This window comes from Hippopotamus amphibius, chromosome 2, assembly GCF_030028045.1.
Source record: "Hippopotamus amphibius kiboko isolate mHipAmp2 chromosome 2, mHipAmp2.hap2, whole genome shotgun sequence".
Taxonomy (NCBI): domain Eukaryota; kingdom Metazoa; phylum Chordata; class Mammalia; order Artiodactyla; family Hippopotamidae; genus Hippopotamus; species Hippopotamus amphibius.
In genome coordinates, this window is record NC_080187.1 from 214,904,828 (window position 1) to 214,956,561 (window position 51,734).

The following is a 51,734-nucleotide window of genomic DNA, read 5'->3' on the forward strand; positions in this document are numbered from 1 at the left end:
AAATATATACATAATATATACATAAAAATATATACATATATATTATATATGTTATAATAACATTTAATACATATTTTATATATATATATAATGTATTTTCTAACTTAACCTATTATATATTATATGTGTATCTTTTTTCCATGTCCAAAATCCTGGTTCTCAAGGATAGAGAGGATGGTGAATTAGAATATTCTCATTAGCTGCTCATTTGTTTTAACTCACATTACTCTATAGTCTCAAAATAAAAATACTAATACTACCACTACCAATATGATTAGTGAGAACAGTTCCATAAATTGTTTTACATATGCTGTCCCCATTCCTCCTTTTTTTTTCAGAGTAAAGATTGGCAAACTTTTTCTCTTTTTCACTGTTTTAACGATTTTAAACTGTATAATTCAGTGGTTTTTAGTATATTCACAAATTTATACTACCATCACCACTATCTAATTCCAGAATATTTCCACCACCCCTAAAAGAAGCCTGCATCTTCCATTCCCTCTACCCCTGCCCCATGTCAGTTACTAATCTACTTTCTGTCTCTCCAGATTTGCAAGTTCTAGACATTTCATATAAATGGAAGCATGCAATATGTAGCCTTTTGTGTCTGGCTTCTCTCACTTAGCATGATGTTTTCAAGGCTCATCTATGTTATAGCATTTAATACAAGTTATTTTTTAAGTGAAAAAATAAATCAATACAAGAATGATGGGATGCCAAGTTCCTCACCCTCCTCCTTCCTTGCAGTAGCCTGAAACCCTTCCTGAGTGGGAGCTCTCCACTCCTGCCAGAAAGCACAGTGCATGAATGGCAACTCCTGGCCACTGCACAATGCTTCAGGAAGAAAGCTGGGCTGGGGTCACAGCCCAAGATGCATCTCCCCTCAGTCCCTTAGCCAGAATAGCTCCCGCTATGTGGGTCCAGCCTCTGCCCCGACCTGGCACCACTACTCTGCCATCCCAGATGGAGAGGGAAGATTTCAGTGTTAAAATCTGAGCAACAGTCGGTTTATGCGGCCTGATGATCAAACACCTTGTTCTCCATCTGTGACCAGCTGTGGGTTCTAGTAGGGGCGCAAGACCTGAACCAGGCATGGGTAGTGAAGAGCAGACCATGACTTCTGAGCTGAGAACCTTTCCCCTCCCCCACACCATGACCAGAGGCTACCTGTTGGACTTGAGTATCTGATGCTGTGAGACCCAAGTGAGTCTGCCTCCCATCCTTCAAGGAGGGCACTGTGCAGATATCCCCAAGACCTGGGGACATTTCCCAGCACACACTCCCCCACCCACCCAGCCAGCTCTGGCTCTGGGCTTCACTCTCCTGTATGTATCTGTCTGGTAGAGACCTGATCACAATGAATCGGATGATGTGTTAGTGAGTTAGTTCCCCCAACCAGCTTGGGGGGCTCTTGAAGGAACTGTGCTTTGTTCACTCTATCTCCCCCAGTGCCTGGTCCAAAGAACGTTCTTCATCAATGTGTGATCAGTTGGAGAAGGAGGAAGCCAGTGAAGTGATAGAGTCTTGTGCTCCAGCCAGACTGTGAGCTGCCTGAAAGCAGTGGCTTCACCTCTTCACTGACTCCTCCACGCCTTTGTCCTCCCACAGGAAAACCCAATATGAGATTGAGCTCAGACTAGGCATGTAGATGAGTGGTGGCTTTACTCAAGATTTTAAAACTCTCCACCTATAGAACTTTTGAATAATATCTTTATTTAGCTCAGGTAGATGTTTCCTACACATTTCTGGATACTTGGGTTAGAATTTTCTCCATTGCACTCAATAAATTGTTCTTGAGCTCTCATATACGGTAAACGCAAACATGCAGGTACAATACAGGCTAAAATAAAAAGGTCCTTGCATACGAACATTTTTAAAAGACAACACAGGGCACAGAGAAAGGAGACCCAGTAAAAAGTGGCTGAATTACTACCCCCTCCCCCCTGACCTTGTCCTTGTGCCTGGATTTGGGCACCCCCTCCGCTTTCTGCTCCTCTTAGACACAAGTCCCCAGCCCATCCTGGACAGGAACGGGGGCCTTGCAAGGCCAGGAGGCAGACTTGTACCTGCCTGCAGAGAGGAAGGTGAGCTCCCAGACACAGTGTCCCAGACCCTAGTGGTGAGATTGCTCAGCCTTGTTTACGTGAGGAGACCACCCCTGTGTCATTAACCTGAGCTGCCTCTCCCCTTCCCTCTTGACGGCTCCCAACTGTCAAAGAGACTGGACAGCACCTGGTGTTGCCTGCTCTAAATGTTTCTCAAGCCAGTCGCTCTCCACGGAGGGCCAGCCACCTGGTGGGCCCAGGGCGCCCAGAGAGCTCTTTAGAGGTTTCCAGAGTCCCGAGGACCCCCTAACCCTTCCAGGCCTCGTAGCTTAAGCACAGCTTCAGAAGGGCTCCATCAGCTCCTGTGTGGTGTCTGTGGTCAGTGCACAGAAGGACAAGTCTGGGGGAGGAGGGACAGGTATGATCCCTCAGTTCATACAGCAAAAAAATCAGCCAGTCAATATCTGTGGGTTTTGGCCAAAGTTTAGGACCCCCTGGGTCAGCACCCTGGCCTGGCTGCCCAGACAGACCAGTAGAGGGTCTAGGCTTCAGGGCTCTCCGTCCCCTAAGAGCGCATGCGCACCTGGAAGTGCTCACAGCGGGCATGCTTCATGGTCAGCCCGTATATGGGGGTCATGTCCACTTTCACACCCGGCATCACGCGGAATTCCACCTGCTGCAGGAGGATGGCCAGGAAGAGAAAGACCTCCCAGCGGGCAATGGTCTCACCGATGCACCTCCGCTTGCCCAAGCCGAAAAGAGTCACCTTCTCACTCAGTACTTTGTCAATGGTGCCATTGCTGGTGAGAAACCGTTCTGGCCGGAACGCAGATGGATCATCCCAGAGCTTCCTGTAATGGGAGAGAGGCAGCTGAAGTAGCAGCTTGGGCGCTCAGAACCATCAAGTGGGTTGAGCCCCGGCTCAGAGGAATAGGGTCTAGGCAAATGCCCAGGGACAGCAGAGTCTGACGCTCAGGAGAGGGCGGAGCTTCCCCTGCCCCCTCTCAACTTACTGGTCATGGTTGATCTGCCACTGGTTCACAAAGACACAACGCCCCTTGGGGATGTAAAAGCCATTCAGAGTTGTGTCTCTTGTGGTACTGGGGAGGGAGGAAGCTCGGTTAGGCTCAAGATCACAAGGAGATCCCCCTGCCTCCCATACCACATCCCTCCCACTACTCCCTCCCACTACCCTGATCAGGTGCATGAACTGGAGTAAGGCCCAGCATCAGAGAGCAGCGGACCCATGCAGCCTCACCTGTGGGGGATGGTGAAAGGGAGGAAAGAGGAGTGTCGGAAGGTCTCCAGGATGAACGCCTCCAAATAGGGCAGCTGGGGTCTGTCAGAGAGCCGGGGCTGCCGCGCCCTGCCAATCACTGTGTCTGCAGAACACAAAGGACCAGACAGATGAAGGGACCACTCAAACCTTGGTTGGACTTCCTGCCTTGAGCATAGTGAAGGAAGCCACCACCTACCCAGCTCCTCCTGAATCTTTTTCTGCACGTTGGGGCTTGTCACCAGGTACATGAGGCTCCAGGAGATGGCAGTTGTGACTGTGTCAAACCCTGGCCAGGGGAGAACAGAGGGAGAAGTTAGGAGGTTGGTGGGACAGGACAACTGAGCACAGGAAGGACACAGTGGGGTAGCTCATACCAGCTCCAAAGAGGTCCATGACTACATTAACGATCTTCTCATCTGACAGCTGGATATTGGCATTCTCATCCAGCCTCTTGTCCTGACAGTGCTCAATCAGGCTGTCTGTGATGTCCCGGATGTGGTCCTGGGTAGGGAAGACTCACAGGTGAATAAGATTCCAAACCCAGACCTGCCTCTCCATCCAGGCCTGTTCCCTCACCATCCCTAGCATCTTCAATCAAGAGGTGACCACACCTACCCCTGAGGCTGCCATTCCAGCTTCTCTTGCCTCTCCAAGGCTCTCTCCTGACTCAGAATATGTGCAACCCCAACTCAAGGGACACCTGACACAGAGTCTAGTACCATTATCATCTGGACATGCTCTTTACCCTCTCCTCTCCCGTGAGGCCAGAAGATCAACTCTTTAACTCTTCCTGGTCCCCACAACAACTAGCCTAGGATCCTGCATGAACTGGCTATTCAGTAAATAATGCTGTCTGAAGGAAAAATAAAAGAGCTAGTCAAGAAAAAGTTTTATTTCCCTTCCAAGGAGGGAGTACCCTCCTCTACTGGCTTCAAAATCCCAGGGTGAAGGCCCATGAGAGCCTACCAAACCCTATGCTGCTCTAGTTATCTCTGACCTCCTGACCCCTGACCCTACCACCCATCTGCCCCTCTGTACCTTCTCAAACGTTTTATAGTGTTCCTTGAGAATGTTCTGCACGAAGATGTAGAACTTCCGATTCAGGTCCTTGAAGGCATCCAGGGCAGTGTTGGGCAGGTAACGGAGGATAGGGATGAAGTCGGCTGGGTTCCCGGAGGCAGCTATCTCCCCGAACTCATTATTCAGGTTGATTAGGCTAAGCAGCTCTTGGTTGTTGTGGTCATAGCGCCGGCCAAAGCACATGGCACAGATGACATTGGCCACTGACACCAGTACATACCTGTAGGGGTCAAAGCGCCCAGGCCCTGCCATCAGCTCCTGGAACTTGCCAAGGAGGGCCTCGGCCTCCTTGCTCACGTGCTCCTCCAGGTAGCAGGAGGACGAGGAAGCCGGGTCTGAGGCGATGGAGAAACTCTTCAGGGCATTCTGGGCCAGGCGTCGTCGAGCGGCCCACACGGGTCCAGAGTCTGGGCCGAAGCTCAGGCTCTGGCCATCAGCGATGAGGCTGAAGCTGTAGAGGTCGGGCCGGCCCTTGAAATCCTCGCCCTGCCGCACCAGGGCCTGCCGGATGGTGTCCAGGCCGCTGAGCACCAGCACGGGTGTGCAGCCAATGCGGACGTGCAGCACGTCTCCGTAGCGCTGGCTCAGCCGCGACAGGGCCAGGTGGGGGCTCTTCCCCAAGGTCAGCACATGCCCGAGCAGGGGCCAGCCCCAGGGCCCTGGTGGACTCTTCAGGCCTTTAGGGACTCGAGGCTGCCAGGCCCTGACCACCCAGAATACCAGGCAGAAGATGGCAGAGGCCAGGAGAAGCTCCGTGGCCGAGATGGGGATGGAGGGTCCAAACACAGAGAACATGACCAGTGTAGAGATTCCAAGGCGGCTGCTGAGAGGTGGGACAGGAGGAAAAGATCAAGACATCAGGTGGGGAGGTGGGAGAAGCCAGTGTCCTAAAGTGTCAGCACGTTGGTCAAGAAAAGGGAAAACCTTATCCAGAACTGTTCACTGGACATGAAGGGGAGGAAGAGGAAGGAGAAGCTGTTCATTGAGCTGCCACTCTGTGCCAAGAACGTCAGTCATTCTTCATTCAGGCCTGGCCACAGCCTATGTGGTAGGCTGCAATGAGGCTCAGAGAAGGTAAGTAACTTGCCCAAGGTCACACAGCCAGGAAGCACAGGATCCAAATCCCCATCCAAATTTGCCTAATTCCAGAACACCTTCCCTTAGCTGCTGCACCAAACGTCAGTCTGTGATTTCCATAGAGCACCTATACTATTATTTACTTCATAGTTTTCTAAAACCAACTTTAAATCCACCCACTTAGCATCATTCCAAACAATAATATCTGTGTGAAAGTACAGATTTCCCCCCCCCCGCCAACATATATTAAAATAATCACATAATCGATGTGTATCACTCAATTCCCCTTGAGTACTACCCATCCAAATTGGGAAAACACTATCCGAGAGCTACAGATCACCCATTCCTTCAGCCTCATTTCACATTTGGGGAAACTGACCTCCAGAGGAGGCAGTGGCTAAGGGCACCCAGCATTCAGACCGAGCCAGGACTCAGACCTCTTAGGGAAAGTTCCCTGGGAAGTTTCCATCCCTGTCAGAGGTACCTCCCTTTGAAGAGTGGTCAGATCGATTGATGAAAAGGAATTTCGCAGAACTTTCAGCTCTCTACCACTCAAACTCAGGATCTAGGGAACCCTGCCAGACTCTGGGACAGGGTGGGGAGGATACAGGGGACCACCCCCTTACTTACTGTCTAAGCCACACCGCCATCAGCCCCAGCTCTCTGAGTTCAACTGACTCACAGTTTAAAAGTAGCTGGAGGCCAGCTAGATTGAGATTCCCAGTCAGAATTCCAGGCCAGGGTTTTCATTGGGCTGAATTCTCAATGAATGAACAGTCTGGGCCACCCCTATCTGCCAGTCACTAGAGAGCTATGAATAAATGGCATGCGCCCACCAGGCAAAGGCTGCAAGAAAACTCCAGACTGGAATGTAGAAAATTAGGAATGGATCTGAGCTTAACAGAGGCTGAGACAATACTTTCTCTCTAGGTTGTCCAAAAAGGGCGTGCAAATTCATGGACTACTCTCTTCAAGGCATGGGGCTCTGACTGGGACATCTTCTTGGTGCCCTGGACTGGAGGTCAGGGCACCTAGTGTTCCAGACTCTATGGTGTGGCCTTGGACTGGTCATCGTTTTACCCTTCTGGGCTCCAGTCACATCACCTGAGAGAGGAGGTGGGATGTGATCTCTGATTCAGGGTGCCCAGCTGATCTCAAAAAGAGAAAACCCAGATCTGACCTGGGGAACCTCACAGTCTGACTAGTGAGGTTTCCCCATAGAAAAGCTATCCAAGCTGGGGAAGTTGTATGGTTCCTACTTCAGCGACGGTAGGTGTCTGTCTAGGAAGACTTCCTGGAGGAGTTGAATCCCAAAGCACACTTGAGTCCCAACTCCCTGAGTAAACTGAGGACACTGCTAGGCCTTGGTGTGCCACAGTGTTCCTTCCTGCACACGGGGTGCTCCCAAAGACCTCTAGTGTTAGTAAGATGGTAGGAGGCCAAGAAAGATGTGAGTGCTGAGTTTTCAGGGTCAAGCTTTCTGCAGCAAACAGTCTCTCACACTGACTGCCCCCCAACAGAGGACGGAGAAGACAGTCAATGGAACAGGGAAGGCCCCTGGGCAGTGCCCAGGACTCCCACTAAGATCAGCCTCCCTTGTCCAGCCAGCACATCTCAGCACTGACAAGCTCTGCCTTGGGAGGATGGCTCCAGCCAGGGGTGGCTTTTAGATAAGGCAGGGTACAGCTGGTAAGAACCCAACCTGCCCCTTTCCCCTGACCACCCAAGAGAAGCCCCTCTCCTCACACAGCCTGAAGTAGGACTGTACTGTTCCAGCTTCCCACACCTGTATCCTTATTCCAGCCTCCCAGGGGACCCTCCTGGGGCAGCCCCAAGGCATTCAGGGAGTCAGTGGGGGATGGAGTTAGAGCCTGGGTCCTGGAGTCCTGAGAGGGGAGCATCTACATCTAGAGTTCTGGTACTAGCTATGGGACCTTTGGCAAGTCCTGCCCTTCCCCTGGGTTCAGTTTCCCCACTTAGTGAGGGAGCTGGACTGCCTCCTAACCAAGGACACTCTTAACCTCCTTTTTTTGAGGTGCTAGATGAGGAAGACCTGGAGCATCAACATTTTCCTTTTAGGGGAGGGAAGGGACAACCCAGGAGCCCGCAGCACTCACCTGCGGCTGTGAGGGGGTGCCGAGCTGAGCTGGGAAGAGTGGTCTCTGGAGCCAGAGACCCCAGAGATGGTCAGGGAAGGCTCCAAGGAACTGTCACCTTCAGGATGAGGGTGAAGGCACTGCCACCTTTATAGGCGGCTTTTGCGTGTGGCCACGCCTCCTGGAGCGCCGGGATGGGGCAGAGGGAGGGGCAGGGTGGGGGTTGGGGGGGACGGGGAATGGTCGCTCTAGGACTTAGTGGGGAGGGGCGAGAGAGGACCCAGGGGGATAGGTAAGAGCCCACTATGGGGATGCTTCAAGCGAGTGCCGGCACTTGGGTGAGGGCTACTGACAGCTGGGACCCCTAGTTCCAAGGTAACCCCACGGAGAGCGCAGAGCCCAGCTGAGACGGGGTTTGGGGAAGAAGTCCCATGATAGCCCGAAAGAGGGTATGGGGGTGCTCCATTCCCGGGCACAGGAACACCTCATCCTCATTTTTGCACCCACTGAACATTGGGCGTGCAAGTGCTTCCTCCTCACTTCTAGCCGATGGGGGCCAGGCAGGCAGGGGCGGAGCTGCCGGGTGATGACCTCCAAACCCGGGTTATTGAGTCCAGGCTCGCGTGAGAAGCGCGGCGACCCCAGCCCCGAGGTCACCGGGGCCGGAAGGCCGGAGGCGCCGATGGGCTGGCCCCTTCCCCCCGGAGCCCCCCCCCAGAGCCCCCAGAGCCCGGACGACTAGCAGAAGTCGGCACTCCCAGACCGAGGGGCAGGAGTGTACGGAGAAAGTGCAGTCTCGCTGAGCGCGCACTCACGGGGACACGTGCAGCTGCCTCTAGGGCCACTTTGGAATGCTGCAAACCAAGGGTACTTCTAGCCAGGATCCAAGGGCCCTTGAGGTTTCCGGGGTCGCTAGGGCTTTGGCAGGGCAGAGAAATCGGGCGGCGAGTGGATCTCCCTGCGGCCGAGGAAAGGGTTAGAGAGAGGCCCTTAGGCGGGCAAGAGAAGGGGCCCAGGGACTAAAGAGGGGGCGCCCGGCGCAGATGCCTCCCCAGGCTAGCGTGCAAGTGTCTGGTACATCCCTCCAGGGGGCAGAGGTCACGCGGCCCATCCCGGCCCCACCTGGCCGGGGGCGCGGTGCCCAGGAGTTGCGTGAGAAGGACCCGGAGGCCCGCGCAGCCACCCAGCCGCCCAACTCCCTGGCCCGCTCGGGTCCCGGCACAGTCACGCGAGCGCGGGGGGGGGGGGGGGGGGAGGGGAGCGGGGGGGTCGGGGGCGGGGCTCTTAAAGGGCCAGTCTCCAGCGGAGTGTGGGGGTAGAGGTGGAGGCAGAGGAGCCGCCGAACCCTCGTGGGTGCGTGATTGGATGGGGGGGGGGGGGGCGGTGCAAAGGGCCTAGGTTTGCGTGCAGAGCTGGGCTTTTGCAAGCGAGCGGGCGCCTGAGTGTGTCCGTATTTTTGGTCCACGCCTGTGGCGGGGCACGCAGTCCCAGCACCGCCCGGGTCGCCTGGCCGGCTGCCTCCGACGCTGTCGCCGCCCCTGCCGAGCCTTCCCAATGTAGGATGTCCAGGAGGAAAAAGCCGTATTTGCGTGTTTAGCTCCACGTGTCCCCAAAAAACCACATCACCCACCCTCCCCGCCGCACTCCCCAACCTTACAAATGGCACTGCCATCCGCTGGCCCAGGCCAGAAAACGGAGCCTCATCCTGCCCCCCACCTCCCACTGCAGTCAGATGGCACCTATGTGCCAGACGCTGTTCTGGACGCTGGCGATTGATACAGAAGTGAACAAAACCGAAAACATCCTGCTTTCCTGTAGCTTACATTGTGGGGCAAACGGGGGTGGGAGGTGGGAATAGTAAATGCCTAGAGTCTCAGAGGGTGAAAAGTGTTAGAGAGAAAAATAAGGCAGAGGAGGGGTAGGAATCACGTGGGGGCAGATTGCAGTTCAAAATATTCTGGTGAGGGAAGGCCTCGTTGAGAAAAGGACACCTGGTGCAGGCAGGCGGGTGAAATCAAGAATCAAGGCACCCTTGGGTTTCCTAGGCTTCCTAGGTGGCGCAGTGGTTAAGAATCTGCCTGCCAATGCAGGGGGCCCGGGTTCGAGCCCTGCTCCAGGAAGAGTCCCGCATGCCGTGGAGCAACTAAGCCCGTGTGCCACAACTATTGAGCCTGTGCTTTAGAGCCCGTGAGCCACAACTATCGAGCCCATGTGCTGGAATTACTGAAGCCCTTGCGCCTAGAGCCCGTGCTCCGCAACAAGAGAAGCCATGGCAGTGAGGAGCCCGCGCATCACAATGAAGAGTAGCCCCCACGCACCGCAACTAAAGAAAGCCTGTACACAGCAAAAAAAGACCCAACACAGCCAATAAAATAAATAAATAAATAAAATTAAAAAAAAAAAAGGAATCAAGGCACCCAGATATCTGGAAGAAGAGTGTACCTGGCAAGTTCAAAGGTCCTGCACAGTGGTCCTGGAGAGACGAAGCAGTACCAGGGGAACTAGAAATGTGCAGTATCTTGTGACTGGGGAGTTCTCCTGCAATTTAGCGCCCCCAGCGGGTGGGGTGCTGGCGGTGGGGGACAGCCCTGCCCCAAGTTCAGGGAGCACCCTGCTGAGATAATGGGACTTCCTTTTGTGAGATAGAGACATTGTGGGGTTTGAGTCAAGGAAGATCTCTGGCTTCTGTACTGAGAACAGACTGAAGGGGTAAAGGACACAGTTCTCCACTTTGACATCTGTCCAGCCGCACTGACACATCCTCATCTAGGCCCCCATCTTTGCTCCCTAGAGTACTAACAGCCTCCAAGCCTGGGCACCATCTGCCTTTCACTCCCTCCAACTCCTTCTCCACCCTGTGACATCCAAAGTGGTCTGTTCGGAAATGCAAAATCTCATTCCATCACCACCTTGCCCCTTCAGTGCCTCCCATCTGAACAGAAACCAGAATCTTTAGCAGAACCTGTCTGGAATGCCCACCTCTACTTCTGATCTCCCTTACTTAAAGTCTCAGCTAAAACATCACTTCCTCTGAGAAGATTTCCTGGATCCTTTCCACAGCAAATTAGATTTCTCCTGGTCTGTTTCCAGCACTACTCCACAGTAATTCTCAGGACATTTGACTATCGCTAGGACCCCGACCCAACCTGTCACTCTGTCCTCCATGCTCCAACACAGAGAACCAACTGGGAAATTTATCTGATAAACCAAGTCCTTGCAAGATATTAATGACAGGTAAGGGAGTTAAATCCAGCTGTAACACGAAATGGGGCACATGACCAGGGTGTCGAGCACAAAGTGCTGATGATACAACGGTGGAATTTAGGTAACAGAACAGGCAGGAGGCAAGAGAGGTACTGCTGGGCTTCCATTCTGTCCAGCATCCTTCTATTCATTTCACCTTTGCATCTCTGGCTCAGCCTAAGAAGCTTCCTGCTACCCAAGAGAGGACTGTCCTTTAATCCCAGTTGAAGCTAGAGCCACAGAGTGGAAAGAACTTGTGTGGAAACTGTGGCAAGGAAATGGGAAGGAAGGCACACCCAAATCCGTCACCCTGCTCTGCAGCCTAATCTCTCCCTTGGCTCTCAGAGTCCCTACCAAGGCCCTAGCTCTAGAGAAATCATGGCAGCCTGCTCATCATGGCTGGAAGACCATCTGCTGGGGTTCCTGACCAGGACGCAGAAAACCCTTTCTCTCAGTAGAAGATGCACTGCTTTCCTCACATTCTTCAAGGGGCTCTTGAACCCAAAGAAATTCATTAGCTAATTAAGCCAATTCCTCTCCAATTTCTCAGCTGGAGAGACCAATGCCAGAAAGAAGATGACCCAAGGATAAAGGACAAATCAAAGCAAAGCCCAGAACTCTAGCCCCTTGCTTCCAGGCCAGGGCTTTTCCCATCATGATTTATTGTCCCAGACTAGCAGCAAAGCCCCAGGGGGCCAAAGGTAGACAGGCTCAGCCTCTCAGACAGGTCCCCCATCTCCCTATCTTCCTGGACAAGAGTCTGGTGCACTGGGGTTATAGGAGGCACTGCACTTCTCATCATCAAGTCCTGTCTTGAGAAACAGCTCACAGGACAGAAGGGGGCCCTCAGGAGCACCGCGCAGAGAAAGAGGGAGACAGGCAGGAGGTTAGAGGACCTTGACCTGGAGATGAACAGCCAGTCCTGGGTCAAAGTTTGTATGCCTTTGCGTGAGAAGCTCTTTGGCTAGGATTCCCTAGCGATCGATACCAGGAACACAGAGGAAGAGGTAGGCAGTGCAGAAAGGAGAGGGCTCTAGGCTGGAGGGAGACAGAGAGTTGAGGGTTTTGGCCCAGCAGAGTGACCCAGGCTAGCGTCTTCGGCCAGCACTGCTGAGGGCTTTGTGGCAAAGCGATGAGGAGACAGCAAGAGCCAGAACAAATCCCCTACCCCACAGTGGAAGCAAGAATCACGCTTCCATAGGAAACAGAGCCTATGCTAAATCTGGAAATGCTACAGGAGCTGTGAAAAGGCTGAGGCCCCTGGGGGAGAGCAGAGGACTAGAGAAGGGTCCTGGAGTATGAAGAGTGTAGGAAGGGCACCTCTGGCACGAGGAGGGTGCGTGGCTTGAACAAGCACGGGAGTGGGAGGTTGGGATGAGGCAGTTTGAGAAGAGTGGAGTTTGAGTGGATGTGGAGAACTGGGACTTGTCTTCTAATGTGTCCTCAGCCCACCAAGCCACCCTCCATCGCACCTGAGATCTGAGCTCTGAGAGCCTTCCCCTCTCCTACCGGTGTCCAGAGAGCCAGAGAGATTTGATTTGCAGGATCCAAGGCTCAGATGGGGCAGCCCCTGTCTCCCTGGCTCTGGGCTGCTGTAGTTAGGGTGACGATACTTTCCCAGGATAGTCTTGATCTAAGCTTGTTGTTTTGTCTATTAAAAGTGCCCTCTTTCACTCTCAGAAAAGTCCTGGCTTGGGGACTTCCCTGGTGGTCCAGTGGGTAAGACACCACGCTTCCAATGAAGGGGGCCGGGGTTTGATCCCTGGTCGGGGAACTAGGTCCTGCATGCCGCAACTAAGAGTCTGCATGGCACTACTAAGAAGTCCGCGTGCTGCAACTAAAAGATCCGCATGCTGCAATTAAGACCCAGCACAGGAACTTCCCTGGTGGCACAGTGGTTAAGAACCCACCTGCCAATGCAGGAGACATGAGTTCGATCCCTGTTCCAAAAAGATCCCACATGCCACAGAGCAACTAAGCCAGTGCACCATAACTACTGAGCCTGCGCTCTAGAGCCTACGAGTCACAACTACTGAAGCCCGTGCGCTAGAGCCTGTGCTCCGCAGCAAGAGAAGCCACTGCAATGAGAAGCCCTTGCACCACAACAAAGAGTAGCCCCCGCTAGCCACAACTAGAGAAAGCCTGTGTGCAGCAACGAAGACCCAACACAGCCAATAAATAAATAAATAAATAAATAACCTGGTGCAGCCTAATAAACAAATTTTTTTTTTTTAAAAAGAGAGAGTCCTGGCTTGGACAATAAATTATATGGTCACCACAATGATTGTAGACATCTGAGGAGTTTTGTGTGCCCAGCATCCATCCTCTCTTCTTCTGGAAATATCACTTCAATTATCCTTTGGGGACCACCACACCTCTACTCTTAACCAGAAGGCTTGAAGGAATTAACCCTACCCCAGTTTACCAGGCTGACACATGACTCAGGCCAAGCCAATGAGAGCCCTATGGGGGTTTTAATGAAATTGTTGGAAAAGAAAGGTTCTCTTTCTGCCAGCAGTGACTAAGCTGATTAGGAAATAATTCTGGACATAGCAGTGGCCATTTTTTAAAGAAGCCCATTAGAGGAAATCAGAACTGGGAGATGAGGGGAGGGAGGGAAAGGATTGATGACGTTGAACACCTAGATCCAGTTATTCCTGAAGCCAATGAAGTCACCATTCCTGCAGCCCGTGGAAGTCACTCCTCCAGGGCTGACAGTACAGAAAGTCTGGAGAGGCAGGTGGAAGACATCTGGCACTCGGTCTCAGGGCCTTTGCACTTGCTGTTTCTGCCACTTGGAAACACTTTCTCCCCAAATCCTCATATCTTACTTCCTTGAATATCATTCTCAATGTGCCTTCCTTGGCCATCCTATGTAGAACTATTACCCTGATTCATAGTCTCCATCCCTCTTCTTGACTTGATTTTTATTTGTAGAACTTACAAACTTCAAGCATACTATGTATTTTATTTATCTATGTTCTGTATGGTCTATATCCCTCAATCAGAATGTAAGCTCCAGCAGAGCAGGAACTTTTGTGTGTTGTGACCAATGCTTCATCCAGAGCAAACTGGCATATCATGGATGCTAAGTGAATATTTGTTAAATAAGTGAATGGAAACACGTCAAACGCCCAAACAGGAAAATATACCAGGTTTGAAATGGTAGAGGCCTGGTGAGATTCTGGGTCTTGGTAGGCAGGACACCAAGTTCAAGATGGCCTGCTGAGTGGATCCCCTCCCCAAGCCCAGATCCTTTCTTTAGCACCTGCCAGGTGAGTGTTAGTCATCCTGCTTCCAGGAGACAGGCGTTCAGGCACAGTCCTGCCTTAAGAAGCTCATCTCAGCCTGGCCCAGCTTAGGTACCCTACCTTATGCCACCTTTACTGTAGTCCAGGGCCAGCGTCTGGGCTAGGCCTCACTGTTGACCACACGACCATGATCACCAGAAGTCCCCAACCACTTTCAGTTTCAAAGCCTCCTTCAGTTTCCTCTCAACAGGTCTCATTTCCTCTCTCCACAATCTGGCTCCACCACAATAATCAGAGCAGGGCAGCTTCTGTAGCTGCCCTCAGCAGAGAGAGCTGGGCAGGGTTGGGACAAGAGAGCTGCAGATTTTGGTGGGTGGGGAAGGGCTGCAAAGATGCAGACCCTGGGATACTGCCCAGAGAAGGGGGTAGGGGCTGTCCCAGAGGTTCCCCAGATAGAAGGGAGTGGAGATAAAGGCAGACCTTCTTTTCCCTTTTTCTCTTCTTCCTTCAATAACATCAAATATGATTAATTTAAACCCATATTAGATATCAGAATTTGACTAATTCTGCTCAGGTTGGCAGTTGCCTTCACTGTAGGGAAAATGTTTGCCAATCCAGTGAATTGTGAAAACAGCCTTGCAGGGAAATGTTTGCCCTACTGAAGGGCAAGTTCAGCAGCTCAGGTGAATGTTATGTTTCCAAGTTAGAGATGCCCTTTTATGTATAAACACAGAGGTTTGCTAATAATGAATGTTCTTATCCTTGTCAAAGCAGAATCTCCAAGGGCACTACTTTGTCAGCCAAATGCTCCTGGACGTGCTCTCACTGTCTCTGCCAAGGAGGTGGCCTCATTCAGACCTATCGGTGCATAGCCTGGCTGTCCCACCAGCCAGTGACAGGCCACTCAATCAACTTAAGAATCCTTTCCCAACTGCTCCCCAACTCGTAGACACCCAATAGCCATTCCCTCTACCTTGATTTTCCCTCCTTCCCAACACCCTCCCCATTCCAATTTTGTCCAGATATCCTCCACCTTCCTTTGCAAAGCTATATGCTTCTGGGGGAGGCTGGCCCGAGGGAGTGGGTCCTGGCTGGTCTGAACCAGTCATCGTGGTCCCACTTGCCCTGCTGTTGATTGGGTTAAACATGGATCTGTGATGGGATTCTGGCCAATATTATGTAGGAGAGATCTGGTGGGACCAACTTGCAGGAAAGGTTTCTTCATTCTTAAAAGGGATACATGACAAGAGATGCACTCTTGTCCCCTCTGGCCCTTGTCATGTCTGGATGTGATGGCCAGAACTGCAGCAGCTATCTTGTGACCATAAGGGAGACAGCTTAGGGGAAAGACCATCCACCATCCACCATCCATTCCAAGAATGGTGGAGAGAAATATGCAAAGAACCAGTTTATTATTCAGGGTCCTTGCAAGAACAGAATCCAAATTCAAACTGGATCATTGAGAAGAGTTTAATAAGGGGAGTATTTACAAAGGTGTGGACAGGGTATAGACAAACTAACACAGGATATTGTGGTACCATATGACTTGTAACAGAGAGGAGCCCTTACTACCTTGGGCCTGAAGGGGCAAGGGGAAGGATCTGTTTCTGGAACCCAGAGAGAGAGACTATAAGGAGAGAATTGCTGCCTAGCAGGAGCTGTGGCCTAGCATGGTGACTTCGCAGGGAGAATCTGGAGAAAAAATACCCCAACCTCACTCTCCTCCCACCCTCCCATCTCATGCCAATGCCTCCCATTGACTGAACCCAACAAGTCGCCAGAGGATGGGGAGCACACTGACACAGTCTGCAGAGGTCAGCCTCTCAGTGCATACAGGAGGGCGGAAAAGGGGGGGAAGTGGATGTGGAGGACAAAGAGGATTTTCAGCACAACCTGGATCTGCAATGATCTCATTCATCTGATTGCTCGCTTGTTTTCAGTCTCCTCCACGAAGACAAGGTCTGTCTTATTCACTGCTGTAAGTTTCCTCCTAGAACAGTGGCTGGCAACATAATTTATGTTCAAAGAATATAGTTGAACATCTGCTGTGTTACAGGCACTGTACTAAAAACTGAGTGAAAAAGAACATAGTTTGCCTCAAGTTGTTCATAGTCTAGAGAGGGCAAATGAAACCAAAGCAGTATGCCACTGTGGTGTTTTTGCCACAAGAGAACTATGCTCAAAGGAGGAAGATCTAAACCAAAGTAGGGGGTCAGGACACCCTGGAGGTGGTGGACCTAAGCTGAGTTTTGGAGGATTTGCCTTAATGAAGAAGTGAGATTGCTTTGTCATATACAGGTCATAGTACTGCAATAAAAGTAAGCATCTAAAACCTGGAAGCAGTGCATTTCCGTGAGAGTGTTTGTTGGATGGGGAGGAGGTGCTTGGAAGGAGGGTAGAATGTTCTAGGCAGAGGGAACAACATGTCTGAATGCACAGAGGCAGAAAACTAGAAGAATTCTAAGAGTTCCTTCTGACTGGTGGGAAAGACGCATGAGAGGGAGGGAGTAGTGGGAAACAAGGTGAGAGAAGTGAGTAGGAACTGGCTCACACGCTGAGCTAAGACGTTTGAGTTTGGTTTTTGAACGTCTTAAGAAATTTGTGCTGGGACTTCCCTGGTGGCACAGTGGTCAAAACTCCAAGCTCCCAATGCAGGGGGCCCTGGTTCAATCTCTTGTCAGAGACCTAGATCCCACATGCACCCTGCAACTAAGAGTTCTCATCCACAACTAAGGAGCCCAGTGCCGCAACTAAGGAGCTGGTGAGCTGCAACTAAGGACCCCACGAGCTGCAACTAAGGAGCTGGTGAGCTGCAACTAAGGAGCCCACCTTCTGCAGCTAAGACCCAGTGCAACCAAATAAATAAAATATTTTTAAAAAAATTTTTTTAAAGAAAAAAATCTGTACTAAGGGATTTCACACAGGGATATGGATTGCTCAGATTATCAATTTCAGAAAGTTCACTGGGTGGCAGTGTGGAGCCAGGGTTGGAGGGATGGGATGGGGGGAGCCTGGAACTGTGCTGTCCAATACAGTAGCCAATAGTCACATGAGACTACTTATATTTAAAGTTAAATAGAATTAAAAATTCAGTATTTCAGTTGCACCAGACATTTCAAATGCTCAGTAGCCACATGTGGCTGGTGGCTACCTTATTGGATAACACAGACATAGAATATTTCCATCATTACCAAAAGTTCTACTGTACAACACCGGACTAGAGACAGTGAGACCAGATAGGAGGTTCTTACAAAAGTCCAGGCAGGAAGTAGCCCTTGAGAGTCTTCTCCAGACAGTGCCACAGTGATGAAGAAAGGGGTCAGAGTCAAGAAGTGCTTAGGCAGTAGAATCTTGAGAGTTTGGTGGGAGGTGAATGAGAGATGGAGTCTTTACAGATTCCCAGGTTTATGGCTAGGGTGACAACCCAGAAGGAAAACGTTTGGGCAAGGAGGTGACATTATCCATTTGGACATGTTGAGGATGCAGGGGCCGGGGCTCTCTGGGTGGACACATGCAGCGGGTGATTGTATGTCCAGGACTGAACCTCCTGGTCCTTATTTAATAGATTGTGAGACACTCCCCTCCAGCTTTAATTATTCACCTGTGCTTCCCACAGCACCTGTGTCCACCAAGGTCCTTCCTCTCTGCCGGGTCTGGGCACAGAGATGAATGGGACTCAGCCTCTGTCCTTTAGGAGCCCACAGTCTGAGTTAGGGTTTGAGTTAGATGATGATCCAGCCCCAGACTGCAGCTCTTTGCAGCCAGAGCCATGATGGAGGTGAGAATGGAACAATGAGGGGGGCACAGTGGAGGACTCACCCCACAATAAGCAGGGAAAAGGCTGCCAGTTACTGTGTTCTGACCACTGACGAGGCTGGTGAATGCACACTGAATAAACTTGTTGAGTGATCCAGCGGTGCCCATCCCCTTAACCTAACCTTAGCCACACCCTGCCTCTCCCTGAGGTCCTCTCTGGATAGTCAACTCTGAACAAGCCTCCTCTCATGATAACCTCCTGACTTGCCCTCTTCCCTGCCCCATGCCCACTGAACTGCTCTTTCTCCACATTCTGGCTCTGGGAAAATTTACTTAACATCTTTAGGTTTTCATGTCATCAACTGTAAAATGAGGCCAATAATAGTACCCACCTCATAGTGTTGCTATGAAGCTCAAATAGAGATGTGCATGTAGCACAGACCTTGGGGCATAGTGGGTACTTAATAAATTTCAACTGTAAGGATTATTACTTGCAATTTCTATAAAACCAATGCAGGAAAATGCCCAAAGTAGTCTTCACAAAGCTCTTACACAGGATAGCACTCTTACTCGTGAACACCAATTGATTCAACAAATCTTTTTCTAAATACATGCTGTGTATCAGTCCCTGTGCTAGAGACTAGAGATCTGAAGAAAAGCAGAGGCTGCCTTGACCTTCAAGGATCTCACAGTCCACAGGGGAAACAGCATGATGGGTGCTATCAAGGAGGGCAGTATGGGGCCTGCGGGATCTTAGAGGAGGGGCTCAAACCCAGCCAGCATGGTGACAGCTGAGCAGGGTATAAAATGATGAGCAGGAGTTGGCCAGGGAACACAGGGTGGGGTGTAGGTTTCCAGCAAAGGGAATAACATATGGAGAAAGATAGTGGAGGTGGGGACAAGTGGCACGTGGTGGCAAACAGGGCTGGAGAGGTAAGCCAGAGCTGCTGCTGAAGCCGTTGTGTGCCAAGCAAAGGAGTTTGGTTTTTATCCTGAAATCTATGGGGAACATTGAGGGGTTTTAAAAAGGGAAGTAGTTGGACTTCCCTGGTGGTGCAGTGCTTAAGAATCCCCTGCCAATGCAGGGCACATGGGTTCCATCCCTGGTTCTGGAAGATCCCACAAGCCACGGAGCAACTAAGCCCATGTGCCACAACTACCGAGCCTGCACTCTAGACACGATGAGACACAACTACTCAGCCCATGAGCCACAACTACTGAAGCCCACATGCCCTAGGGCCTGAGTGCCACAACTACTGAGCCTGCATGCTGCAACTACTGAAGCCCACATGCCTAGAGCCTGTGCTCCACAGTAAGAGAAGCCACAGCAATGAGAAGCCTATGCACCACACTGCAACAAAGAGTAGCCCCACTTGCTGCAACTAGAGAAAGCCCATGGGCAGCAATGAAGACCCAACACAGCCAAAAATAAATAAATAAATAAATACTCAAAAAGAATAAGTGACAGAAACCAGATACAAAAGAGTATACATTGCCCTCTGAATCTTAAACTTTCAAATGTTTGAAATAGTAAGTTTTATGTTTTATATATATTTTATTTATTTATTTATTTATTTATTTATTTATTTATTTATTGGCTGCATTGGGTCTTTGTTGCTGCACACGGGCTTTCTCTAGTTGTGGTGAGTGGGGGCTACTCTTCATTGTGGTGCGTGGGCTCCTCATTGCGGTGGCTTCTCTTGCTGTGGAGCACAGGCTCTAGGTGCATGGGCTTCAGTAGTTGTGGCACACAGGCGCAATAGTTGTGGCACATGGGCTTAGTTGCTCCGCAGCACATGGGATCTTCCTGGACCAGGGCTCAAACCCATGTCCCCTGCATTGGCAGGTGGATTCTTAATCATAGCACCACCTAGGAAGGCCTTATGTTTTATATTTTACCACGATTTTTAAAAGTGAAAAAAAAATTCATAGAACTGTACAATACAAAGAGTACATCTTAATGTAAACTATGGACTTTAATTGATAATTTTGCATGAATATTCATTCACCAATTGTAACAAATGTATCACCCTAATGCAAGATATTGATAACAGGGGAAACCGATTGGGGGAGCAGGTATATGGAAGCTCTCTGTACTTTCATTCAATTTTTCTGTAAACCTAAAACCGCTATAAAAAATGAAATCTACTAATTTTTTTTAATTCCATGCCAAAAAAAGTACACAGCATAATTTCATTTCCTTAAAAAAAAAAAAAACAGGGATCCCACATGCCAGGGAGCAACTAAGCTCATGTGCCACAACTACTGAGCCCGCATGCAGTAAACGTGAGCCCACCAGCCACAACTAGAGAGCCCTTGCACTGCAACTAGAGAGAAGTCCACGCACCACAACGAAGATCCCGTGTACCACAACTAAGACCCGACGCAGCCAAAAAATAAAAATTAAATAAATAAATCTTTTACAAAAACACACAAAACTAATTTATGCTATTAGAAGTTGGGGTCATTGTTATCCTTAAGGAGGAAGCACAAGGGGTTTCTAGGGTGCTGATAACATTCTGTCTTTTAATTTGAGGACTAGTTACAAGAGTTTTATTAAGTCCGTAGGTTTACAGAAAAATTAAATGAAAGTACAGAGAGCTTCTCTATACCTCTTCCCCCCCAAAGTTCACTGAGCTGTACAGATTATCTACACTTTTCTGTATGTCTCTTGTAATTTAATAAAAAGTTTTAAGAAAATATTTAAAATAAAAAGATAAATCATCTCTTCTGCAGAAGTCCAAATAATTTACATAGAGACTCTGTCCTCAAGGAGGGGAGCAGCACTCCCCACTCCTTTGGTGTGGGCTGTGCATGTGACTTCCCTCCAAATAGCACAGTACAGAAAGGGGGAAGGAGTAACGTTCCCATGGAGAAACCTGGGAAACACTACTTCAGCCCGCTGATCAACGCCAACATCCATCTTCCTGTCAGGCTGATAGTATGTACCCTCGATATGATATGATGAAAATGGCACTTTATTCTTGTGGTCTTCCTACCAGTAACGCATAACCCCAGTCTCACCATGAGAAAAACATCAGACAAATCTCAACAGTGGAACATAAAATACCTGACCAGTTCTCCTGAAAAAACAAAGATATTCTGAGAAATGTCTCAGCCAAGGGGAGCCTAAAGAGATATGATGACTCAGTGTAATGTGTTGTCCTCCTTGATGGGATCCTGGAACAGGAAAGGACAAAAGGACACTAGGCAAAAACTAAGAAAATCTGAATAGACTATGCCTTTAGATAATGGGGGTGGGGGGCGTGGCGTGGAGGAAAAGACAGGAGGGAAGAGAGACAGAGAGAAATAGTCAATTTTCTACAAAACCTACCCTCACCTCAAACCTTGACCTTTTTATAGAGTGAGCTGAACCCAGTGAAGGTACAGAGAGAAGACCACTTTCCTTTCCTCTCAGCCACAGTCTTCAAACAAGCCCTGTGGGCTTCTCAGAATCTCCAGCCTTGTCCTTTGACATCATCACAGACTGATTCCACAGCTTTCTCATCTTCAGGAATGAAAAAGCCCAGTCGTAACTAAATCAAAATGTGCTTCTCACATCCAGTTTCTGCTTTGTCCCCCGCCTCCTCTCGGACAGACCCTGTGGGAAGGGGGGAGGCACACTCGGTTTCTGCCCTTTCTCTCCCTGTCACTCCACCCTGCATTCCCCGCCCCCCCCCGCCGGGGAAATGGGCAGCGTGCTGGAAGAGGAGCCAATCTCTTTTTATTTGGCTGGTGCTGTTTATCTTCCCTCTTAGCTCCAAATGCCCTTGTATGTAGCAGACGTTCCACTGCCAGCTTTTCACAGATTACCTTTGAGCCCCAATGTGTCCTCCACATCACACAGTTCCTAACGTAGCTGCTGGACTCTGGGTGACCTCTGGCCCATCCCCAGCGAGTGCCCACAGGATACCCCCCTATAGCCCCTCACTGCAGGGATTTCCCTCCCCTCTGTAATCAGGTCTCATCCATGCAATTCAAGCCCAGTTCCCTTCAGCATGTCCGCCCAGCCCTTAGCAGGCTCACATCCCGGTGAGGTGATGAGTCTCTCTGTTCTCTGCTGCCCCTGCCATCACAGGCTGCTCCGCTCGGCCTCCACATCCACAAATATCCCCCAGATTCAGGGACACATGTCAAGCAGGTGCACGTAGTAGTCTAGAGCACAATCTTCTGAAATTGACCCAACTCTAACACACTGCTATGTGACCTATAACAAATTACATCACTTTTCTGCGCCTCTGTTACCCCTCATATTGTAATATGAGAGTAGTATTAATTTCCATCCCATAGGATTACTGGGAATGTTTTTTGTTAATAGTTATAAAGCTCTTATAACAGGGCTGGGTCCATAAGTATGGAGCATTGTAAAGTGTGTGATAAATACACGATGGCCAGTCTTCCTCACCATGCTCCAACCCATCTGGGCTCCCACTGAGGGGTTCCCTTCTTGCAGGCATCTCACTCTTAAGTTTTGGGTCTCCTAGAACTCCTTCACTTGGCTTTGTGAGATGAGGGAGGAGAGAAACACCAGGGGACTCCTTACCAAGCAACAGCCGGCCCTCCACCTCAAAGCTCCCTTTCATACAGTGGGCACCCACGGTCCTTCACATAGGTTCTTGGATGGCTGACATCTGTCGCATCTGCTCTCTCTCTCCTCTCTATAGAGATACACTCTAGAGAGATGTGCATTTTTTTAAACAGAACCACTTGAAAGTAAGTTGCAGAAATCATGACACTTCACCTGCTAAACACTACAGCGTTCATCTCCGAAGAACATTAATCTCCTAAGGATATTTCCAAAAATATTCTCCCACATAACCATGATGCTAGACTCATATCTAAGAAAATCAACATTAATCCATAATATCATCTAATCTCCAGTCCTTGTTCATGTATCTTCAGTTGCCCCAAAAATGTCTTTTGTAGCTTTTTTTAAAAAAAAAGGTGTTTTTTAAATCCAGGGTCCAATCAAGTTTCACACATCGCATTTGGTTGTTACATCTCTTTAGTCTCTTTGCTCTAGAAAAGGCCCTTGTCTTCCTTTTTCTTTCTTAATGACATGGACCACTTTGAAGATTCCAAGCCAGTTGCTATGAAAAACACCCCACAGCATGAATTTTCCTCATTCACTTTTACCATCTCTCACCAAGAGGGAGGAGGGTGAGAGGGCCTCTCTTTAGAATACAGGATTCTCATCATTTCTTGTTTTCAGATTAAGGACCCGGGCTGAAATTCAGAGGTGGTCAGAACGTACCTAATCCTTATCTGGTTTCACAGGTTGTTGGAGGGGTATTACAGGGCACCTTTCTGGGGTGAAAGTGAGCCTCCCCTGCTAATCAGCCTGGACTGAGTGCCCAGGCAGGGTCCCTCCTCCCCCTATAGTGGAAAAGTAGGCTGGACTAGCCCAGAGGACTTTCACTCCCAGCACCCTGCCCTGCCCTTGAGAGAAATAAGCATTGCCTCCCAACTCTGGAGCCTGAAAGGAGCTGGACATTCTCCCTTTGCCAGGGACATAGCCCCTATCCCCAGAAGAGCTGCCCCTGGGCCCTGGGAGGTAGGTGGAGTTGAGGGATCACGGCCCAATGCCAAAGGGTGATCCTTTCAACTTTTTCCAGGTGACTTTGATGTCAGGTGACCAGGACAGCAGGGTCAGTCTGATAAGGGTGGGGTTTATAAAGGGCCCCTCAACTGGAGCCAGAAGCTCTGTATCAGCCCCCACAATCCTGCTGATCTCAAGCACCTGCCTCTACAGGTACCTTTCTTGGGCCCATTTCTCAGCCCTTGGGATCCCCCATCATATATCCTGGGAACCAGTGGAGGTGGAGGGATGGGGGGACCCTGGGTTAGGTGGAGGAGGCCTGAGTTCTAGTTCTTACGGCCCAGCTCCAGACTTCAGTTCCCTGTTTTTAAATGAGAAGCTTGGACTGGGCCACCTCTAAGGACGCTTGCTGTGATTGGAGTGAAGAGGTGGGTAAGGCTCCCCACCTGGCATGAGGGCAGCCCTGGCCTTGGCTGCAGCCCAGCCTCTGCCTTTAACACTGTGAGAGAATGACAGGGCAGGGGGCGGGGGGCGGGGGTGGTGAATTCCCTGGCCATCCAGTAGTTCGGACCCTGTACTTCCACTGCAGGGGGCATGGGTTCAATCCCTGGTCCAGGAACTAAGATTCCCTCATGCTGTGCCTCGCAGCCAAACAAACAAAGACTGTGAGAAAATGGGGACTTGTCCTTGGAGGAGGTGTCCTGTTGGTCTTGATAAAGAATGCCCTGGGGAAGGGGGCATCAAAAGCCCTTTGCATCCGCGCTGGGAACTTGGTCCCATCAGTGTTGCTGGGGGGAGCAGCTCCCTGTTCCCAGGGTATAAGGAAGATATCAGCGGGAAGGGTCCCCTGGCAGGAACCCTTTGGCACAACGCCCAGCATATACTCTGCCCTGGGATTTGCAAGAGTGCTTCCCCATTTTGAAGTGATCACTTCAGCCCCGGAATTGGAAACTGGTGACAGGCAGAGGGGAGGGCCAGGGCTGGGAGTTCAGATACTCAAGTTGGGAATCTCAAGGCTCCTTTCCAGCCATCAGATTCTGTGACGTGCTATGGGTGAGCTCTGGGGATGAAGGATCCATGTAACTTATTGGATGTAACTTGATCTTTCTGGTGTCCAAGCATAGAACATGCACAAGTGCTCATTGACTGAGTAAATGAATGAGTGAATGGCTCCATTTCAGCTCTCAGTCTGATTCCTCCTTCCTCTTCCCCTATAGTTGGTACACATGGCATTGTCCCAGGCCATTCCCTTCTCAGCCACGGAGCTCCTCCTGGCCTCTGCCATCTTCTGCCTGGTACTCTGGGTGGTCAGGGCCTGGCAGCCTCGGGTCCCTAAAGGCCTGAAGAGTCCACCAGGGCCCTGGGGCTGGCCCCTGCTCGGGCATGTGCTGACCTTGGGGAAGAGCCCCCACCTGGCCCTGTCGCGCCTGAGCCAGCGCTACGGAGATGTGCTGCACATCCGCATTGGCTGCACACCCGTGCTGGTGCTCAGCGGCCTGGACACCATCCGGCAGGCCCTGGTGCGGCAGGGCGAGGATTTCAAGGGCCGGCCCGACCTCTACAGCTTCAGCCTCATCACTGATGGCCAGAGCCTGACCTTCAGCCCAGACTCTGGACCCGTGTGGGCCGCTCGACGACGCCTGGCCCAGAATGCCCTGAAGAGTTTCTCCATTGCCTCAGACCCGACTTCCTCATCCTCCTGTTACCTGGAGGAGCACGTGAGCAAGGAGGCCGAGGCCCTCCTTGGCAAGTTCCTAGAGCTGATGGCAGGGCCTGGGCGCTTCGACCCCTATGACCATATGGTGGCGTCGGTGGCCAGCGTCATTGGTACCATATGCTTTGGGCAGCACTTCCCCAAGAGAAGCGAGGAGATGCTCAACCTCGTGGAGAACACCCAGGATTTCGTGGAGACTGCCTCCTCCGGGAACCCTGTGGACTTCTTTCCCATCCTTAAATATCTGCCCAACCCTACTCTGCAAAGGTTCAAGAGCTTCAACCAGAGGTTCCAGCAGTTCCTGCGGAAAACGGTCCAGGAGCACTATCAGGACTTTGACAAGGTGAGCCCAGGGTGCAGGTAGTGGAAGGGCCTCCTAGAGTCTGGGTGTGGCCCCTCTCACCCAGCTCCAAGGTACCCACACAGCTGGTGTGCGGCCAAGGCCTTGGAAGGCTCAGGGACACCTCAGACCAGCTGTGTGACCTGGAGCCAATCCCTCTCCCTCTCTGGCCTCAGTTTCCTCATGCCTATAGCCTCCCTCTCAGGGCTGCTCAAAGCCCCAGAGAGATAAGGCCGTGAATGGGGCCCTGGCAGAGCTCTGTGATGTGGGGTGCTGTTATTATGAGAAGGCTTTTGTTCAAATTTGCAGGAACTTGAACCCTGACAGAGACTAATTCTCAGCTTAGGTGTCACTTTGCTTCCCTGTTCTCACCCCAACCTCCTTCTCTGAAATTGGATCCCTGGAGTTATTGGCAGGAAGGGTCAATGGGGCATGAAATGTTACTTTAAGCCCTACCTAGGGCTGCTACCAGCTCCTGCCATGGGCTCAACCCACTGCCCAGAGGCCAGCAGGCAGTGCCAGATGGGATGGGGCAAGGTCCAGCCTTCCACCCCAGAAAAGCGCTGGGGTGCTCCTAAGCTTGTGCCCCCTCAGAACAGCATCCAGGACATCGTAGGCGCCCTGTTCAAGCACAGCGAGGATAACTCCAGAGCCAGTGGTGGCCTCATCCCTGAGGAGAAGATTGTCAACCTTGTCAACGACATCTTTGGGGCCGGTAGGAGCCAGACCCCTGCCCCTCCATCCCTCAGTGCCTGCTGTTCACCCACAGCCTTGCCCAGTATGCAGGTCCATCAGACAACTCACCAACCACATGTCCAATGGTGCAGACACAGAGACCAGGCCCAAGAGACCAGGTCTAAGGTTTGAGCCTAGGCTGTACCACTATCTCCCAATGAAAACTCAGCCAAGTCCCTCTCCTCCTCTGGGCCTCAGTTTCCCATCTGAAAAATAAAGGCTTCTCCAGTCTGTAAGTCTAGGCCCTTGTAATTCCAGCAGCTAATTATGAAAGCATGACTCAAGTTTGTGCTGCCCTTAGAAAATTCAGGTTGAAGGGTTTTGGGAGAAAAGCAGGCAGAGGAAGAAAGACAATGCTTGGTACATACATGGTGGGTGCTTGGTAAATGCTGCCTTCTTGTTCCTGTCTTCCTTTCTTCCTCTCCTCGCCCCATGCTGCCCAGGGTTTGACACGATCACAACAGCCCTCTCCTGGAGCCTTATGTACCTTGTGACAAATCCTGAGATACAGAGGAAGATCCAGAAGGAGATGGGTATGCAGTGTCCCCCAACCCTCTGGTGGAGAGAAGCCTTGGGGTCCCAGGTCATCTGTTCAATCTGCTATAGCTGTTATGTGCCTACTAATTGCAAGCCCTGAGCATACAATGGTGTGCACCCTTATCTAGAAGATACTGGGGGGTGGGCAGCCAGTGGGTCTCAGACCTGTAAAATAGACATAGCACCACATAGAGTGATACCTAGTATGACTGGGGATGCAGATGCCATGGAGCAGTCAGGCATCTAAGCCTTGTCCATCCTCTGTGTTCTGCAGACACAGTGATTGGCAGGGCGCGGCGGCCCCAGCTCTCCGACAGACCCCAGCTGCCCTATTTGGAGGCCTTCATCTTGGAGACCTTCCGACACTCCTCCTTTGTCCCCTTCACCATCCCCCACAGGTGAGGCCTGCCAATTCTGCCCTACACCTCTGAAGTCTTTGCCATGTTTTCTCCTCCCAGCTTCTGAACCCTGGCCCTGGTCAGACCTTGGCATCTCCTTCCTGGCCATGACCCCAGATTCCTCACAGACCTTGGCCTCTACTCTGCCCCCATCCAGTCCAAACATGATCAAAGTACCCAGCTCTCAGGAGAAAACCACACTTCTGACCTCAGTTCTCTTTCACCTCTGCTCACATTTCCTCCGTATAAATACTCTCAACCCAGCCAGGCTAGCCTCACCATCCCTCACAGGCATGAACCAGCCAACCTCCAATTTTCCTTATGTTGGACCTTCTGCTTGGAATACCTTCTACTCTCTTCTCTGGCTACCAGAATCGTATCCTATCTTATTCTGACACAAACTTCCCCTCCCCTGGAAGCCTTTATTGACTCATCCAGTTGGCATAACTTCATTCTGATATTTTGTAGGACTTACAGCCATTTGTCCTTGATTAGGTCCCGGGATTTTAACAATGTCAAGAGAGTTAGTGCACACTTACTTCAGCCCATATGTTGGTCTAGTTATACCCAGAGGAAAAGGCCTGACTCCTCAGCCAGGCTGGGAACGCCCCAGGACTGGCCCAGACTTCCTGCTTCTTGTCTCCAGAGGATGGCCAAGGGCACAGCTGGGTACAAACAAAAGTTTAGTATAATTTGTTGAAGAACAGGATCTGAGAAAGCAGAAGAATCATTTCAACCCTTTCTTGCTCCTGACATTCCTTCCTAGTGCACAGTATAGAGACCACAGTGGGCAGGCTATTGGAGTGGGGCGGAGGGGGGTGGGGGGTATGGATAAATTAGGAATTTGGGATTAATATATATACAACTACTATATATAAAATAGATAAACAGCAAAAACCTACTGTATAGCACAGGGAACTATACTCAATATCTTACAATGATCTATAATGGAAAAGAATCTGAAAAAGAACACATATGAGGGCGAGTCAAAAATTATCTGCTCTCAAGTTATATATATATATTTTTTTTGGCACACGGGCTTAGTTGCTCCGCGGCGTGTGGGATCTTCCTGGAGCAGGGATCAAACTCATGTCCTCCGCATTGGCAGGCAGACTCCCAACCACTGCACCACCTAGGAAGCCCTCAAGTTATATTAAAACTTCTGTAAATTCTATAACCAGAATGTGGATAATTTTTGAGTGCAGATAATTTTTGACTCACCCTTGTGTATGTGTGTGTGTGTGTGTGTGTGTGTGTTTATTCACTTTGCTGTACATCTGAAACTGACACAAATTGTAAATTAACTATATGTCAATTTTTTTAATGGTTAAAAAAAAAAGAACCTGCCAGAGACACATGCCAGTTTTCCAGCCCCTGAACCTGACAGAGCCCTCTTCCCTCCTTAGCACAACCAGGGACACGACACTGAATGGCTTCTACATCCCCAAGGAACGCTGTGTCTTCATAAACCAGTGGCAAGTCAATCACGACCCGTGAGTACACTTCTCCCACTGAAAAATGTGTGAAGTTCAGCAGTCAGGAAAGCTGTTTGTCCCTCTAGGAACTGGTTGTACAATAAAGGAATAGTGCCTCGATGGCTATGCAGCCTGCTCTTAGGAACAAAATTTAGGTCCATGTTTCTCAAACTTTAGTGCATTGACCAGGAAGTTGGTTATAGATTATGGTGCACTGTCCCCAAGATTTCATTTTGGTAGGTAAGGTGGAGTACCTCAGGTGATTCTGATGTGAATGGCTTAGGGACCTCTTTGGAAAATCTCACTTTAGTCTGTTGGTAGAAGGATCATATAATTTACCATCCAAACTAGGGCACTTCTGAGCGTGAAAAAGGATGCTATCAATAATTACTCCAAAACAATAAGCATAAACCAGGATGGACTGTTGATTCCCCTTGTACATGGAATAGGATAGAGATGGACATGTGGTCCTTCTTTTCATTTCTTTTAAAGTATTATTTCTTTAAAATAACAAATTAATATTAAAAAGCACTGTTTTCAAGGCCGGTGATTTTAGCTCTATGTAAAAGCAATAATCATCAAAATACAGTTTGGTCCCTTTCCCCACTCTCCTTTCATTGCTCTAGATCTATTCTAATACAGAAGTCCCCCCCACCCCAGGTCTTTCCCCACAGGGCCTCCCCAGCCCACATATCCCATGTCCTCTGTTCATCTTGCAGGAAGCTGTGGGGGGACCCATTTGAGTTCCGGCCGGAGAGATTCCTCACTGCCGATGGCACCACCATCAGCAAGACCTTGAATGAGAAAGTGATGCTCTTCAGCATGGGCAGGCGCCGGTGCATAGGGGAGATCCTGGCCAAGTCGGAGATCTTCCTCTTCCTGGCCATCTTGCTGCAGCGGCTGGAGTTCAGCGTGCCACCAGGTGTGAAGGTGGACCTAACCCCCATCTACGGGCTGACCATGAAGCACGCCCGCTGCAAGCATGTCCAGGCACGGCTGCGCTTCCCCATCAAGTGAAGAAGTCACCAGCATGCTGAGGCAGAGGGAAGGGTGGAGGTTACTGAGGAAACTTTGTTTCTTTTCTTTCCTTTTTTAACTAACAGCTTTATAGAGATATAATTCACGAACCGTATAATTCACTTCCTGAAAGTATACAATCCAATGACTTTAAGTATATGCACAGAGTTGAGCTGCCTTACCACAATCAATCTTAGAAACTTCTTATCACCCAAAAAAGAAACCCATACCCATTAGCAGTCACTCCCCATTTCCCCCTAACCCACCTTCCCTACCCCTCTCGCCTTAGATAATTATTAATCTACTTTCTGTCTGCACAGATTTGCCTATTCTGGACACTTCGTATAAATTCAATTATACAATAAATGGTCTTCTGTGACTGGTTTCTTCACTTAGCATGATATTTTCAAGGTTCATGCCTGTCGTAATATGTGTCAGTAAGCCCTGGTTTCTTGAGTCCTGAGACCAGGCCCAGGTCTGTTTCCTCAGTCATCGATGGATACATCTTTCACTGTTTTCTCCTCTCTCTTTTTTCGTATGATCCATCTTGGAACACTTGAAGGGAACAGAGAGGAAGGGACCCGGCCTTTTAGGTCAAACCCAGATGGGTGAAAGGGGATCTCTCATATCCTATCCTCAAAAGGTAGAGAACATCTGACTTCTCACAATGTTCTGATATGCTCATCCACAGCTAGGGGAAGATAAGCTCCCTAGAAGTGCTTGGGCTCCCTGCAAAAAGCCCAGGTCCCATCAAAAGGGGACTATCAAAGAGTGAAAAAGAGGGTGGGAGAAAATATTTGCAATTCAAATATCCGACAAAGGATTAATATTCAAAATATATAAGGAACTCCTACAACTCAATAACAGAAAACAAACAACCCAATTAAAAAATGGGCAAAAAAGTGGTGATCATTTTATAATGTATAGAAATATCAAATCACTACATTGTACATCAGGAACTAACATAGTTTTGTATGCCAGTTATACTTCAAAAAACAAACAAACAAACTCATAGAAAAAGAGATTAGATTTGTGGTTACCAGAAGTGGGGCGAGGGGAGGGGAATGTGAATGAAGCTGGTCAAAAGGCACAAATTTCCAATTATAAGATAAATAAGGGACTGCCCTGGTGGTCCAGCAGGTAAGATTCCACGTTTCCAATGCAGGGGCCTGCATTCGATCCCTGGTTGGAGAACTAGATCCCGCATGTATGCCACAACTAAGAGTTCGCATGCCACAACTAAGGAGCCAGTGAGCAGCAACTAAGGAGTCCACGTGTCGCAACTAAGGAGTCCCCATACCACAACTGAGTCTGCATGCTGCAGCTAAAGATCCCGCATGCCCTAACAAAGATCCTGAGTGCCGCAACTAAGACCCAGTGCAGCCAAAATAAATAAATAAATAAATAATTTTTTTTAAAAAGATAAATACTAGGAATGTAATATACAATGTGATTAATATAATTAACACTGCTGTACATTTATATGAAAGTTGTTAAGAGAGTAAATCCTAAAAGTTCTCACCACAAGAAAACTTTTTTCTATTTCTTTAATTTTGTATCTATACAAGATGATAGATGTTCACTAAACTTACTGTGATAATCATTTCATGATGTTTTTAAATCAAATCATTATGCTGTACACCTTATACTTATGCAATACTGTATGTCAATCACTTCTCAACAAAACTGAAAGGAAAAAAGACAAACAAAAATGGGCAAATGACTTGCATAGACAGACCTCTAAAGAAGATACGCAAATGGACAAGCACATGAAAAAAACACTCAGCATTATTAGTTATTAGGGAAATGCAAATCAAAAACACAATGAGGTACCATTTCACACCTACTAGAATGGCTATAATAAAAATTAGACTGCTATTTGCAAATTCCCTGGCAGTCCAGTGATAGAACTCAGCACGTTCACTGCAGGGGCCCCAGGTTCGATCCCTGGTGGGGGAATTAAGGTGCATGGTGTGGCCAAAAAAACAAACAAAACAAAACTGGACTGTGATCTTATGATCACCTCAATAGATGCAGAAAAAGCATTTGACAAAATTCAATATCCATTTATGATTTTAAAGAAACCTCTCAACCACGTGGATATAGAGGGAATGTACCTCAACATAATAAAGGCCATATATGATAAGTCCACAGTTAACATCATACTCAATGGTGAAAGCTAAAATCTTTCTTCTAAGATCAGGAACAAGACAAGGATGCCCACTCTTACCACTTTTATTCAACATAGTATTTATTGGAAGTCCTAGCCAGAGCATTTTAGCAAGAAAAAAAAATAAAAAAGCATCCAAATTGGAAAGGAAGAAGTAAAACTCTCCTATTTGCAGATGACATGATATTATATATAGAAAACCATAAAGACTCCACTTAAAAATTATTAGAAATTATAAACAATTCAGTAAAGTTTCACTATATGAAATCAATATACAAATATCTGTTGCATTTCTATACATTGATAACAAACTATCAGAAAGAGAAATTAAGAAAACAATCCCATTTACAATTGCTTCAAAAAGAATAAAATATCTACGAACAAATTTAACTAAGGAGGTAAAAGTCCTGTACACTGAAAACTATAAGACACTGGTGAAAGAAACTGAAGAAGACGTAAATAAATGGAAAGATATTCTGCGCTCATGGATTGGAAGGATTAATATTGTAAAATGTCTATCCTTTTCAAAGAAATCTACAGATTCAAGACAATCCCTATCAAGATTCCAATGGCATTTTTCACAGACATAGAACAAACAATCCTAAAATTTATATAGAAGCATAAAAAAGATCCCCAATAACCAAAGTAATCTTGAGGAGGAAGAATACAGCTGGAGGCATCATGCACCCTGATTTCAAACTGTATTACAAAGCTATAGAAATCAAAACAGTATGGTATTAACATAAAAACAGACATGTGGATCAGTGAAACAGAATAGAGAGCCCAGAAATAGATACATGCATCTATGGTCAATCAATTTATGACAAAGGAGCCAAAAATATCCAACGGGGAAAGGATAGTCTCTTCAATAACCAGTGCTGGGAAAACTAAACAGCCACATGCAAATGAATGAAACTGGACCACTGTCTTACACCATACACAAAAATTAATTCAAAGGGATCAATGATTTGTCCATAAGGCCTGAAACCATAAAGCTCCTAGAAGGAAACATAAGTGGGAAGCTCCTTGACATCAGTCTTGGTGATGATTTTCTGGGTTTGATACCAAAGGCAAAGGCAACAAAAGCAAAAATAAACAAATGGGACTACATCAAACTAAAAAACTTCTGCACAGTAAAGGAAACCATCAACAAAATAAAAAGGCAACAGACAGAATAGGAGGAAATATTTGCAAATCATATATCTGATATTTTCCTTAATATCCAAAATATATAAAAACTCACACAACACAATAGCAAAAAAACCCAAACAGTCCAACTTAAAAAAGGACAGAGGAACTGAATAGACATTTTTCCAAAAAATACCTACAGATAAATGAAAAGTGCTCAACATCACCAATAATCAGGGAAATACAAATCAAAACTACAATGAGATATCACCTCACACCTGTTAGAATGGTTATTATCCATCCAACCAATCATCCATCAATGGGTGAATGAATAAAAAATATGAGATATTTATATTATAATTATACACATATAAAACACATTCAGCCATAAAAAAGGAAATCTTGTGATTTGCAAAAACGTGAATGAATCTTGAGGGCATTATGCTAAGTGAAATGTCAGACAGAGAAAATCTAATACCACATGAACTTACTTATATGCAAAATCTAAAAACAAACAAAAAACCCAACACCCCAAACAAACAAAAAAACCAACCTCACGGGTATAGAGAAAAACCTGGTGGTTGCCAGAGGTGAGGGTGGGGGCAGCGGGTGCAAAATGGGTGAAGGGTGTTAAAAAGTGCAAACTTCCAGCTATAAAAAAAGTAAGTAATGGGAATGTTATGTACAGCATGGTGACTATAGTTAACAAAATTATATTGAATATTTGAAAGTTGCTAAGAGAGTAAATCTTAGAAGTTCTCTCCACAAGAAGAAAATTGTAACTATGTGTGGTGATTGATGTTAACTAGATTTACTGTGGTGGTCATTTTGCAATATATACAAATATTGAATCATTATGTTTTACACCTGACACTAATATAATGTTATATGTTGATTATATCTCAATAAAAAATGGACATTAATGTGTTGGTGAGGACATGGAAAAATTGTAACCCATGTGCATTACAAGTGATAATATAAAATGGTACAGTCCCTGTAGAAAACGGTTTGGGGGTGCCTCAAAAAGTTAAGCATACAATCACCATATAACCCAACAAGTCTGCTCTTAGGTGTCTGCCCAAAAGAACTGAAAACAGGTGTTCAAACAAAAACTTGCACGGGAATGTTCATAGTAGCATTATTCTTAATAGTTAAAAAGTAGAAATAACCCAAGTGTCCAACAACAGATGTGTGGATAATTAAAATGTGGCCTAGACATACAATGGAATATTATTCAGCCATAAAGAGGAATGGCATTCTGATGCATTCTACAACATGGGCAAACATTATGCTAAGTGAAATAAGCCAGATACAAAAGGACGAACATTGTATGATTCCACTTATATGCAGTATCTAGATTAGGCAAAGTTACAGGGAAAGAAAATATTACAGAGGTTACCAGGGCTGGGAGGTGGGGAGGGAAGAATGGAGAGTTATTGCTTAATGGGTTGCAGAGTTTCTGTTTGAGATGATGAAAAAGTTCTATAAATGAAGAGTAGTGATAGTTGAACAGCACTGTGAAAATACTTAATGCCACTGAATTATGCACTTAAAAATGGTTAAAATGGTAAATTTTGTTACCACAATTTTTTTTTAATCACTTAGCCGCGCTGCTTGTGGGATCTTAGTTACCCAATCAGTGATCGAACGCGTACCCTCTGCATTGGCAGCATGGAGTCTTAACCACTGGACCACCAAGGAAGTCCCTTACCACAATTTTTATTTATTTATTTATTGGCTGCATTGGGTCTTCGTTGCTGTACATGGGCTTTCTCTAGCTGTGGTGAGCGGGGGCTACTCTTCCTTGAGGTGCATGGGCTTCTCATTGAGGTGGCTTCTCTTGTTGTGGAGCACCGGCTCTAAGTGCGCAAGCTTCAGTAGCTGTGGCATGTGAGCTCAATAGTTGTGGCTCACGGGCTCTAGAGAGCAGGCTCAGTAGTTGTGGCACATGGGCTTAATTGCTCCGTGGCATGTGGGATCATCCCAGACCAGGGCTTGAGCCCATGTCCCCTGCATTGGCAGGTGGATTCTTAACCACTGCGCCACCAGGGAAGCCCCCTTACCACAATTTTTAAAAGCAAGTAACACAACAAAATATTGTGTGCAATAAAAAGAAATAAGCATCAAAACCACAAAAAGACATGGAGGAACTTTAAATGCATATTGCTACGTGAAAGAAGCCAATATGAAAAGGTTACCTATTTTATGAATCCAACTCTGGAAAAGGCAAAACTATGGAGACAGTAGGAAGATCAGTGGTTGCCAGGAGTTCCAGGGTGGGGGTTGGGTGAGAGGAGGGGGAGATGAACAGGTGGAGTGCAGAGGGTTTTCAGGGCAGTGGAGCGATTCTATATGATACTCTAATGGCGGGTACACGGCATTATACATTTGTCAAAGCCCACAGAATGCACATGATGAGTGCACCCTAATGTAAACTATGGACTTTAGTTAATAAAAATGTATCAATACTGGTTCATCAATTGTAAAATAATTACCTACTAATGCAAGATGTTAAAAATGGGGGAAACTGGGAGCAGGGAGAGCAGGTACATGGGCACTCTCAGTACTTTCTGCTCATTTTTCTATAACTTAAAACTGCTCCAAAAATAAAGTCTATCAATTAAAAACACAGAAGGCAAGTAATCCAATAAAATATTGCCAAAACATTAGGGGAAAAAGGCCAAGGTCTCACCCTCTCTTCACGTAGCCCTGGGGGTGGAGCCCTCACTGCGCTCACTTCCACATTGCCAGAGCCCTGGTTTCCACTCCGACGCTTCCTAATTTCACCTCCAATGTTTCCACCTGCAAAATGGAGGCAGAGAGTTGAATGAGTTGATTTCATAAGAGCCCTCGATTCTAAGCGCATAATAAGTTTGCTTTGGTCTTCACAAAATGAGAGACTGGTTCATTATGTTTTATATGCATGAGCAAGGCCCGTCACCACTGAAAAAATGGATACAGAAAAACAGATCTTGGGACTTCCCTGGTGACGCAGTGGTTGGGAGTCCGCCTGCCAGTGCAGGGGACACAGTTTGGATCCCTGGGCTGGGAGGATCCCACATGCCATGGAGCAACTAAGCCCGGGTGCCACAACTGGTGAGCCTGTGCTCTAGAGCCCGAGTGCCATAACTACTGAGCCCGCATGCTGCAGCTACTGAAGCTTGCACGCCTGGAGCCCGTGCTCCACAACAAGAGAGGCCACTACACTGAGTAGGTCATGCACTGCAAGGAAGAGCAGCCCCCGTTTGACACAACTAGAGAAAAAGTCGTGCGCAGCAATGAAGACCCAATGCAGCCAAAAATAAATACATTAATTAATTAATTAAAATTATTTTAAAAGAAAAAGAAAAAAGAAAAACAGGGCTTGAGGATGCTGAGATTTGGATTTCATCCCTTTCCACACACACTTGAACTGACCACCTGCTTCCTTATTGCCCCTCCAGCCCAAGGCTCTTTCCAAGGAGATACCTTTATGCCTGAAGGGATCAACTGGGTATAGAGTACCCACCCTGGGGTTTGGGGATGAAGGAAGGAAAATGATGGCGGAATTCTCAAGGAGCGTCCTAGAAGGAGGTAGGAGAGAATGATACGAAAGAATGGCTGTGCTCATATGTCTATCCTGATGCCCTGCTTTCTGGAATAGCCTCATCCAGCCACACGGGCGGTAAAGCAGATCACTGCAAAGTGAATCCTGTTTTCCTATTGCCTTTTATGCTTTTAGTACTGTATTAGAGATGTGTTCTGTAGGGTAAATAGCCACTAATAGTTCAAACGGAAAATTTAGTAAAAAGATGGTTCAGATAGTGACCAGCTCCTAGGTGTTGTGGTCCTAGGAGTGAGTTTACAGAGTTTTGACTCTGCCTAATCTAACTTAACCCTAACCCTAACCCTTTCCAAGTAGCCTATATACATGGCTGCTGGACCTCACTTCCTACCACTTCTGAGCAGTAACCACAAGGACTAACAGGGCTAAGTTGCAATGCTACCCAGCCAATAGGAGCTGCTACCTCATATATGCCATCTGCATTATTGCTGAAGCATTCCTTCAGTTCAGTTTTGCCTTCTCTCTTCCTAATCAAGTCTCTGCCTTATCTGTCCTACAAATTATGATTTTCTGAGATGAGATGAAAATGAGCCAGATCTCCATTTCCAAAGTATTCATCTAGTGGCAGAATTGTCCCAACATTCTGGAAATAATCACAGCTGTCTGTGGCTTTGAAGAAAATAATAAATTTAAGAATAAAATCAGCCGGATTCTGTGCTAAAGTCCTGGAGGGAGGAAGCACCTCACCTGAGCTCCCCTTGTCTGTGTCCAGGCCTGTCCTCAGACCCAAAGCAAACTCCTCAAGGAACCCCCTGAGGACATTCAGCTCACCTGTCAGACAAAGGAGGCACAGCTCTGCCCTCGGGAGCTTCGGTCTGCGGGGGAAGGTAGTCCTGGCCTGGGAACCCGAGATTGAGCAGGACGGGACCATGTCTTGCACAGCACAAGCTGAGGGAGGAGACACAGCCCTACCTGGGGCTCCAGTCTGAAGGCAAAATGAGCCTGCTCTGAAAGTCCCAGTCTAATAGGGGGATGCAGCCCAGCCCCGGGAATCTCAGGAAACACGGCCCTCTGAGGAAGGAGACAAGCCCTTGTTCCGGGAGCTCCAGTCTGTCAGGGACATGGTCCTATCTTTGAGAGCGCCTTACTAGTGAAAAGCTCCATTGAAGCACCCTAGCGGCACATGCAAAGACCCCAACAAGCAACAAACAGACTTTGCCATACTTTGTCAATCCAAGACTCAGCCAAGGCCCAGCTCCCCGGGGAATTTCAGGCTCGGTGATCACTCAAGGTCACTGCCCTGTCTGGCTCTCTATGGTCAGGAGTTGGCCTGAGCTTCTCACGCACACCTGGCCAATCTTTAACTCACTTGGGCTGGCTTAGGGCTCCCCTCAGGCTGGAGCCAAAGGAGGAGAAATTGGACATGGAAACTTTGCCCCGCATGCACCACTTTGCCCCCACAGCGGGCAGGAGGCAGACTGGAATAGGTCTGTCCTCACACAGGCCCTGGACACACACCATCCCAGGCTGTTCTCACTACAACCCAGGAGGTAGACACCATTATACACACCTTAGAGATAAGGAACACAAGGCTCAGAGAGCCAGAGCTGGGAATTGGTGGGGGAGGGACTCAGGGCTGTGTTCCCTACACCCTGTGCAGGGTCTCTTCCCCTGCCTCACCCCCTTAGCCAGGACTGTCTGGACAGAACAGGGCAGCTCAGAAATACAACACGATCATTGGGCAATCATTGAACCATGTGGAGAGTTGGAAAGAACACTGGGCTGGAGGATTAGGAGCTGTGAGCTCAGGTTTTACCTGTGGGTGACCTTGGGCAAGTCCCTCCCCCTCTCTGGGCCTCAGATCCCCCATCTTCAGCCATCTCTGAGGTCTTCTCCAGCACCATACACCTTAAGATCAGGCCACTGGCAGTGACCCCTGCTCTGTCAGCCTCGCTTAAAGCTGTGGGCAACATCCCGTGAGAATCTGGCAAACTGTAGGGTACAGTGCACTGGGAAGGGGTAATTTGGGGAAGATGAAATGGTGGGAAAAGCCCTCAGCTGGGAATCCCACGTCAGCCTTCCAGGAAAATTTAAGTGATTTCCCTAAGTCTCCTAGCTTCTCCAGTTCAGACCCTCAACTCCTTTTATCTCAAGCATCCACCACTAACTGGCACTTTCCTTTATATAAGGTTCTCAAGAGAGGAGTTCGATTGAACCACATCACATGGCAATCAGTGCTGGGTCCCTTTGGAGCACTGTCTACCTCCGGTCCAAATAGTCACAGCATACTTACCAGCTTGGCAGGTGGACTCTGCACGCCAGGCCCAGAGAAAACAGTGGCACAGAAGAAAACTAACAGAGCTACACAAGAGACTCCATTTGCTTTCTCTCTCCTGCCCACACCTGCCTATACCCTCAAGTGCAAAGCAATCTTGTCCTCACTGTCAGTCCTCCCTGAAACTCCAAAATCTTGGGTTTCTTGACAAATTAGAGGAAAATACACCACTCGCCTTACTTTAGATCAGCTCTTTCATTCTCTAAAAGTGACTGTGACACTGGGGTAGGTGGTCTGCATGGGTCCTTTTTCCCTCAGGGTGACCTCCTCCCAGGATCCCCTTGGTCCCTATGCAAATGAACCCAGTCACTGGTGACCCCCACCCCCCCACCCCTGCCCCCAGATCTGCCAAGATCTGCCCAGATAAGTTTAGTCCAAAGGCAACTTGCTTCCCAAGGAAGGATTTTCCAAGTGACAAAGGACTCTGAGGAGGGAGCAGACTTCTGAAAGAGGGGTGATGAGTGCACCATCTGGGTGAGGGAAACCAGAGGCTGGATTTTCTTTTTTTTCTTTTTTTCTTTTTATTGGGGTATAGTTTTTTACAATGCTGTGTTAGTTTCTACTGTGCAGCGAAGCGAATCAGCCATATTTATACATATATCCCCTCTTTTTTGGATTTCCTTCCCATTTAGGTCACCCCAGAGCAGTAAGTGAGGCTGGATTTTCCTAGTCCAAAGTTTATGTGGTTCAAAGAGTCAGTCCATGAGTCAGCCCTCCACCTTATCCCTGTCACTGGCTCCTGTCCCTGAGAGGGAGCTGCCACCAGAGGTCATCGCATTCTGAGCCAAGCTCCCCAACCCTTAAAGATCCCCTCTCTCAAAATTTGCCCCCCAAGATTCTGCCCTCTGGTTACCCCTCTACCACAATATAACACCAGGTTTGCAGGATGCCTCTGGAATTGGGGCCATAATTCAAGGATGGGCAGCTGTAGCAGCAGCTCTCCGGTTGTGCAGAGAAGGGGGCATTTTTGGGTGGGAAGCCTGCCCAACAGCCCTCACCCTGCACTAATGAGGGAGACAGCCTCTGGTCTCCACCGAGGCCACCTGTGCTCTCCCTGCCAGTCCTGTGTGCCAGCAGATGTTTCTAGTATTAGAAGGACGACTCCCCCAGGCCACCCCTTCACCTCTGCACCCTCCATCCTATCCTGGGCCAGTAATTAATGATAAGAGTCTAATCCCCAGCGGGGCCTGGGAAAGGGAAAGGGGATAAGGCATCCTATCCTGGGCCAGTAATTAATGATAAGAGTCTAATCCCCAGCGGGGCCTGGGAAAGGGAAAGGGGATAAGGCAGGAGGCTGGCTCACAAAGAGAGGTCTAAATCCCACCTCGCCCACTAACCCTGGACCAGTTGCATAACCTTCCTGAGTCTAGATTTTCTCAGCTTGCAACTGGGAATGATAATCCTACCCCACAGGGTTGGGAAGGGCCTAATGAGACGGAGTGTGTCAAGTGGCAGGTATTAAATCAATGCTATACACACACACACACACACACACACACACACACCCCAGGAATGCTGGGAAGGTGGGCTCCAGGCAGGACTGAACCCAGGACACGTACGTGGCATGTGCAACTGAGCATATACCAGGCCCACGTGTGGGCCGGCATTCCCGGGACCCCGCACCCTCTCACTGGGGTCTTGCCAGGGCCTGGGCTCAGCCTACTTCCTTCCACTGCTCCCCCCACCTAGCAGCTGGGGAGGGCTGGGGGTGCTAGCGTGCCAGGGAACAATGGGCCCCCAACCCCTTCCGGCCCATTGCGTGAGAAGGAGCTGCCGGAAGGAAACTCACCTCCCGGTGGGACTGGCCACCGCCCCCCTGATGACTGCCCCAGGGAAGCCTGGAGACCCCCCATGCTGCTCAAGGGGAGGGCCCGTGCTCTCCAGGCCTCTCATTCTTGGTACATTCTGTCCCTGCACCTGGACAGGCCTCCCCTAGCCCCTCTTTCAGAGGCATCCCCTGACCCCCTGCCCAGGGGCTGGACTAGGTCCTCCTGCAAGAGTTCAGGGCCTGTTTTCATTCATCTCTATGTCCCTGGTGTGGCCTGGTTGGAGCAGTCTCCGTGAATTTTGACCGAGGGAGTGCCTGAGTGCAAGAAGCCAGGCCAGAGATGGTCAGGGCCCAGGGGCTGAGCCAGGAAAGGAGAGGGAGAGAGAAGGACCCCGCTCATGGCTCAGCCAAAACTCATATGTTGCAGACAGGGATGAGGTCAGGGGCCCCGAAATCTCTCCAGAGAGCATTGTGCACACTGATGCGGGGCCAGGGATGTTCTCCCCCGAAAAGTTCTTCTGGTACTCAGGGTTTCATTTATGTAGCAGCGTCTTCACCTACACCCCCAACTTTCTCTCTCATGCACAATCACCCTCACTCCAGGTGTGCCCAGCGCCTCCACCCTCAGACTAGGAGCCCTCTGATGTGGGGGGAGGGGGCTCTTCCACTGTGCCTGTCCACATCCAGCAGGAGGTCTCAGAGGTCCACACCTGCTGGCCTGCTGACCAGAGGCTTTGGACAAGATGGACCCTGTCTGGGCCTCAGTTTCCCCACGTGGCAGCCTTGTAGGGAGTGGACTGGGTGGGACCGCCTGCGTCGCTAGGCCCTCCTGGCCTGGCTGCACGGTAGGTGCTGCAGCTCAGTGCGCAGCTCAGTGCGCAGCTGTGTTTGATCTACATCTTGCTCTACTACTCCTTTTCGACACCACAACCCCCCCAAAAGCTCTGCGCAGGGTCTCAGCTCTCCCGTCCAGGCAGGTGGCATCACCAGGTCCAGGTCTCCAGGCTCTCAGGTGTGACCACTGCCACTGAGCGGGAGGAGCAGAAACACGCCTCGCACACCTGCCTGATTCCCCCACTGGCTGCCTCCCCACATCCACCCCCACCTCGGGGGACGTGCTAACCTGGGGTCTGAAAGAGTCCTCAATTCCCACGGCAAGGACTCTCAGGCACGCGCGCAAGCAGCTCCCTTGACCCTGAGGGCACAGGAGACGGCAGGCACACCTGGGAACACAAGCCTGACTGCAAGCACGCACATACCTGGCTGGCGTGCTGATCCACCTGAACGCACACCTGGCAAACTCACGCACATGTATACACCTGACCACGCCAGGCTTGTGCTTGCCCATGCGCACGCTCCCACGGAGAGGGGGTGCCCCCACACCTGCAGCTTTATACACCCCCCAGGACTAACTTTCATATGCATGCCCACCCCCACCCCACTCCCCACCGGCCCAGTGGTCCTCTTGGCTGGGCCACCCCCCAGGAACTCCATCTTATTGTGGACCCTATACCGTGTCCACCTGGAGGTTCAGAGGATACTAGGGGTGTGGCAGGGCTTTGGACATGAGCCCCGGGCAGGTCCCAGGGGTAACAGTGGGGTCTAGTGCTGTGCAGCAAATTACACAGCAGTGAGTTTTTGTTCCCAACAATGCTACCAGTTCATTCTTTTACTCATACAAGTTTTTACTAAAAGGTAACATTTCACATCAATGGGGGAAAGACGTAATTAAATAAATCGTGTTGAAAAATAATTGGATTTTCAATTATATTCAATACTTCCTAACACCAAAACAAATTCAAATGGATCAAAAATTAAATGTTGGTAATAAAACCATAAAAGGCCAGAAGAAAACATGGAATTGATTTTTTTTTAATAATCTGAGAGTGGAAAAAGCCTTTCTAAATTTGACACAAGTTCAAAAGCTTTACAAGGAAAGATTGATCCTACTACATTAAAGTAAATCATTTCTATGTTTAAAAGACTCATAAAGTCAAAAGACATGTAACAAATGTGTGCTGGACCTCTTCCATTTTGTCCCTCCAGATCCCCTCCTACCTTGCTCTACCCTGCTCTGGGTCTTGTGAAGCTGGCCTGCAGGGGCCTCAGCCACAAGCTCCCCTGCCCTCTGGTATCTAGTTGGGTTCCTGAACAGAATCTCTAATGGGAGATGGGGAATGTGACCTCCCAGGCATCCCTCCCTGTGCAGCTCTTTGCCTGGGGCTCTAGTAACAGCTCCCTCTAGTGGCATCCTTCAGGCAACTGAACTACCCTGAGAGCCCCTACTTCTCCTTGCCTATACTCTTGTAAAGAATCCCTTATTATCCCTTCCCTGAATTGAACTGACTTGAGAATTCCATCTGTTTCCTGCTGGAATGCTGCATGACACACATATAAAACAATAATGTCCTGGGGTTTCCCTGGTGGAGCAGTGGTTAAGAATCTGCCTGCCAATACAAGGGACATGGGTTCGATTCCTGGTCCAGGAAGATCCCACACATCGCAAAGCAACTAAGCCCACGCGTCACAACTACTAAGCCTGCGCTCTAGAGCCTGCGAGCCACAACTATTGAGCCCATGTGCCACAACTATTGAAGCCCGCGTGCCTAGAGCCTAAGCTCCACAACAAGAGAAGCCACAAAGAGAAGTCCATGCACCGCAACGAAGAGTAGCCCCCTCTCACCACAACCAGAGAAAGCCCGCGCACAGCAACAAAGACCTAACACAGCCAAAATTAAATAAATAAATTTAAAAAAAAAGAATAATATCCTTAGCATGCAAAGAGGTCCAGCCAAAATAACAACAATCCAATAAAAAATGGACAAAGACCATGCTTAACAGAAGAAAATACAAATAAAGTTTAAACTATAAAGAGATGCTTATACAATATTGTACATCAACTATACCTCAATTTAAAAAAAGAGAGAGATGCTTGGCCTATGAAAGAAATATAAATGATATACATTTTTTCACCAATCAGATTGGCAAAGATGAAATGTCTGCTAACACACTGTGTTGGAAAGGGTATTGAAAACAGGTACTCAGGACTTCCCTGGTGGTCCAGAGGTTAAGAATCCACCTTCCAATGCAGGGGATGCAGGTTTGATCCCTGGTCAGGGAAGAAGCATCCCACATGCCACGGGACAACTAAGCCTGCGAGCAGCAACTAGAGAGAAGCCCCCACGCCACAACAAAGAGCCTGCGTACCACAATGAAAGATGCCGCAACTAAGACCCTACACAGCCAGAAATAAATAAATAAATATTTTTAAGAAAGAAAAAAACAGGCACTCATATTCATTTTGGTGAAAGTGAATTTAAGTTAAAAAGTAAACCTGTAAAAAATGAATTTGACAGTAATCATCACAATTTTGAAAGTACATACTCTTTGACCCAGCAATTCCACTTCTAGAAATTTATCCTTCAGTTAAGCTTACACAAATGATAATATGTTTAAGGATTTTTGTTGCAGCATTCCATTAATTCCAATAATCTGGAAATGATTAAATAAATTATGATAGATCCATACAAAATAATATGCATGATATGGAAGATTCTCCAGAACAAAGTATCTAGTTTTGTTACCATTTATGTTTTTAAACACAGTATACTAACACATGCAGAGAAGATCCTGCAAGGATGTATGAGAAAAAGTAAGTCTCTTCTCTAAAGAAAGTCATGAATGTCCAGAGGACATGTGTTTGAGAGAGATTTTATCCTTCTGTAACTTTTGGATTTTGTATCATGTGTATAGATTTCCTATTCCAAAAAAAGAACTTACATCATATTGATTGAATATCTACTACATACCAGGTGCTGTGCTGGCCAGTGGAGACACAGCTGTGAACAAGATTAGCACGGCTATTTTTGCTCTCATAGAACTTAAGAACTTAAGGTCTAGTGAGGAAATAGACACTAAAAAAGTAAACATACAAGTGAATATCCAATTACAAGTTGTAATGAGAGTTATGAAGAAGCAGCAAAGGTGCTATAAAGAGACAAACAAAGATAATGACTTTAGACAGGTCCATCAAGGCAGGCTTCACCCAGGAGGTAGAATTAAATAGGAAGGGAAGAGGAAAAAAAGAGTTCTGGGCAAAGGGACCAATATATGCAAAGGTCCTGAGGCAGGAAGGGGCTTACTGTGTGCCCAGGGCAAATCACCACCCCTCTCAGGGAAGTCACACCCTCACAAGTGAAATGACTCCACTTAAGAAATGGAGATGGACTTTCCAGGTGGTCCAGCACTGAAGACTCCCAGCTCCCAATGCAGGGGGCTGGGGTTCGATCCCTGGTTAGAGAGCTAGATCCTACATGTCACAGCTAAGACCCAATGCAGCCAAATCAAAAGATAATTTTTTTTTTTTTAAAAAAGAGAGAGAGATGGGGCTTCCTAGGTGGCGCAGTGGTTAAGAATCCGCCTGCCAATGCAGGGGACACGGGTTCGATCCCTGCTCCAGGAAGATCCCACATGCCACGGAGCAACTAAGTCCGTGTGCCAAAAAACAAAACAAACAAACAAACAAAAAAAAGAGAGTGAGAGAGAGAGATGGAGAGACAGAGGCTTAGAAAAGGAAGACGGCTTTCCTAGAAAAGTTGACGAGGCAGAACCAGCACCTAGGTCTTTGAGTCCATGAACTCAGTGCTATTCTCAGTTCATTTGGGGACTTTTCTGCAGGATCACAGAGACCAGTAGTGGAGGTAAAGAGGGGAAGAAGTTGGCCACTCCCCTGGCTCTTTCCATCATCTCAGGGACTGAGAGAGCAGAAAATCAGAGACTTGGTGCGTGTGCAAGCATGTACACACCCCATGAGCACCAACCACACCCCAGACAACTGAGCTGCTAACCTACCATGGTCACCTCAGGCCTGAAGTTGGACACCCCCTCTATTTAGCCCCAGACTTTGAAATGTGCCTTTTTTTTCCCAATGTTTTAAAATATTTATTTATTTATTTGGCTGCTCTGGGTCTCGGCTGCGGCACACAAGATATCTAGTTGCAGCATGTGGGATCTAGTTCCCTGACCAGGGATCAAACCCGGCCACCTGCATTAGGAGCCCAGACTCTTAGCCACTGGACCACCAGGGAAGTCCCGACATGTAGCTCTTTTGTGTACAAACCTCAAGGCATGCAAATATGTGTGTCCTTGTGTATCTGCAAGTTCATGTGTGAGAATTCTCCGTGTGATTATACTGAGCGCTCCCCGAGAACAGCATCCAGTTCCCATCTTCCTCACTGTGTAATAATAATTTAATCAACAGTCCTACTGCACACACACTGTTATTTACCTCTTTCTACAGATGAGGAAACTGAGGCCCAGATCATCATATAAATTGTCCAGCAAGTAAATGGCAAAGACTCAAACCCAGAGGTGTGGGATGGCAAAGCCCCTGCCCTTAGCTCCACACTAGATAAACATGCAATGAATAAATGAATGTGAGCGTCATGGCGTAGATGGGGAAACTGAGGTCTAGATAGACACCTAGCAAGCTGATGTAGGCAAGGCTAAAACCCTAGCCTTCATTCTCCCCAGGCGGCCCCTTCCCAGGAGCCACCCCCCTCAAAACTACAAGATCCTGTCCCGCTCCCGCCAGGCTCCCATATAGCTGGGCAGGCAGGCGGTAGGTGGGAACAGGCAGTATCGACTCTTTGCCATCCTGGGATGTGGCTGAACTCTCTGGCCCCTGCCCTGCACCCCCAACTTGGAGCCCGAGAGAATGCTGGCCTTATCTGCCTTGCACCTCCAGGGATGCACCCGATGATGAGTGTGACAGGGGCTGCCTTCTCCCCAGGCTACTCCCCCACCCCATCTCCTCACCCAGAGAGGGCCCCAGGCCCCACTCTGAGGGCAGGTGGAAGTCCTTGTGCTTCCCCACAGCTGTGCCTGTGCTAAGCCCATGCTAAGCCCATGCAGAGCCCAGGGGAGCAGCTGACCTGGGAAGAGGCCAGGAGCTCTGGAAGGAGCACACTCATTACACACAGGCCTGGTCCCTCCCACACCAGCGTCCCCTTTTAGCCTCCTTTCCCTGCGAGGCCTGTTTCCCGGGAGGGTTGTGCAAGCCCAGGATACTAGAAAGCCTGCACCATGGTCTGCCCTCCAAGGGGATGATGACAGGGACTCCAGGAAGGGCTATCGCCCACAGCTCACCCCAGGGCCTGAAGCCTCCCCCACTACTCACGCCTCCCACCTGGGGTCAGCACTGCCCTCCTGGGCTCCTCTCCCCCTGTGCGCCTCTCCAGCTGCCACATGCTTACATTCTCCTTGCCCAGAGGAGGGGGAATCTGCCCCTAATGCCAAGTTGGAAGCCTTTCTAGACACTTGCTACAACTGTTTTCTTCAAATTCTGCATTTTTTTTTTTTCCAATAGCTGGACTTACTACTATTCAAAGGAAACTTTCCCACCTTGCCCCACGTCCCCCCCGCCCCCGCCAAAAAAAGGTCAGGCTTGTGATATTCGGGGAGGAGAGTGTCCCCCCAGCCCCTGCAGCTGTCCAGTTCTGTGCCCTGCTCCCAGGTCTCAGATCAGGATCTGCCCCCATCCTCCTGCTTGGAGCTGGAGTAGCAATACTGCAGTCTGGGCTGCCCCCTCATGGCCACTCTGAGAAGCACATGCTTCCCGAAGCTGCTGACCCGTCACCCGCAGCCCTGGGAACTACATCCCAGATCAATAGACAATCTAAGGAAAACTGAGTTTATTTCGCAAATGCAGCTTCAAGACAACTCTCAAGTCCTTCCTTCCCAGAAATTGTGGAGAATCCACTAAGAATGGCCAGAGGACTTTCCTCCCAATCCTTCCCCATGACTCCCTGGCCTGGTCTTCAGAGACACACCTAAAGTAGAGATTCCTTGTCCAGCTTCCTGATAGATGTTCACTTCCATTTTCTTACTTCCAGAGACAGGGAACTCACTACCCCAAGGCTGATCTGTCATCTTTTCTATTCTGGGGCACCAGGAACACTGATGGTGTAGACCCACCCCTGATCTCCTAGGACTCACACTGCTCCCTCATCTGGAGCAATACGCAAGCAAGCAAGGGCCTCAGGTGCACTGATGGGCACAGAGATGGGCGTGGCCAGTGCTGCGAGGACCTACACACCCACCTGCTTGCTTGCTTGCTTTGCTGCGTTGGGTCTTCGTTGCTGCATGGGCTTTCTCTAGTTGCAGCGAGTGGGGGCTACTCTTCATTGTGGTGTGCAGGCTTCTCATTGCGGTGGCTTCTCTTGTTGTGGAGCACAGGCTCTAGGTGTGCGGGCATCAGTAGTTGTGGCACATGGGCTCAATAGTTGTGGCTTGCGGGCTCTAGAGCGCAGGCTCAGTAGTTGTGGCACACGGGCTTAGTTTGCTCCAAGGCATGTGGGATCTTCCCGGCCCAGGGATCGAACCCGCGTGTTGGCAGGTCGATTCTTAGCCACTGTGCCACCTGGGAAGCCCCACACCCACCTCCTTCTCAGAGGTCTTGTAGCCAAAGGAATGAAGCCCTTGGAATCTGGGAGATATCTGGAGTCTGACTGCCCCCTTAATTCTGTTTGAGGATCTACCAGAATCCCATAAACACTTGCTCTCTGCCAGATCCTTTCTGGTGCTTTGCCCCACTCAGTCCCCACAACACTGCGAGGGCAGTGCACTCGTGCCCTCCAGACAGATGGGGATGGGGTGCAGAGCGGGAGGTGACTGGCCCAGGGTGACATGGCTTGTCATTTGCAGAGTCGGACTTGACCTCAGCCTTGCTGGTGGCTCCTGCAGCTCCTGCAGAATACCCTGTCCCAACGCATGACATCTGGGCCCAAGCTAGGCCGGCTGAGAAGGTTCGGGGCAGACTGTGAAACCAGAATTTTGATCCCAGCCTGCCCCCTCATGTCCCTCCCTTCCAGCCCTGCCTCCACCAGCGCCCCCACCTGGGGGCCCAGGGTCGTTCCACCCAGACCCTCCTGCCCCACACCAGCAGCTCCTCTACACCTTGAGGGATGACTGGCAGGTAGGATGTAAAAATCCTCCCAACAGCTCACTGACCCTTCACTGGCAAGCAAACTCTATGACCTGGCGCCTGGGGACTCTGGAACTGCCGTCTGAGAGCCCACTCTGTGGCAGGAGAGAGAGCCCAGGTGTTGGGGTGGTTCTGCAAGTGACCTTCTGCGGGCCCCCCTTGCCATAGAGATAAGATCTAGATGCTACTGTTTTCCTTGAAGGATACTGATCAAGTGAAATCCAATATACAAACACCCAGCTCACAGCTGGTGTTCAACAAAGCATGCCCTCCTTCTCGACTTTGCCTTGCTCTTGTTATTCCGGGGAATCCCAGGGGCATTGGCAATGCTCAGGCCAGTCCAGGCACCCAGGGCCAGTGTGGTAATGGCCTTGGAAACAGAGAACAGTTCAAGGTGGGGGACCCTGGGGAATTCTGGCAGCCAGGACAGATCTGGCTGTCCTCCACCAGCACCCCATGTGCAAAAGCCCTTTGGACAACTGCCGCTGGGGGTGGTTTCTGGAACAGCTGGATGCTACCCCTCTGTGAAGGGATGACCAACCCACCCATGCTTTCCAGAAGTGGCCTTATCTCCTCCCCTTGCAGCTGCCCTGGGTTTTCTGTCCTCATCTACCTCAGCCAACCCTGCTCAGAACCTGCCCTGCGGCATTCTCAGTTGTGAGGGTCAGCTCTGGCTCTGGTCCTAGTTGAGCCCGGAACAGGGTCCTGCCCAGTCTCCTTAGCAGCCAGCTTTTCCAGGACAGACACCTTCTCCACAGGCGAGGCCCTAGGGCTGCTGGCCGGAAACCTTGTGATTGCCAGGCCTCCAGCCCCATCACTTTCCCTTCCCCTTGGGATCTGCACTCTGGCCACCAGGAGGCGCTGTTCCCCCTCAGACCTGATGAGACCACAGGCCAGTGTCATTAAAGAGACCAAATTCTAAGCGATGGCAAAAGGCAAGTCATGGTGGGGAGTGAATGGGGAAGACAATGGTCTTTGTCTAATCGTCGCTATGAATCTGGCACTTCCCACGCAGGATCTTACCTCATCCTCCCGCCGCCACGAAGCGGGTAGGGTCAGGGGGTACGGGGTAGGGTTCTGAGTCACAAACAACAGAAACCGACCTTGGCTGACAAGCAAAAATTAAACATGCTGCTCACCGAAACAACAGAAAAGATAGTCACTCAAAGAAGACAGCCACAAGGAGACAGCCAACATCAGGCCTCCAGTGCGGTTTCAACAGGATGCTGCCCCCAGCCTCTCGGCTCCCAGCTGCAACTGAAAATAATCTTCAAGGGTCCCTAGTGTTTGTGGCAACTGCTTCCCTCTGTCACACACCCTTGCCTAAGCTGACCTGAAGCCTCAGGTTCCCTCTGGACCACAAGCTCAGGGAAGTGACCACCTCCTCCCAAGTTTTGGTCCTATCACCCCAACCTCCATCCTTCACGCACGTCAACATCAGGTTCCTAGGACCCAGGCTCCCAGACTCAGGCAGGCCTGCCTTTCCTCTGAGGCTGCCACCCTCACTGCTGACTGGCCACATGGTGGAGGGCCAGGGGGAGGGGGAGGGCTGGCTGCTCTAGTGTACCTGAAATTGGAGTTGCAAGGCCCCAGGGATGGGGAGGGCAGTCTTTGGAGATAAGAGGACCACCTCTACAAGCAGAACTGGTTTGGGCTGGAGAGAGATGTGACCTGGACCTCCAGGGGGCTACCTCTATGTCAGGAGAGCACCCCTGGAGGCCCAGTGGTTAAGAGCAGGGGTCTAAGGAGACGGGCTGGGGGGAAGGACAACAGGGAGGCAGGCAAGGGCATTCTCCTTGGGACGGGAGCCCTGAGACATATGGCAGGCATGGCAGCCAGAGACCCCAAGGAGAATTCAGTCGCTCACTTATTCATTCAACATACACGTACTGCTACAGGCTCTGTGTGCCCCATGGAGAGACAGTCCCTAAACTCCCCAGCCAGGCACCCACTCTTCAGAACTAAACTCTGAGGGCCTTAAAAACCAAAGGGAAGGTACATTTCCCTCCAGGTCCCCTGGAGCCCACTAAAGAAGGGCCCTCCAGGCCCCATCCCAGTCTCAGGCAGCTTCTAAGACCTCCTCAGCTCACGGAGGGTGTCCTCCCTGCCCAGTTTCAACCCACCCTTCCTAAAGCGCTCCTGAGCTCAGACACCCACACAGGGTTATTCACAGGTACAGCACCTGGGCAAGAGAATTTGCATGTGATTTGCAAATACTTGGCCTGAGGCTTAGCAACACCCAGCTGTTCTCCCTCCACAGCCCAAGCCAGGCAAACCTCCTGCTCCTTCTCCTTGCTCACCCCCATCCTAGGCCAAGGTTCCAACTTTTGCACCAGGAAGAACCCAGGACCCCTTTTTGGCTTTCCGGTTCCCATGAGGAAGCCAGAACAATGCCAACTGGGTTTCCAATCTGTGCAGCTGAGCCTGGGGACTTCTGGGTGGAGGTTGGTGCAGCTCAAAGACAACACATGGCAGGTGAAGGTCTCCAGGCAGCCTTGAGGGGGAAGCATCCACCTTTAAGAGGTCTTCTGAGCCCAGGACCCTGGGTACCAAGAACCGAGGAAGCTCTGGCCCTGCCTGACTCCGGTGCCCAGGAAGTAGTAAACACAGCCTCAATATTTGGGGAATGGATGGAGGAGGGTGATGGTTCGAGAACCATTGTGAAACTGAAGGCTCAGGAACAGACAAAAGCCTCAGGAAGCTGGAGTGAACACTTAGAGGACAGCAGGGGAGAGCCAGGACTACACAGTGTGTTTCACAAGTCAGAGAAAAAATATTCATCTCACTGCCAGTGAGTGCTAGTGTGCCTGGGGCCAAAGCACTGTGCTAAGTGATTAACTTTTGTTCATCTCTGTGTAGCATCACAAGTGAGGTGAATCTCTCATTTTAGAGATCAGGAAATTGAGGTTCAGAAAGGTTTATGTGACTTTTACTCAAGGTCACACAACTGGGCAGGAGTAACCAGATGCCATTAAAATAAATTGGGTGAGAATGATACCATAGCAGGCTGAATCCTTCCTCCCCTACCCAGGGTCTGGTGCCGGAGGTCCCTCATGGGAACTCCTTCAGTTTCCTTTTCTGCAAAATGGAGAGAATAATGATACCTACTTTGCAAATATATTACCAGGCTTAAATGACACTTAAGGCATGTAAAGTGCTTAGGACAGTGTCTGGCATATGGTAAAGCCTACATTAGTGTTAACTATTGTTGTTATTATTATTA

At 49.2% G+C, this 51,734-nt stretch overlaps 2 protein-coding genes across 4 annotated transcripts; one reads left to right on the forward strand and one right to left on the reverse strand.

The window, feature by feature from the left end:
• Positions 1-1,724: 1,724 nt before the first annotated feature.
• Positions 1,725-7,733, reverse strand: LOC130845086 (cytochrome P450 1A1). 2 transcript variants are annotated; one of them, XM_057721736.1, is made up of 8 exons: positions 7,599-7,733; positions 4,363-5,227; positions 3,699-3,825; positions 3,521-3,610; positions 3,304-3,427; positions 3,059-3,145; positions 2,643-2,896; positions 1,725-2,445 (listed from the first exon to the last, which is right to left on the reverse strand). In XM_057721736.1, exons 2-8 carry the CDS (start codon positions 5,197-5,199, stop codon positions 2,387-2,389), a joined length of 1,578 nt encoding a protein of 525 aa, XP_057577719.1. In that variant the 5' UTR covers positions 5,200-5,227; positions 7,599-7,733; the 3' UTR covers positions 1,725-2,386. The 2 variants fall into 2 exon arrangements, with proteins under 2 accessions (XP_057577719.1, XP_057577720.1); XM_057721737.1 differs by having other exon boundaries at positions 2,378-2,896.
• Positions 7,734-23,501: 15,768 nt separating this feature from the next.
• LOC130845173 (cytochrome P450 1A2) lies at positions 23,502-29,943 on the forward strand. Of its 2 annotated transcripts, none has more exons than XM_057721998.1 (7): positions 23,502-23,579; positions 24,584-25,423; positions 26,015-26,135; positions 26,599-26,688; positions 26,967-27,090; positions 28,497-28,583; positions 29,285-29,943. In XM_057721998.1, exons 2-7 carry the CDS (start codon positions 24,593-24,595, stop codon positions 29,580-29,582), a joined length of 1,551 nt encoding a protein of 516 aa, XP_057577981.1. In that variant the 5' UTR covers positions 23,502-23,579; positions 24,584-24,592; the 3' UTR covers positions 29,583-29,943. The 2 variants fall into 2 exon arrangements, with proteins under 2 accessions (XP_057577981.1, XP_057577980.1); XM_057721997.1 differs by lacking the exon at positions 23,502-23,579 and adding an exon at positions 23,786-23,794.
• Positions 29,944-51,734: the final 21,791 nt, after the last annotated feature.

What these genes read in the sequence shown, in the direction of transcription:
- LOC130845086 (XM_057721736.1), bottom strand. Translation starts at nt 5,199, where the DNA reads ATGTTCTCTGTGTTTGGACCCTCCATCCCCATCTCGGCCACGGAGCTT. An exon ending in ACTATAAAACGTTTGAGAAG is followed by an intron (nt 3,826 to 4,362) that starts GTACAGAGGGGC and finishes TTCCCTACCCAG; the next exon opens with GACCACATCCGGGACATCAC. An exon ending in CATGGACCTCTTTGGAGCTG is followed by an intron (nt 3,611 to 3,698) that starts GTATGAGCTACC and finishes TCCCCTGGCCAG; the next exon opens with GGTTTGACACAGTCACAACT.
- LOC130845173 (XM_057721998.1), top strand. Translation starts at nt 24,593, where the DNA reads ATGGCATTGTCCCAGGCCATTCCCTTCTCAGCCACGGAGCTCCTCCTG. An exon ending in GAAGATCCAGAAGGAGATGG is followed by an intron (nt 26,689 to 26,966) that starts GTATGCAGTGTC and finishes TGTGTTCTGCAG; the next exon opens with ACACAGTGATTGGCAGGGCG. An exon ending in TGGCAAGTCAATCACGACCC is followed by an intron (nt 28,584 to 29,284) that starts GTGAGTACACTT and finishes TTCATCTTGCAG; the next exon opens with GAAGCTGTGGGGGGACCCAT.